The 72,089-nt window shown below is 41.0% G+C and overlaps 2 pseudogenes; both read left to right on the top strand.

Moving 5' to 3' along the window:
• The first annotated feature begins 33,826 nt into the window (after window positions 1-33,826).
• LOC101426007 (BAG family molecular chaperone regulator 5-like) lies at window positions 33,827-35,238 on the top strand (annotated as a pseudogene).
• Window positions 35,239-52,668: 17,430 nt separating this feature from the next.
• LOC131280771 (thyroid receptor-interacting protein 11 pseudogene) lies at window positions 52,669-66,666 on the top strand (annotated as a pseudogene).
• The last annotated feature ends 5,423 nt before the right edge of the window (window positions 66,667-72,089 follow it).

The raw sequence follows: 72,089 nt of genomic DNA, 5'->3' as shown, positions 1-72,089 counted from the left end.
CCACACCACGGAATTGAGAAAGTCTTCAACTGCAAGCAGGAGAATCCCATCCATTGGTCACGGGGGATCTAAGCCCCATCTGGATTTATAGGTGGAATGGACATCGCCATCCCAGGGTCCTCAGGATGGAGGAAGAAAATATGAATTAGGATGGACTTACTGGTATTCTACTATAAAATTATTGTGACTCTAGCAATGGAAGAAACTATATCATTGATGTGGAGACGGTGGACATGGCAGTTGCTGAAGGCAGGAAGAGGGAAAAAGACGTGTGATAGGGGGACATTTTCAGGACTTGGAGGTGTCTTGAATGAAACTGCATGAACAGATGTGGGACATTATAAAAAAGACGTGTGATAGGGGGACATTTTCAGGACTTGGAGGTGTCTTGAATGAAACTGCATGAACAGATGCGGGACATTATATATCCTGTCATAACCCAATGAATGGATGGAAAGACAGCGTAAACTACAATGTAAACAATGATCCATGCTGTGTAGCAGTGCTTCAACATGTATTCATCAAATGTAATGAATATGCCACACTGATGAAAGACGTTGTTGATATGGGAGGAGTTGGGGGGTAGGTAGTGGGGTATATGGGAACCTCTTCTATTCTTTAATGTAACATTTTGTGTAATCTCTGAATCTTTAAAAAAAAGACACTGACTTAAAAATAACACCCAGAACACAAAAGAAAGAAAAACAACACAATTAAAAATGGGCAAAGGACGTGAATAGTTAAGTCTCCGGAGGATAAAACAATTACCAATGATGACATGAAAAGCTATTGAAAGACATTATTCATTAGGGAAATTCAAATGAAAACAACTTATATACTATGATAGCCAAAATAAAACCATGAAAGGAAAAGAATAAGTGCTAGAATGTGAATACATAAGAGCGCTGATACATTGCTTGTTAACCAAGAGCTTCCATCCCCTCTAGCCCCTTCCTTGTTCTAGTCAAGTCAAGTTCCCTGAGCAAGGTGACAGTGTCTTTGTCTCCCAGGTCCCTTGGAGAACATGTTAGAGGAGCTTCTGACCGACAGGGTAAATGAAGGGCCATATCTAATGCCAAGATAAAGTCACCTGTTTTTCTCTAAAATAGATATGTTCCTTTCTTGCATTCATTCTTGTTCAATTGAGTACAGACATGAAAACACGGCCATGTACACTACAAATGCCAGCTGCCATTTTGGGGGAGGAGACATATCGAAGAGAGGACTCCTAATAAAGGACACCTGAAAAACAAGCAGCCTCAGCTTATAAGCTGTATGGTAGGGAGCCTTTTCCTATGAAGCAATTTTTCCTCTTTGAATTAAGGCACTTGTAATTGCCACCAAATGGACAGGAACAGCTCATGTAGGTACCCTCCAAAATTTTCTTCGGTCTTTGAATTTAGTGCTATTTCTAAAATCACCAAGATCTGGTTTTCTAAATTCACCAAGATCTGAGCAAATACTTTACAGCATGACTCTCACAGAGTTTTATTTTTTCTAATTGCAGGGGGCTTCAAGAGCAAGCAAAGAGAGTACATATTATGGAATCACTCAGCTTTGAGGGGAAAAAAGTAGATGATTTCAAAACCACAGTATATGAGTTGCCTGGAATTGAATCCAATCCACCAAAATGGTTGCTTTTCATCAAGGAGAAATTCCTAGAGAACATATGGCAAATGCACGGTCAGCATATGTGGATCCATGTGGTTGAAAAGATCTGGAAGATGTAAAAACAACAATGGCAATTTTGGAAATTTACGAGATATTTTACAGAACACACAGAAGGCACCATGGGACACTGTTGTTTAATTTTTAAAAAATAGAAATATAACATCCGTACATAAACATACATCAACAATAAATTTATAATAGGGGAAGGGGACTTGGCCCAACAGATAGGGCATCCACCTACCACATGAGAGGTCCGCAGTTCAAACCCCGGGACTCCCTGACCCATGTGGACCTGGCCCATGTGCAGTGCTGATGCGTGCAAGGAGTCCCCTACCACGCAGGGGTGTCCCCCGCGTAGGGGAGCCCCAAGTGCAAGGAGTGCGCCCTGTAAGGAGAGCCGCCCAGTGCCAAAGAAAGTGCAGCCTGACTAAGAATCGTGCAGCACACATGAACAAATACAAGAAAAAGAAACGCAGATTCCCGCTGATGCTGCTAAGGATAGAAGCCATCACAGAAGAACACACAGTGAATGGACACAGAGAGCAGACAACTGGGGTGGGGAGGGGAGAGAAATAAAAAGAAAAATGTGTAATAGTTCTGAACTTAGGAAACAAACATACATAACATCAAATAAACATATATAACATCTCACCCTACCACCAATAACTAGCATTGTTTTTAAACCTTTTTGATTAATGATTAAAGAGCATTGTCAAAATATTACTAATAAACAAAGTATTTTTCCCCTACCATCCAATGATTATCATCTTTATATCATTTATATATGAACATACATAAACAATTAAGTATATAGATAAAGTTGTGAACCTACACACCAAACACGCATAACATCGTACAGGGGTCCCATACATCGACCCTCCATCTTGAGATGTTTCTTACAAACTATGAAAGAACACTGTCAAAAATCTTACTACTAATCATAGTTCTTCTCTTGGATTTGGTCTGTTTTTCCTCCAACCCACCCTATCATTTTTAAAATATGTATATATATTTTAAATAACAAAAGTTGTACTTATAAAACAATCATGTACATGCGCAAAACTCCCAAACAACACTCCTCCATCAACACACCACAATGTGCTGTGTCATCTGCTACAGATAAAATAATATCATCTGATTATTGCCATGTCCATAGTGTACATTTGCCTCACATTTTCCATACTGCCTCAGTATCAACATAGTACATCTTTTTCATAGATTCAAGAATATTATACTATTACCACAGTCCATAGGTCACTGCAGCTGTATTTTTCCCATACTTCTCCACATTCCCAAAACCCTGCAGTACTGACTTACATTTGTTCGAGTTCACAAAGGATACTCGTGCATCTGTACCATCAACCACAATTCCACATAATTGGACTACCATTTTCAGTCACATCCCATTTTATAAACTAGCTGTTACTCACTGTGTGTTACCATCCACTCTATACATTTCCACAATATTACAGTAAAGCTAATTAAAACATCTACATACATTAAACATCAGTACTCTACTCAGTCCTTCTCTTATCTCATTTAAGAATCCACCACCTACCACCAGGTCTTGAAGATATTTTCCCATTTTGGGGAAGTGGCACTTTCAATTCCAGCCTCGGAACAGCTCCTGAGACGGGTTGTGCCACCAGTGGAGGATGGGCACCGGCCTCCTGGGCGTGGAGCCTCTACTTAAGATCTTCTCTGCAGACGGGCATCTCCTGCTTCCACTCCTTCAAGGACAATGCAGGACGCTCTTCTAGCCTCCTGGAGCCTTCCAACACGTGCTTCATCTAGCTCCAGAGAGCTCTGGGTGTTTGCTAACTGCCCTGTAGCAGCAGCTGCCACTAGGAGCTTCTTATTACACAGCCAACTTGCTGTATAGTTCTCATTGAATTTTAATACCATTTCTACACTAATTATCATAAGTTAGTTTAGGTTGCCATTAACTACAAAACCAAGCACTCTAATTCACATTTCTTGCCTCCTACTGTCTTTGCTATTCTTCTTATAGTGAGAAAGATGGCCAAACCAGCAGCTCACACTGAACTTGTTAATCCACAAACTCCAAACACTCTACCCACCTGTTCAAAGCCAGAATATTCCAAGTAATACATGGTTAAAATGCCAATGTGCTCGGAGATACTCTGTGTCCTCCCAGCTCCCAAGGAATAAATGATGGTTGAGGTTCTCAATGACTAAGCAGATGAGGTGGCACCATCTAATGTTGCGGTGGTGTTGCTATTCCATTTTATGATACAAATTTTACCTTGTTTCTTTATCTTTCCAATGATTTCATATAAAGAGACCTAAGCATGTACCTGTATTTGATATAAACAAGTTTGTAGGAGAAGAAAATGTCGAATGGGGTCCTATTCAAATTGACCCCTTTTAAAAAAGAGATTCTCAAGAGGCAGCAGCAGACCATTAACTATATGGTAGGGGTCATTACCTCACCAACAATTTTCCCTCCATCTATTAAGAATTTTGTAATTGCAAAGCAAAATGGGCTTGAGGGATGTATGTCCAAGCAAAGCCTGTGCCCTTCCACAGATGTCCCTATACTTCCTTATGGGGCCTTTGACTTAACCACCGTTTCCCATCTATTCTTCTAAAGCACCAAGGGAACACAGGACCTGAGCAAACACTACACAGCATGACCTGATACAGAGTTTTCATTTCTGTACTGGGGCATGACTCTAAAAGCAAGCAAAAACAGTGCATATTCTGGAATCACTCACTTTTGAGGAACAATATGCATAAGAAGATCAGAGCACGCTTGTTGGCTTTGTCTGAAGAATCATTCTGGTTCCATCTCCTAGAAGAAACAAGGATTGCGGTATGGTTAGAGAAACTGATATTCCAGGTAAGGAACTACCGTTCTTATAAGCATTGGTGTTGCCTTAAGATGGCATGGATTCTGGGTACAGGGACTGGGGACTGTCTATGCAAGCCTGTGGGGGTGCTTGTGAATGTGGGGTCAAGGTAGGGGGTGTGAGTGAGAAGGGCAGTGGGGGACATATCCTGGAACACATTTCGTAGCATAAACATTTCACCCAAATCCAAAATTCCAGGATTAGGAATGAAACTGAATTGGCTCCCATTTGAGAGAAAGTGCTGTCCAGCTGCCCCGCAACACTTCCCAAGGCCTGGCAGGGTCTCTGGAGGACTTGGGGAAGGGGCTACTGACTGGCTTGTTTCACACCCTGGCTCTCCCCGTCTGCTGACATGCTCTCCTGGAATGAACCAGGCCCACCACAGCGTCTCTGGACCACAGGGACCAGGGCTCCCTGCTCCTCTCAGAACCCACAGCTCCAGCCAGACAGGGCTGCCCTGTCCCCCAAGCTCTACTCATGCCTCTCCCTGAGAACATTCATCAGGCCACTGCGGGTTTTCCTGCACTGGGCAACTTGGATATGCATAAATCATTTCCCCCCTCCCTCCCCTAAGCTGTCAACACTGTTCCACAACAAGTCTGATTCTCCAAATTTTCCTGTACTAAGGTCAAATAGAGAGATTTGGGAAGTAAAGAGATGAAGAGAAAGAAGAGGAAATGTGGAAATCAGAAGAAGAGAAGAAGGGAAACAAGTGCACATGGAATCCACGGCTTTCCTAGCTTTCTTTTTGACATTTCAGGAAATTCAGGAATACTGAAGGGAACACAAGGGAAGCTGCAATTAATATTTTATGTGACCACGCAAGTGAAGAAAAGAACTAGCTGATGAAAGTAGACACAAAATAGAAGTGAAGGGTGTCCTGAGAACTGCCCAAGGAAGAGAAACCCTTTCCATACAAGCCCCTAGGGTGCTTGGCCATCCACCCAATGGCTCCTTAATTTGGAGAAGAGGGCTTGCAGGTGTCTGTAGGGTCAACATGGACAGCTTCCTCCTCCATTCCTCTCTCTGCCTTCCCAGATTCTAGAATGTGTGTTTGTGTTGCAGATCCTAGTACTGATGGCTACAAAGACCACGCATGAACTGAGGGTCTTTGCTGGAACCTCAGAGGAGCTAGTGTTTGGAGACTGAAAGAAGGCATAAAACCAAACAAATGGAGATGCCTCAGGATTTGACCCCTTATACCCTTTCTCTAATCAGCCAATTCTGTGAAAGTCAGGTTTTTAGTACAATAGATTTAAAGTGAGTTTCAGAATAAGGATTTACTTTTAATATTAGGTATTATATTAAACAATATTTAACCCTCACTAGTTTTTTTCTTAATATTGATCAATAAAACAAACACATATACAGATAAGCACCCTAAAGAGAGACAGAGTTCCCTGCATTATCTGAAGTCTGTCTTCCCGGTGGCTTCCACCAAGGACACTCCCTCTCTCACAGAACCCTCATTTAGTCATAGCTGAACAAGCAACTGTAAATTTAATACTTAGCATCTGTCCTCAGGCCAATGTCTTTCTAAACACTTCCTTTATTGAACTCTGCTCACTCACATGGAAGGGAACATGGGAACATTATTATCCATGACCCATGGACTAAATGTAATACTTGGTATTCCATGCCTTTTACACTTGGACATTACGTGTCATGGGTATAAAATTAATGACTCCATTTTCCATTCACACGATGCACGGTTTTGAAAACCTTGATGAGATTCTAATGTTCTTTCTATTATGCCACATGGTTTTTTCTAAGTGCAAAAAGGATTTCTATTTTTCTTTAAAGTCCATCTATTTGATGAGAATATATATTGCCATTATAATCATTCTCATTCAGTGCTCTGTTTGAGAGCAGCAAGAGACAAGCAATGCGTGACACATGAGGGATATCCAGTAAGATTAAATGCAGATTTCTCATCAGAAAGCATGCAGAAAAGAACAGAGTGCAATGATATATGTAAGACACTGTAAGAGAAAAACTTCAAAATAAGAATTTCACATCTGGCAAGACTGTATTTCAAAATTGGGATGAATATAGAATATTCACAGATAAACAGAAATTGAGAGAGTTTATAACAAAGAGACTAGCTTTGCAGGAAATACTAAAGGGTGTGCTCCTGTGGAAAAAAACAAAAACAAACAAAAGAGAGAGGCTTGGAAGAGAATCTACAAATGAAGATTGTATCAGTAAAATAACAGAGTATCAAAAGAGTGGTGAAAATAAAGGATGATAGATAAAACCACAATATTTAGGAATGAACTTAACCAACATTGCAAAGCACGTGTATAAAGAAAACTACAACTCATTGTTAATTTCAAAAAGATGTAAATAATTGGAAGGACGTTCCAGGCTCACAGACTGGAACATTAATGTTATTAAATGCCAATTCTACTCTAGTTGATACACAGATTCAGTGCAATCTGATAAAAATTCCACCAGCATTTAAAAAATAAATGGAAAGCAGGATTACAAAATTTATTTGAAATGGGAAGGGGTCTTGAATAGTCATCACATCTTAAAAACGATAAGCAAAACTGGAGGACTCTCACTTCCATGCACTCTCACTCTGGATTTTAACTCATATTACCTATCTGCAGGGGAAAAAAACAGCATGGTCCTGGCATAAAAAAAGACACATAGACCAATGGAAACAACATGATGGCTTCAGAAACAGACCACCACATCTAGGGTCAAGAGATTTTTTACAAACCTGTCAAACACACCCAGCTCAGGCACAACTGTCCATTCAATAAATCTACATGGGAGATCTGTAGAGCCATACCCAAAAGAAATAAAAAGGACCCTGTAGCAGTTTGATATTATTCATAAATTTCAAAAAGAAATATTGGATTATGTTTGTAAACTTGTCTTTTCCTCTGGGTATATAGATTACACTGGATTCCTATGTTTACTTGATTCAGTAAACTTAACCTACTTGTGTCAGTAGGGACTTGAGCACCAGCCCCATGGCGGGTTGGGACTCTCCAATAAAAAGTATGGCAAGGACAGAATTGAGGGTTTTTGATGTTGGAGTTTTGATGCTGGAGTTTGAGGCTGAAGTCTTAAGCTGGTGCCAGAAGAAGGAAGCACAGAGAGGGAAGAGAAGAAAGCCTCAGGAAGCCTGAACCCTAGCAGATGTCGGCAGCGACCTTGCTCCCACAAGTGAAAATACACTTTGGTGAGGGAAGCACCTTAAACTTTAGGGCCTGGTATCTGTAACCTCCTCCCCCAAATAAATACACTTTCTAAAACCTAACCAATTTCTGGTATTTTGCATCAGCACCCCCTTGGCTGAATAATAAAGAATTTGTTCCTGAGGTGTGGGGAAGGTTCTTTGGCAATTACCAAAATGCTGGAATGGTTTTAAAAAAGGGCAAGGGGTATTTTTTTAAGGAATTGTGAGATATTTGGAAGAAAAGACCTATAATGCTTTCAAGAGACTACTGATAGCAATATGGAGGCTAAAGAGACTTTTGATGAGGCCTTAAAAGTAAATGATGAAATTATTATGGGAAACTGGAGGAAAGGTGATCCAGGTTTTAAAGTTGCAGAGCACTTAGCAAGATTAACTACCGGTATTTTATGGAAGGCACAATTTGAAAATGCAAGCCTGGGCATTTAGCTGAAGAAAATTCCAAATGGAGCTGGAGAACGCAGCTTGGCGTCTGCATCCAGTTTACAGCAAAATGCTAGATGAGAGAGATACGCTGAGGACTGAACTGTCAGGAATAAAGAAAACAAAAACTGATTATGGAACTTCCAAGCTTCTGCAGATGAAGATCCCTGATGAAAGTGCCCCACTGGAGGACTTAACTAAACTAGGAACTGGTAAATTAAGATTGAAGATATAGTTATCTAGGAAAGACTTGTGGGAAGACTTACTGTCTGTAGGCATGTACTCCTGCTTTCTACATGCTAAAACAACAAGGTTTATGAGAGAGCTGTATGAACAAAAAAGAAAAACAACTCTCAGCCTGTAATAAAAAGGACAGGGAAAGGAGAGATTGAAGGAGAAACAGCTTTAAGAGGAAAATCATGGAAGCGGAAATCTGGAATTAGAACATCACCTTGGGACAAGAGAGGAACCCCACCCATATGGACAGAGGGTGATTTTGCCAGCAGTTGAAGAGGGTGGATGTTCCTGACCGATGTTCTGGGAGAGTTTTGCTGCCCCATTGGATAGAGAGGGTAGAACACATTCCCCAAGGAATAGGGCAGTTAAAGTCAGCACTCCACAGGTCTGAGAGAGGTGGACCCCTCCCCCAAAGTTTAGGGAAGACCAAGTGGTCAAGTCACTACTCTGAGAGGGTTGAGCCTGTATGCCAAAGTTAGGGAAGGTCAGGTGGTCAACTCATTCCTCTGAGAGAGCTGAGGATGTATGCCATAGGTTAGGGAGAATGTTGTCTTCACATAACTCTACTAGGGGGGGTTAAGACTCTAACCCAAAGATTGGGTAAGGTGTGGCAATCACCCCAACATTCCTGGAGGGAGAGATCTGGAGCTTGGTCAATGACACGATGCTTGATGAGGGTAGAAACAAGAAAATAACCTTTGGACAATTCAGTGGAAAGGGCGGTTCTACACATGAACCCAAGAAGAAGAAACCATCACCTTAAGAATAACTCTAAGACTGACACTGAATGGAGGATGCCCTGCAGCTTTACTGAAATGTTGAGGACCCATGACTCATGTTTCCCCCCCAGTTTCTCTACAATATAACAAAAACGTTTACCCTTTGTCTGCCATTTCTGTATTGGAATTAGATGAATTATTTTTTAAGTTTCAGAGATCTATAGAAAACTTTGCCCCAGAACAAACTGTATTTCTTTATATTGATTGCCACGTGATTTACTACTTCCATTGTAACTGACTTAAATTTTTTTTTATTGGGAATGTCTTTTTGGAATTTAGAGGGTGGGGTGTAGCAGTTTGCAATTATTGATGAATTCCAAAAAGAAATACTGGATGGTGTTCGTAAACTGGTCTTTTCCTCTGGACATATGAGATTATACTGCACTCAGTATACTTGAGTAGTTAATCAAGGAAACCTTTTATGTCACTTGGGCATTGAGTACCTGACCTTGGTGGGTGGGGACTGACAGATAAAAGGCATGGCAAAGGAAAGAGTTGAGGGTTTTTGATGTTAGAGTTTTGATGATGGAACTTGATGCTGAAGCCTTATGCTGGAGGCCCAAGAAGTAAGCACACAGAGGTCAGAGAAGCAAGCCTCAATAAGGGAGGAACTCAGGAACCCTGAACCCTCACAGATGTCAGCAGCCATCTTGATCCAACAATGGAAAACAGAGTTTTGTGAGGGAAACAACTTATGCTTAATGCCCTGGTATCTGTAAGCTCCTACCACAAATGAATACCCTTTATAGAAACTTACTCTGGCAGTTAGATATAATTGATGAATTCTAAACAGAAATACTGGAGTATGCTTCTAATCTGATCTGTATCTGGGCATGACAGAGTTATTATTAGGGCTTTGACTAGGCCACCTCATTAAGGCATTGATTCCCCACCCCATGGTGGGTGGGGACTAACAGATAAAAGACCAAACAAAGGACAGAGTTTGAGCTTTGGATGCAAGGGTTTCTGATGCAGAAGTTCGATGGTCAAGACATAAGCTGGAACCCTGGAAAGTAAGCTCACGGAGGAAAGAGAAGCCAGGCCCAGGAAGAAAGGAACCTTAACCCAGAGAAAAGCAAGCCCCATGAAGGTAGGAACCCAGGAAACCTGAGCCCTAGCAGACATCGGCAGACATTTACGACAAATAGACTTCGGTGAGGGAAGTAACTTCTGCTTCATGGCCTGGTATCTGTAAGCTCCTACCCCAAATAAATACCCTTTATAAAAAACAACCAATTTCTGGCATTTTGCAGCAGCACCCCATTGGCTGACCAATACACCAACCCATTTCTCTTATTTTGCATCAGCACGCATTTGGCTATTACAGACCCCTCCCTCACACCTTGTACAAAAATTAACTCAAAATGGAACAAAAACCTAAACACAACAGCAAGAACCATAAAGCTTCTAAAAGAAAATGTAGGAAAATATGTTCAAGAGCTGATGATGGGTCGTAGATTCTTAAAGGAGATTAGAGAAGGACTGAGGTGGACTACTGATGTCTAATGTACGTGGAAGTTTTAAGTAACCTTACTGTAAAAAGTGTGGAAATGTACAGAATTGATGGTAACACATTATAGTGAGTAACAGACGGTGTATGAATGGGAATATGGCTGAAAAGTGTACTCTAGGGATGTAAATGTCAATTAACAGAAAGCTGGAGAATCATCTAGGAACTGAATAGCACAGTAAAACCAGAGGAGAATGACAAATGTGGTTGACAATACAGATGCAAGAGTGTCCTTTGTGATCAAGTGCAAATATACATCACTATTGCAGGGTGGTGGGAATGTGGAGAAGCATGGGAAAAACACAAATGGAGTGACCTATGGACTATGGTTAATGATAATAATGTACTATTCATGAATCAATGCCAAAGATGTACTGTGTTCATAATGTGAGAGGATGGAAAAAGTGTGCCAACTGTAAACTATGGCCGCAGTAATAACCTGATGATATTGTCTCATAACCTGTAACATATATATTACCACGTTGTGGAGTGTTGACAGAGGGGTGTTGAATCAGAATTCTGCATATCTGCATGATTGGTTTGTAGGTTTATAACTACCGTCATAAAAATATATTTAAAAAATAACAATAGCGTAATTGGAGGAAAAACACACAAATGTAAGATAAGGACTATAGCTGGTAGTAAGATTTTGATGACATTCTTTCATAATTTGTAACAAATGTTGCAAAACAATGCAAGGTATTGCAGGAGCACTTCTGTATGGGACCCCCGTATCATTGTATGCATGTTTACATTGTAAGTTCACACCTTTTACAACACACATTGTTTACCTATGTTCACGTATGAATTATACAAAATAATACTATTATGGTGGGTTGGGGGAAAAATACACCAAATATAAGATACTTTAATTAGCAGTAATATTTTGAGGATACTCTTTAATGACAAGTTAAAAATATTTCACAACCACATAAGGCATTGGTGGGAGGGTGAGGTATGAGAGCACTGTATGACATTAAGTATGTTTGTTTTGTAAGTTCACAACTATTACTATAAACTTATAGTGTATGTATTTTTAGGTATGAATGATATACTTCAATAAATGAACAAAAATGAAAAGAAAATACACAATTCAAAAGTTCCCTGGGTACGATCAATAAGAAAATGGAGGTAAAACAGGCAAGAGTCAGTGAGATGGAAGTTAGATGAGTAAAATGAGTTAATGAGGAACATGGGGAAAAAAGGATTGAACTAAAGTTAATGGAGCCTAGAGACATGTAGGACAGTTAACATTCATGCCAAATGCTCCTAAAAACAAACTAGCAAAACAAGTGAATAAACCAACTCAAGGGCGTTGAGTATATGGCTCAGTGGATCAGTGCCAGCTTCTCACAATAAGGTCCCAGGATCACTGTCCAGCCCTGCAACCACAAAAAGAAAAAAGAAAAATTTACCTAAGTCAGCGGAGACAAGACTGGAGATGGGGATCAAAAGAGGAGGAGGATGCGAAGCGGAATTGGCCTAGAGGTTAGGGCTTCCGACTACCACATGGGAGGTCCGCGGTTCAAACCCCAGGCCTCCTTGACCCGCGTAGAGCTGGCCCATGCGCAGTGGTGATGCGTACAAGGGGTGCCCTGTGACACAGGGGTGTCCCCGTGTAGGGGAACCCCATGTGCAAGGAGTGTGCCCCATAAGGAGAGTTGCCCAGCATGAAGGAAAGTGCAGCTGCCCAGGAATGGCGCCGCACACACGGAGAGCTGACACAAGATGACGCAACAAAGAGAAACACAGATTCCTGTGCAGCTGACAACAGAAGTGGACAAAGAAGAACACTCAGCAGACAGACACATAGAGCAGACAATGGCGGGGGGAGGAGAGAGAAATAAATAAAATAAATAAATCTTTAAAAAAAAAAAAAAAAGAAGAGGCGGAGGAAGCAGCCAAGTCCTGAGGGGGAATTTCCACAACAAAGAAATAGCCAGTGACAATTGCAGAAGAGTCACTGGCTAACCTCCAAGGGAGGGGGCATGGCAAACAAACACATGTAAATGGGCAAATATTTAAACAGACATTTCTTAGAAAGAAGATATACAAAGCGCCAATACGCATATGGAAAGATGCTCAAGTCCATTAGCCATTAGGGAAAGGCAGTTGAAGCATGATGACTAATCACTTCACATCCACTCAAAGGGCTATTATTTTAAAAATTGGAAAAGAAAAAGTGCTAGTGAGGAAGTATATAAATAGCAAACCTTATCCACGGGTGGTAGGAATATAAAAATGCACCCAGTGTGGAAAACAGTTTGGCAGTAACTAGAAAAGTTAGACTTAGAATTAACATATGACCTGGCAATTCCACTTCTAGATATATTTCCAAAACAAATGGAAAAGCAAGGATTCAGACAAGTATTTGTATACCAATGGTCACTGCACAATAGACAAAAGGTAGAAGCAAATATCCTCCAACAAGGGCTGCCAAGGCTGTAGCTGTGGGAGGGGTGAGCCTCGCTGTCTGGTAGAGGCGTGGGTGGCCGCGGCCTCTGGGCTGGGATGAACCGCGCTCCCGCTGGAGGCAGCACAGCCAAGCCCCAGCTAAGGCCAGCAACAGCGGTAGCAGCTGGACTGACCATTGCTGCTGCAGGATTTGCAGGCCGTTAGGTTTTGCAAGCCATGAAGCATATGGAGCCTCAAGTAAAACGAGTTTTTCAAAGTCTCCCAACATCTGCCTTCAGTGGTGGCTATTACAGAGGTGGGTTTCAGTCCAAAATGACAAAATGGGAGGCAGCATTCATACTAGGTGGAAGCCCTACTGCCAATAAAGGAAAAATAAGAGATGCTCATAGACGAATTATGCTCTTAAATCACCCAGGCAAGGGAGGATCTCCTTATTTAGCAGCCAAAATCAATGCAACTAAAGATTTACTACAAGGTCAGGCTAAGAAATTAAGTAAATGTAGGATGAATTTTAAGTTCATATCAATTTATGCCTATGATTACCAACTTTTTATGATAAAATACCTCAAAGTTGTAATTTGTAAGAAATGATTTGGGACAAAGCCTTGTAATTGTTTTAACTTGAGAATTTAAAATCATACTATAGACTAGGATATTTGGAGGTTTTTAATGATAAATGTACTTAGACCATTTAAATAAAAAAAAATTCATTACTCATTTAGCTAATAATCTAGTAACTATGTGTACCAGGCATTCTACAAGGGGACATGAGCCAGTTCCTGCACCCACAGAGTTCTCAGGCTAATGGCAGGCTGGTAAACAGGTAATTAAAATACAGTGTGATGTTCTGATGGAATTAGCACAAACTGTTGTAGTGATTCTTACCTTGTTAGGAGAACACAGAAAACCACTTTGTAAAAGGCAACGGCCCAACTACTTGGAACCTTGTAGCTAAGTGACACAATCTTGATAGAAGAAATTGATCCAACTATATATATGTAACATATATACATATATATATGTAACAACTACGATAAAAAAAAAACTCCACCAACACATAAATGGATGAAGAAAATGTGGTAAATACGTAAGACAGAGTATTATACAGGTATAAGAAAGAAAAAAGTCCAGATGCATGTGACAACATGGATGAACACTGAGGACATTATATTCAGTGAAAAAAGCCAGACACAAAAGGAAAATCATTCTATGCTCTCAGTGATAGTAACTAATGATAATAAGCAAACTCATGCATTTAGACTCTAGACTACTTTACCAAGGGATAGAATGGGGGTAGAGAATGGAGAGCTCATGCTTAAATTGCACAGAATTTCTATTTCGGTTGATTGTAAATGTTTGGAAATGGACAGTGATGGTGGTAGCACACTATTGCAAATGTAGTTAACTGTGCAGAATTATGTTTATGAATGTGGTTGAGAGGAGGAGTTTAAGGTAATATGTGTTACTAGAAGGAAAGTTAGAAGTCAAAACAGGGTTGTTTACTGAACGCTGTTGTGGATGATGGACTGGGTTAACAGTACAAATACAAGACTGTTCTTTCATGAATCCTAGCAAATATATGACACTATGACATGTTGTTAATAATAGGATGGTATATGGGAAAAAAAACCTAATGTAAACTATGGACTGTAGGTATCAGTAATATCTTATTTTCCTTCATCAGTCCTAAAAAAGGTAGCACACTAATGCAAAGTATCAATACAGGGATACATGAGAACACTGTATTTTTCATATGACTTTACTATAAACATACAACCTCGCTAATTATTTAAAAACTGCAAAAATTTAAGAAAGCATTAGGCTAAGTGAAAGAAACCAGACATGAAGTACTACATATTCTATTATTTCATTACTGTAAAATGTAAGGATAAAGAAATTTATAGAGATGGAATTAGATTAGTTGTTAGCCAAGGCTGGGGAATAATAGAGGGATTGAGAGGTGACTGCTAAGAGGTATGGGGCTTTCCTTCCTGGAGTGAGAAAATGTTCTAAACTTGACTGTGGTGATGAATGCACAACTCTTTGAATATACTAAAAGTCACCGTGGACACTTTGCATAGATTGTCTGGTATGTGAATATATCTCAAGAAAACTGCTCCTAAAACTTGGTGCACACATTGTGAGGTCCTTGTAGTTCAGTATAAGAACTTTTGATTTTACTGTAAACTGGGAATATATGGGGTTCAGTAAAGAGTAATAAGGGACAAGACCTGCCTTAGGCTTTCACAGGATCACTCTGGCTACAAGATAAGAATGGGCCACAGAGGCAAGCAGGCCAAAACGCAGACCAGGTAGGAGCTATCACAATATTCCAGGTAAGAGACATGGTGGATTAGACAGAGCACTAGCTGTGTAACAAATGGACCACACTAATGAAAGATGTTGCTCCTGAGGGAAAGTGTGGTGGGGGAAGGGTGGGGTATATGGCAGTCCCCTCTATTTCTGATGGAACATATATGTCATCTAAAGCTACTTTATAAATTAAAAAACTTTTTTTTTTTTTGATTCTGACATGGAAGCAGAAGAATCAGTGGAGTGGTCAGGATAGGCAATAGAAATACTGAGGCATCATCAAACCCATTTCATATTTGAAAACATGGACACAGAATCCTAAGGGAGAGTGTGCTGAATGAGATCCATAAAAAACAAAGAGGACACATCACTCTTCAACAAACTTTAAAATACTGATCCACAAAAGATAAACTATAAAGGCAAACTACTGACCAGAAAAAATATTTACAAACCTAACTATGACAAAGAAAGAACAGATATCTAGAAAATCTGGAGCTGATATATGGAATAGGTATGTAGAAACATGGGAGTGGATGTGGCTCATGCAGTAGAAAGCCTGTTTCCCATATGGGAGGTTACAGTTTCAATGCCGATACCTCTTAAGACAAAAAACAAACAATAGAGAACCAGCAAAAAAACAAATAGACAACTCAAGGGAGCCAATTTGGTTCAGGGGTTGAGGGCTGCCTTCCCACTTATGAGATCCTGGCTTCAATGCCTGGACATTGTTCCAGGAAATTTTAAAAAACCCTCATATCTAGAATATATTAAAAGAATTTCCAAAATTCAATCATAAAAACATTAGTATTAGAAAGGGCAAAATATATGAACAAACATTTCTCGACAGTAGATATATGGATGGGAAATAAGTACATGAAGAGATGCGCAATATAATTGGCAATCAAGAAAATGAAAACTACACCATTATGAGGTATAACCACATGTAATCAAGACAAAAATAAACTGACAATACCAAATGCTGGTTAGAAGGCAGAGAAGCTAGATCTCTCATGTATTGCTCGAAGGGATGTAAAGTGGTATAGTCGCTCTGAAAACTACTTAGCAATTCCTTGTAAAACTAAATAGACGCTTATCATACAACCCAGCAAGGGCACTCCTGCACGTTAATCACATAGAAATGAAAACTAAGCCCAACTAAAGCATGACTTTGTTCTTCGAAATGATTAATCAAACTGATAAACCTCTAGGCTAACCAAACATAAAATAGAGAAGACACAAATTACCAATACCAGGAATGGAAGACAGGTCATCCCTCAGGGTTCCACGGATATTAAAAGGATACCCTAGAAAGTGGATCTGGTCCAACGGATAGGGCGTCTGCCTACCACATGGGGGGTCCTTACCAATGGGGACCTGGCCCACATGCAGTGCTGATGCACACAAGGAGTGCCGTGCCATGCAGGGCTGTCCAACACGTAGGGGAGCCCCACGCGCAAGGAGTATGCCCTGTAAGGAGAGCTGCCCAGGAGTGGCACCGCACACATGGAGAGCTAACACAGCAAGATGACACAACAAAAAAGAGACACAAATTCCCGGTGCTCCTGACAAGAATGCAAGTGGACACAGAAGAACACACAGTGAATGGACACAGAGAGCAGACACCTGAAGGGTGGGAGAGAGGGGAGAGAAAAAAAAGGGTATTCAAAGACGACTATGAACATCCCTACATCCAATAGTTTGATAAGTTAGATACAATGGCCCAAAACTCCTTGAGAGATACAAATCATCAAAACTAATAGAAGAACAAATGTATAATCAGAATAGACCTATAGCCAGTAAAATTTTTAATAAAAAAATCTATGACATTTCAAAAAAGAAAGGACCAGGTTCAGACGATTCATTCTATCAATCATTTAAGGATAAATGAAAACAGTTCTCCACAATCTCTTTCAGAAAACAAAGGGAACATTTCCTAACTCACTCTAGGAGGCCAACATTACCCTAATCCTAAAATCACATAAAGATAATTTTAAAGTGGAAAATTGCATACCAATATGTCTCATGAACATAAAAACAAATTTTCTCCCATTGTCTGGCAATGTCCAGCTGACTAGAGGTCCCTGGAAGGAAAATTCACATGACAGGACATACCTATCTTTATTATTATTATCAATCTTTCTTATTATTTTGTATTTGGTGGGGAAAAAAATACATGCTCATATTAACAAAAAATCAAATGCTGAAACGAGTACACAACTAAAGGTAATCCTCTCTCTCATCCAGCCCCTGCTCCCAGACACCACTTACCAATTTCTCTCACCTCCTTCCATGAACAGATCATCCAGGTATAAGCACATATATCTGTGGTTGACTGGACATTCCATTTTTTGTGCATTTTAAAATTTCTACCCAAATAACTAAGTTATTCAGGCATTAAGTCAAACTTCCTTAAGTAAATTTCCATAACAGACCTAATAACAGGACAATATAACATAAAGTCACATCAGAATAGTCTTAGTGGAACGGGTGACATGAAAAGGGAGGACAACAGACATAACCCAGGACTGCCCTGGACAGGTGGGAACACACCACATTAAGGTACAAATCGGGGCTCTGGAGGCCCCTCGGGTCCACGGCAGACACACGCACCACCTCCGGCTCCAGCCGCGGGGACGCTCAGTGGAGTAAAGGACAAGGAGCGCAGATGAAGGGGGGCTCCCTCAGTGCACAGGACTCACACCTACCACAATCCTCCCAGGTGTGAGCTCAAGGCGGCCTAGACCTGAGGAGCCACAGCCGTCGCCCAAGGCCTGGCACTGAAGCCTGGACACCACCAACTGCCAAGGTCTGCAGCCCGGAGCTGAGCATCATGGGAGGAGGGGGCAGCTTCCAGGACCACCCACATGAGGCCCCCCCAGACCCAAGGCCAGCCAGGGCCGAGGGACTGCGATGGCCCCGCCCACCTCCTGGCTCAGGCACCCCAGGGGGCAGACACTGGACCAGCTGCACCATTCCTCAGCCTGTGCCTTGTTTTTTATCTTTACCATTCTCCATTTCAGACTTTCAGTCCTTTCTACTTTTTTATTCTTTTCTTTTGACTTAAGCTTTATCTTGTCACCTTACTTCGTGGAGATTACATTTCAATCTTGAACTCTTCTCCCATTGTTCTTATTTTCTTCTTCTCATTTTTTTTTTGGGGGGGGTTTTTTTCCCACTTATGATGTATTGTCATATATTATTTCATTTTCTTAATGCCTTTCATATTCTTTTCAGAAAGTATATTTCAGCACATCATGTAGATCATGATGAAGAGTTTTCATTCATTCATGGTGGGATATACTGCACTTATTTCTTTCGTATTTGAAAATAACATGAATTTTTTTGTTTTTATTCATAGAATTTTTAAAAATTATGGACGATAGTGAGATTCAAAACAACTTTTCTAATCACATGGGTCTACTTTTCTTTCTAGATTTTTAATAGGATTTTTTAAAGGATGAAAGCTTTCTTCATTATATTTCTGCATTCTGTACTTCTACCACTCTTATAAACGGGTCCTCACTCTTATTACTTCTATTGTACCTTGTGTTATCTATTTTCTTTCTCCCACTGACTACTGAATATTCCTCTTACATGTACTCCTCTCTTGAAGAGAAACATTAACACATTGCCAAATATAGTCATTTTCTAAACATGTTTGCACATTTTGAAAATCAATTATTTCTAAGTTATTTCAATGAGTTACACTGGATTTCACGTCTTATTTTTTATGTGTAAATTTACTGTATTCCTATAATCATTAGCTTTTAGTTTCTATTTATGTTATAATGAAATTTTTTGTCTTTATACTTTATGTTTGAGTCATTTGGCCAATTATTAATTTTCTCTTCAACTTTTTTTTTTTTTAATTTTTTTATTTTTTATTGACTTTGTAATAATATTACATTAAAAATATATATGTGAGGTCCCATTCAACCCCACCCCCCCACCCCCCCTCTCCCCCCCCCCCCCAACAACACTCGTTCCCATCATCATGACACATCCATTGGATTTGGTAAGTACATCTTTGGGCACCTCTGCACCTCATATACATTGGTTCACATCATGGCCCATACTCTCCTCTATTCCATCATGCAGGCCCTGTGAGGATTTACAATGTCCGGTGATTACCTCTGAAGCACCATCCAGGGCAGCTCCATTCTTCAACTTTTTTTTAAGATTTATTTTTTACTTATTCCCCTCCCTCCCAGCTGTCTGCTCTCTGTGTCCATTCACTGTGTGTTCTTCTGTGACTGCTTCTATCCTTATCAACCGCACCAGGAATCTGTGTTCCTTTTTGTTGCATCATCTTGTTGTGTCAGCTCTCCATGTGGGCGGTGCCATTCTTGGGCAGGCTGCACTTTCTTTCGTGCTGGGCAGCTCTCCTTACAGGGTGCACTCCTTGAGTGACGGGCTACCCTATGCCGGAGACACGCCTGCGTGGCATGGCACTGCTTGTGCACATCAGCACTGCGCATGGGTCAGATCCACACGGGTCCAGGAGGCCCAGGGTTTGAACCATGGACCTCCCATGTGGTAGGTGGACGCCCTATCCACTGGGCCAAGTCGGCTTTCCTTCTCTACAATTTTGTATCAATCTTGTCATACAGTTTTTTTTACTCAAACATACTGGGTGTTAGCAATGGCAGTTCATATTCAGCAAATTTCAAAAAACTGTCTATTGCTTTAGATTCACAATCACATAGGTTCAGTATCATTTATATCTGGACTATACAATTACCACCATATGGCATTACATCTGTCTTCAGGAATATAAACCAATATGTCTCAAAATAATCTGTTTCCCATGGTCCTCAAGGATAAGGGTTAATACTCTCCTTGTTAAAGTTAAAAGTACTATTTTATAAATAACCTCTAGGAAGAAAAATTCATTTAATGGGGTTTTCTCAATTTTTAAAGTTTAAGAACACATAAACATGCCAAGCATATGGTCATGATCTTATTATTAAAACTTGAACACATGTACCTTAGTAAGAAATAAGTAATTCAAAACCATAAAAACGGATTTCTTCAAATATTAGCTCATATCCTCGGATTTCAGAAATGCACTCACAGGCACCCCACATCCTGGGGACTTTCTGCTGCTCTCTGAGCGGATGGTCACTGGTGGAACTCATTCCACTCTGTGCACAGCTGCATCGACATAACCCACTGCTAACATTATACTCAAAAGGGAAAGCCTGAAAGTCTTCCCATGAGGTCAGGAACAAGATCTGTCAGCTCGCGTTCATCACTGCTATTCAACATCGTAATAGAAGTTACAGCCAGAGCAAATGGGCAAGAAAATAAATAAAACCATCCAATTTGGAATGGAAAAAATAACTCTCCTCATACACAAATGACACAGTGTTTTAAAACACAATCCCACAACACTACTGGAAAAAATAAAGGCATTAAGTAAACGTGCATTGTATGAGATATACACTCAAAAGCCAGTTTTGTGTATATAGCAGAAAATAATATGAATTTTTTAAAGAAAATCCATTCATTTACTCTCTAACAAATAAAATACCTAAGGATGAATTTAATGAAAAGGTGAAGCAGTTGAACAACTAGTAAACATAGCGCAATAAAATTTTAGCAAGACCTAAACATATACCAATACATCTACTGTTCATGGATGGTAACACTCATACGGTTCTAATATCAAGACTACCCTAAGGTGTCTGCCCTGCTTCCTCAGGGGGTCTTTCACTTTACCACTGTTTCCCTTCTGTCTTTTAAAATCACCAAGCCATGAGCAAATACAACACAACATGGTCCTCTCCTCGTTATGTTTTCTTTTCTGCCATTGCAGGTGACCCTGAAAGCTAATGAAATCATGTATGTAAAAACCTTGAAATAAATGGTTTATAAAGACAAAGTTATGTATTGTATCAAAAAATCTTTCCATAGGTGACTTATAAATTACAGAAAGAAAATTGGTGAGTTTTCAATGGAGAAACTTGGCACACTCCACCTGAACCAAGTGCTCAAAATTCACTTCATCAGCAACTACACAGACTGACATGAGGTACCCCCTGACGTGAAGCATCTAAGAAGGACATAATGTTCTTTCTGTGGTAGTACTGACAAAGTGCATACTCTTAAATAAATAAATAAAAACCTCAAAAAGAAAAGAAAACAAATGAAAATGGTAGCTATTCTGGGCTCATCAAAGTATGCTGAGAAAAACTGAGATAAAATAGGGGGCTTCCTGCAAGCTGTAGGCTGGAGACCTAGCCTGGTCACAGCCTCAAAGGAGGATGTGGACATGATGAAAGACTTCCATTCAGGAACTGTCCTTCTTTGCAGAGTCTCCAGGAATGGATCTGTTTGCTTTCAGGGTTATGGGATAGGCTGTGGGGAGGCTTAAGGGAATCCATGTGAGTCTCTGTGGTGTGACTGTGAGACTATGTGTGAGCTTGTGGGGGTCACTGTGTGCATTTCCCCGAGGTGAGATGGACTGCTCAGGCTCTGGTGCTCCAAGGGGCAGGGCCTTAATGTGACCCCAGGCGTGTGACTCCAAAGCTCTGCACTACAGACCTGCAGGCATCACTCAGTCATGGGAACATTAGAAACCACATAAGGAAGCAGATGTGCCTCAAGAGGTTCAGCTCCTGCCTACCATATGTGAGGTTCCTGGTTTGGTTCCAGGAAGCTTGCATGAAAGGCAGGTTTGGGAAACTGACACGACAAGATGATGCAATGAGACACAAGAGGAAAATATGTAACAAGATACACAACAAAGCAGGGATAAGAGGTTCCCGGTGTCTCCTGAAGACGTCAGCAAGCTGGCAGAGTGGGCAGCCACAGCAAGCTGACACAATGAGATGATGCAACAAGAGACACAAGAGGAAAAATATGATGACAGAAACAACGAAGACCGGAAACAGAGGTGGCTTAAGTGATTAGGCAACTCCCTCTCACATCAGAGGTCCCGAGTTCAGTTCCCAGTGCCTCCTGTAGAAATAAAAGCAGACAGAGCACGTTTAAACAATGAGGGCATAGAGAGAAATAAAGTCATGAAAATAAGTCCTTAAAAAAACAATAAAAAGGACTGAAAAACATCCACCACAAGAACAAAAAAAACCACAAGGGAGTTCCTCCCTCTGTGCATGTGCTTACAATTACCTGAGTCTACAGAGAGATCAAACTGTCCACCTTTATGAGCTGGCCTCCAGATCACAGGGCCTAGGGAAGCTAGCTGTGCAAACAACCTCAGACTCTGGCATTAGTTCCTGACGTCCAAAACTAAAAGAAAGCCCACATGAGTCTGTGTATAGCAGTTTCCTATTACTGATGAATTCCAAAAAGAAATATTGGATTATGCTTGTAAATTGGTCTTTTCCTCAGGGTATATTACATTATCTTGGATTCAGAGGTTTACATGATTAAATAATGATCAAGGCTTTGATGGGGCCACATCAGCAGATGTTGCATCCCTGCCCCTTGGTGGGTGGGACTCAGAGAGAAAACAACATGAGAAAAGAAATGGTTATAGAGTTTTTGAGCTGGAGCCAACGAAGTGAACACACAGTCGATCATCACCAGAGGAATAGAGACAGCTCCTTAGACACAGCAGAAGCCCCAGGGAGAGGACAGAGATGTTTGCCTGATACCCTACAGCTGACCTCGTAGGGACAGGCACAGCCTAGAGAGCCTTCTAGTCTAGATCTGACCTTGTGCTGAACAGACAGGGGCTGGAAGTGGAGAGAAATGAACCCCAGGGAAAGAGGAACCCAGGAAGCCTGAACCCTGGCACACATCGGCAGCCAGCTTCCTCCAACGTATGGCAACAGACTTTGGTGAGGGAAGTAACTTGCACTTTATAGCATGGTAAATAAGCTTGTACCCCAAATAAATACCTTTTATAAAGACCAACAGATTTATGGTATTTTGCATCAACACAGCTTTGGCTGACACTGGCGGCAGAGCCCAGTTTTTAGCAAACAACAGGGACAAGACTAACCATCCAGGAGGAACACAGAATCAAAGAGCAGCAATAACACACAGCCTCCCACCAACAAAGCCCAACAAAAAGAAATAAACTGAGCATCTGAGGAAACTGCATCCTAATCAGTTGCCTAACATCAGCAAAAATTTACAAGACAGCCAAAAAAAAAAAAAAAAAAAAAAAAAAGGAAGACATGACCCAGGAAAAGGAATATAATAAAGCCTCAAAAGAAACACAGGATTTGAGAAAACTAAATAATGAGATGCATACAGTTCCAAAATCAAATTGAGATGAAAGAAAAATATGGCGAAAGAAATGAATGAGATCAAGAAGAAACTGAACAAGCACAAAGAAAAATGTGAAACCTGAAATAGAAAAGTAACAGAGCTAATAGGAATGAAAGTCATAATAGGTAAGATCAAAATCACATTAAAGACATACAGCAAACTTGAAATGAAACAAGAAAGAATAAGTGAAACCAAAGACAGAAGAGCTGAAATTGCAGAGAGAAAAGAATGGGGAAAAATGAACATGGCTTAAGAGAGGTTGAATGACAACTCAAAAAGTAACAACAAACATGTTATAAGAGATCCAGAAGGAGAAGAGAGGGGAGGGGCGGGGAAGGAATATTTGAGAAAATACTAGTTGAAACTTTCCCAACTCTCTTGAAAGAAATTAACCTACATGACTAAGAACCCCAGTGTATCCCAATCAGAATAAATCCAAATAGACTTATTCCAAGACACATACTACTGAGAAAGTCAAACATAAGAGATAACGAGAAAATTCTGAGAGCAGTAAGAGAGGAGGGAACCATTACTTACAAGGGACACCCAGTAAGACTTAGCACAGATTCCTCATGAGAAACCATGGCGGCAAGCAGACAGCAGTATGATAAAATTAGGAGACCAAAAGAGAAAAACTGCCAGCCAAGAATTCTGCATTCAGCAAAACTGTCCTTCAAATATGAAGGTGGGTATATAATATTCACAAGCGAAGACAAATACACTTCATAATAAAGAATCCATCTTGCAGGATATATTGAGAAGCCTTAGAACCTGAAAGAAAAAGGAGAGTGAAGCTTGGAGGAGAGAATAGAAGAACAGAAAGAGAACCAAAAAAGTAAAAAGACAGACCAAAACATGATATGACAAATGATAACCAAAGAAGAAAATGGTGGAAAGAAATAATGCATATACAGTAATATCACTGAATATGAATAGGTTAAACTCACCAATTAAGAGATATAGGCTGACAGGATGTATAAAAAAAAAAATGAGTCAGTCGTATCCTGCGTACCAGAGACCCACCTTAGACTCATGGATACAAACTGCCAGAAAGTGAAAGGTTGGAAAAAGATACTCCATGCAAATAGTAACCAAAAACAAGCAGGATTAGCTACACTAATATTGGAGAAAACAGACTATAAGTGCAAAAAAGTTAAGAGAGATACAGAAGGCCATTAAATATTAATAAAAGGGACAAGCAATCAGGAAGTTATAACAGACATAAATATCTATGCACCTAACCAAGGTCCCCCAAAACACATACAACAAACTCTCGGAAAATTTAACAGAGAAACAGGCCTCTCTACAATAATCACTAGAGACTTTAACACACCTCTCACATCACTAAATAGAACTAGACAGAAGATCAACAAGGAAATACAGATCTGAAACAATATGATCAATAAGTTAGACCTAATACACATATACAGAACACAGCATCCAAACTCAGTGCATTAGACATTCTTTGAACATACCCATGCATCCTTCTCAAGGATAGACCACTTATCAGGGCACAATACAGCACTCAATAAATATAAACATAATCAATTTATACAAAGCATCTTCTCAGATCATAAGGGTCAAAATCAAACTCAATGACAGAGAGAAAATAGTAAATACACAAATGTATGCACTCTAAACAACACACTCCTAAATAATCAGCAGGTCAAATAAGAAATTCCAAGTGAAATCAGTAAAGGTATTCAGACAAATGAAAGCGAGATCACAACTTATCAAAACTTCTGGGATACAGGAAAGGCAGTCCTGAGAGGGAAATTTAAAGACTTAAAAGCCTATATTAAAAAAGAAGAAAGAGCTAAAATCCAAGAATTAACTGAACAACAGAAGAAACAGGAAAAAGAACAGCAAACCATCCTCAAAGGAAACAGAAGAGATAAGAAAGATTAGAAAAGAATTGAAGGAAATTAAGAAAAACAAAATAGACAAAACCAAAAGCCAGTTATTTCAGATGGAGATCAGGAAAACTCACAAACCCCTACCAAGATTAACAATGAAAAAAAAAAGAACCTAATAAATACAATTGGAAATGAAAGAGGGGAAATTATGACTGATCCCACAGAACTAAAAAGGATCATAAGAGGATATTCTGAGAAACTGTATGCCAACAAACTAAACAACCTAGATGAAATGAGCAAACTCCAAGAAAAGCACAACTAACCTCCATTAACACTACAAGAAATACAAGAACTTACCAAACCAATCTCATTTAAGGACACTGAAACAGTCTTTAAAAATCTCCCAATAATGAAAAAATCTAGGACCATGTCACTTAAGAGGTGAATTCTACCAAACATTTCAAAAAGAATTAACACCAAGCGATCTGCAGATTAAATGCAATGCCTATCAAAATCTCTGCAGTCTGTTTTCTTGGTTTTTTTTTTTTTTGTTTTTTTGTTTTTTTGTAGAAATGGGAAGAGTTGATCCTCACATTCATATGGAATAGCAGGAGGCCCCAAATAGCAAAATCAATCTTTCAGAAGTCTAACAACTCTATAACAACCACACGCAACTAAGATATCATCACATGTTATATAGCATAACATATAACGAACTAGAAAAATCTGATCTGTTCTCCAGGGGAGAAAATAATCAGCAGATTCAGCCCCAAATGAACCATAGGAAGAATTATTAGCCCAAGCACTTATTAAGTGTCTGCTCCTTGAGAAAGGTCAATCCTCTTGAAGGAAAGAAAAGATAGTTCTGAACAAAGAAACATAAACAATGAAAAGACATAAAAAGAAACTTTAGACCTAGATATAAAACATCTCAAATTCAAGGACAACCAGCAAGATGGTGGCATAGTAAGGAGCTCCTAAAGTCAGCTCACGCTGCAGGACAGCTAGTAATCCCATAGGGCTATCTACAGCACTGTGTGGGGGCTCCGGGAGACCAGAAGAGCATCCTGCAACACCCCTGAAAGCATGGAAGGAGGCCACTGCCCATCTGCAGAGAAGATTCCTAAGTAAAGCACTCCATGCCCTGGAAGCGGGCGCCCATCCTCCACTGGCAGCACAAGCTGCCTCGGGAGCTATTCTGCAGCTAGAATTGGAAGCTCCACTTCCCAAAAAAGGGGGAGGAAGAAAAGATTGGGCACCAGCTTCAGCCACTGATTAGTAAATTCACACATTACACAATTACTTAATTTGTTTAATCATAATCCAGGAAAGATCTCTCCATAGTTTTTATGGACTTTATTTACTGGAATTTGTTAATAGAGGTACTAATTACCTCTGTTTTGTTGGAAAGAAATCTTCTGGAAGAAAATAAGGCTCATCAGATTGTGGAGAAGAAAAAAATAATTTATTCTCAATCTTGCAAGAAGGTACGCAGAGCCAGATATGACTGGCGTCCCGAACAAAGAAAAATGACACAATTTATACCCCTAAGCCTAGCACTGTAAGCTCTTCCTCTGTTTCTCCATACATTGGATACTTCAGAAGTTACAGCTTATCTGAGAAGATCTAACTTTCCCACGCAAAAGTTTGTGATTTAACAGCTTTCTCTATCACATTCTAACCATTTTAGCTCCCCTTTGCTAAATAAGGAATAGAATTTAGTGCTGAAACGGCACCGACCTAGCTCCTTCTTGGGCATCCTTTCACTGCCCATAGGACTGGCCTAAGCTGGTCTCCTCCACTGCTGTCCAACCCGGGAGTGGGAGACTGAGGCAGCAGGCTGCCAGGTTATACCAATCAACATTTTTTTTTCTTTATGTGAAAATTAACCTAATTCTTGTTTTTTTTTACATTTTATGGCTGACAAAAGGTTTAAACTGGGAAATTACCGGGCAAACTGATTCTTAATTCCCTAGCCTAGTAGATAGGTTTAATCTGCCACACCTAGTCTTGCCTTTAAAGCTTTTGCAAAGAGGAGGCCCTATCCCAATTGTTTTCTATAATCAGATTTCTATATGACCTTTTCATGCTGCTTAGTTTAATTTGGGCTTTAAGAATATTTATTTACATATATAACTGCATATTTAATTTTTAACAATTTGAGCAAATAGGCAGACATGAACAGTTTGACAAAAACATAACGTTAGTTACTCTAAACTTCTAAATTTTACAAAACAAGTGTGACTGCAAAACATTTCAAAGACTCCTGAAACTTTTCTTAATTTGCACTATGACTGTGCAGTTTTACACTATGACCATGCAGTTTTACACAAGAATTTTTTTACTTAATGGATTGTAACCAAAATGTTCTCAATGCTTTAGCACTATTTTTGTTTCAGAACTTTATATTTTACTTTGAAATTAGCAGAATTTTGGGTAAACAACAAGATTAATTTTATATATATTTACTGAGGCTATTTGAAGCCCCAGGGAGACAGATTGGTTTCTCTCATGAATTACTACTCTTAGGAACACTGACCATCACATCAGGGCAGGAGACTTCTCCCCCTCCACCCCCCCCTTTTGATTTTGGAGATGATAAAACTCCAGTGGTCATTTAACCTTATTCCATCAGGCAGCAATTTATTTAGTTTACACTTGAATTCATGAGAGAAAGGGTTACTAATACCAGGACAGGAGACAGTGATGTCCCAGCTCTTCTCTGGCCTGTAGGGGCAGAAGCTATTATGAAATAACCATAGGCAATGGCAAGGGGCTTGAAGTAACCATAAACGAAGAAAAGGTTAGTTTACAATTTACACTTAAATAATAGTTTCAGGCTAAATTCACTCAGCTATAATTTCAGTTATTATCTTTTCACTGTTTTATAATATAAATGCATTTATAAGTGATTTTAACTCTTAGTTACAGTTTTTATTAATTTTTTAAAAGCCTGTTAATTTTATAACACCTTTAAATACCTTTCATTCGACTTATAACATATTAAATGAACTTAACCATTACTTTAATTTTTCCTTTAAAGTAAAAAAATAAATCTCTTACAGTTAGTTTGAAATAAAAAGCTGCTTTTCAGGATTTGATTTCTAGAACATTACGTTCTTTTAAAAGATGTAAGACTCTTCTTCAAACACTGAGGAAATGATGAGGTTAAAGCACACGAAGCTATTTGATAAAACAGATTTTCTTTGTATACTGATCTTACTCAATTTTAGTCATAAAATTTTCCTTCCACAAACCTTCTACACTTTCAGTATTCATTCAGGTTTTGTCCCACACTCTACTCTTTCCAATAATCAATCATTTTATCTTAGGGCAAAATCATCTTCTGTTTCCTTAACAATAAAAACACATTCCATATATCCCACATACTAAGTTACCAGGGAAACTTCTTACAACATATAATTGCCATTAATACTAAACAAGCTTCTTAAAATAATGAACTTTTCTTCACTTTAAATATTTAGTAGCATATAATACCAGAAAGTTTTTTTTGGAAGCAAGTTGGCAGGGGAGGCTGACTGCCAAAGAAAAGTTTTCTTGTTATAAAATTACCTTTTATTATTATTATCAATTCAGTTTTTCTTTAATAATGACTTTCTGCAATTAGCCATTTAAATACCTTAATTTAAACAATGCTTTGTTAAACTTTTATAATTATTTATACCTTTAAGACAAATTTTACCTTCACAGAACACATCCTCTTACTTAAAGTTACTACAATACCTTCTAAGAACCTGGGCAGAATGCAAACATATTTTGGCTTTGACACCCTATGAAGGGAACTTTACTGCCTTTATTCTGATTCTGCTTTTCACCCCCTTCACTTCCCCTGCTTCCAGGCAGTCAGGTGCACAGCAATCAAACAAGAATGCGGCTTATGAATAGAAGGTGTGGACTCACTAGAAAGGGGCAAGCCACGCCCCCCTTTCCAGCTTTCAGCCAAAATGGGCAGACAGAACCTACTCAAATTCCGCAACTCTCCCAGGGACCCAGCCACCCTGACTGGGGCATCCCCAACAAACTTGGGTGCATGGCACGGACACAGATGGCCTCCAAGCCCCGGCAAGGGGCCAGACCAGAGACAAGACAGCAGAGCCTGCACAAACATCTAGACTCCGCAAACATCCAGACTCCTCAGTTTTGCCCAATAATCATTTCACCCCCATGCCAATGGCAAGGGAGGGCTCCAGCTCAGCTGAATTCTTCTTTACATAACCACACAATTGCAACACTAGCATTCAGCTGACACAGACAGAAGCACAGAGGTCACTATTCTGAACCACTAGTTCTCTCTATATATTTTCAGCATGGCTGCCCCCACAGCCATCACAAACCTTAGAACACTTAACATTTGGTATGAAGCGAATTCATTCACAATTTAGCACCATAACAAAAGATTTCAGCTAGACTTTTTCCACTGTTTAACTTTACACCCAGACCAAGCTCCACTAGAAAAGCCAATCCATTTTCCTGTAACCAACCACGTTTTTTTTTTTTTAATCCAGACCAATTTCCAGGACATTAGGACTCAAACCTATAAACAGACCTTCCTATTAAAATCAAGTCTCCACTACTTTAGTGGATATAAGACTAGTACCAGCTTCTAACATGCAGTCAGACAAACCCAAAACACCAGGGATTTTTCCGGGTTTTCTCCAGGACGTTAGGACTCAAACCTATAAACAACCCTTCCTATTAAAATCAAGCCTCCACTCCTTCAGTGGATGTGAGACCAGTACCAGCTTTTAACATGCAGTTAGACAAACCTAAAACACCAGGGCTTTTCCCCAGTTTTTCTCCTTTTCCCAGGCCTAGAGAGAACGGCTTCCCCCCAGTTTTCTGGGGCTACTAGGGTTCTCTCGGGAGGTGATCAGCCTCCACTTCCTAGCAATTAAAGCTAGGGCTTTCCAGACTGTGCTCACCTGGGGAGTCATACCTTCTTCCATGTTCAGAGTTCTTTTTCATTCCCAGAATCTTTCTCTTCAGACCTTCCATTGCCCTCAATTTTTCTCGGGAAGATTCTGGTGGAGCCCACATCTTTTCTGGATTAAATTTAATCCAGGGGCGCCCAGATTTGGGGTTCACCCGAGTCCTCCCAGCTTCCTGGGGGATTTGGAAGGGGCAGCAAAATGCTACCATCTCTGGCCTTCGTTTGCCATCCCATCTGGGTGGCCAAAAATGTTGTAGAATTTGAGAGAGGTTCAATTATTTGTGTATAGAGAGGCCAGGACTCAGGAATGATTTTGAGAAGAAAAAATGGTTTATTGACGGCCGGCCCGACTCGGGAGCTTTCTGTTTCAATCCTGAGCCCCGAATAAGATTTTTGAATCCCTTTTATACAGAGAGGAAAGGCCATATGGTCCCTTAGTTTCAGTTCTCAATAGGCTTCAAATAGCATATATATCTTTCACATCATAGGCAAGCTTTTAGCATGGACGTCATACATTCTAGATAAGCTTTTAGCATATTTGGTTTGCATTTCCCCTAAATACTTAGAGTTTATAGACCTTGCATTGTTAAACTGTTTCCTGGGACTGGAGTCCTTGCCATTGTTACCAAGGGCAGGACTGCAGCCTCTTACCCTCACACCCACAAGTCAGGGAGCTTAGGTTATCTCTGAAGAGACAATGAGCCTCCCCCCCATAGCCCACATCAGTGTCACCCTAGAACAACAAAGATGTGCGCCTGCCTTCCTCTTATTTATTTGGTGAAATTTTGTTCAGATACTAAGACCTAATTGCCTACAAGAGCTATTTCTTTGGAGAAATTGATCCTGTCACTCAGGTTATGGCTGGAAGCATAGACGGGTGATGGCTTGTTAGGGAGACTAAATACAGTCAGTCAGTATCCAGTTGGTGGTTAGGGTGGCCTTGCAGTCTTAGAGGAACCTCTATCTTCTATCTTGTTTTAAGCTATTTCACCAAATTTGTGGTTGAAGTATTATTTTTAATTGAAAGTAGGAAAAAAATGTTTTCAGTTTCTCTAACAAAGAAATAGAAGTTTCAATCGAAGCTCTGTGGAATAAGTAGAAGGTGGAATTATCTAAATGATTTGAGGAAATAACAACAGTCACTACACAGCAATACTTACATCAAAGATCATCTGCAGGCAGACAAGGCCTTGGGTTTCCTTAGCAGTGGACACACTGAATTTTAAATCTGTTTTATTATAGAGAACTCTGTTTCTAACAAATGGAAATGGACCATCTGTTCCATAACTGTGTAAATAATATGAAATTCCCTTGAAACTGGAGGAAAAAAAGAAAAAGCATGTTTTGGAAATTAAATTAAGATTGCTAAGACTAAAATTTCAATGTAAATTTTCAAAGATTTTGAGAAAAAATGAAAGCAAGTGGGAAAATGTAGAGGAGAAGCAAAATAAATAATAAGAAAGACGCCGGACACTGAAGAGCAATCTAAAAGGAGGCCTTGTGTCCAAATAATAAGAATATCTGAAGGAAAAGAAACAAACAAAAAACACAGAAAATGGATGGGAAGACATTGTCAAAGAAATACTCCATGACAGTTGATAAAAGTTAATGTGAGAGGTTTGCAATGATTACCAGGGTATAAGGCTGTGGCTCCATCCTGATCGGCTGAGCAAGCTGCCTACGTGAGGAAGACAGCATACCTCCCTCCAAGAATGAGCCATCAACAGTGGGAATGGAGCAGACAAGGACCCTCATCCCTTCCAGGCCACCAGATCCTCCTGCATTCCAAGAAAACTCTACCTCCTAGCCCACCACCCCCAAGCCTTACACAAGAATTCACATTTACAGTCCTTTACTGACCCAAGGCTGTACTCTAGACCCTAACCCCTCCCCATGAACTAACATTTCCTCGACTATGGATGTTCTGTATAAATTCACATCGGCACCTTCCACGAGCAGGCTCAAGTCTCTCTTCAGGCCCCCACCATGCTGGTGGGTGGGCTCAAGTCTGTTCTTCAGATCCTCTCCATTGGGAGAGCTTCCCAATAAACTTTCTGCCTGCAACCAGTCTCTGGGTCCCAGTGAGCACCGTTTTTCTCCACAGTTTATTTTATTTTTTAAAGACTTATTTTTAATTTATTTCTCTCCCCTTCCCCCCCACCCCCAGTTGTCTGCTCTCTGAGTCCATTTGCCGGGTGTTCTTCTGTGACCACTTCTATCCTTATCAGCAGCACCCGGAATCTGTGTTTCTTTTTGTCGCGTCATGTTGTGTCAGCTCTCCATGTGTGTGGCACCATTCCTGGGCAGGCTGCACTTTCTTTCACACTGGACAGCTCTCCTTGTGAGGCGCACTTCTTGCGTGTGGGGCTCCCCTACGTGGGGATACCCTTGCGTGGCACGGCACTCCTTGCGTGCATCAGCACTGCGCAAAGGCCAGATCCACTCGGGTCAAGGAGGCCCGGGGTTTGAACCGCGGTCCTCCCATGTGGTAGGCGCACAGCCTATCCATTGGTCCAAGTTAGCTTCCCTCCAACAGTTTAAGTACACATAATTCTAGAAGAGAAGAATCTAATTATGCCAAGAGGATTGACTGAGGGGGAGGTAGGGAATCTATACCTATATATGACTTTGTGAACTTTTAGAAGACAAGGATAAAGAGAAGAGCCAAAAAGCAGACAGAGAGGAGAAACCAGTTACAATATAAGAACAAGGCTCAGACTTCCCAATAACAACAACTCTGAATTTGAAAGACAAACAAAAAATAGACTTACGGCTACCAAGAAAGCAGTCTAAGATGGTCCGGGATTCTGTTCACCCATGAAAACTTTCAACAAGTAGTAAAAACTGGGACAGGCAACTTCCTCTAAACTCTAGAAAACAGCTGCAGTAAATGAGGGAGTGCCAAATAAAGGAAATGCAGCTTAAAAATCCTATGACATGGCCAGCACCTCCTGCAACCCACCTGAGCACTGTGGAGTGAGCCTGCACTCCCACTGTGGGGCCCTGGCCCTGTTCTGGAGGGAGAGTAAACCCCACCTGCATCCCAGGTGCCTGTGTGTTGATGCCAATCACTGGAAGGCAGCCAGAAGGACCGAACCAGAACACGCATACTGCTAGTATTTGCTCTGAAGGCAGAAGCAGTTTGCCACAGCTAAGTAAGTATAGGAAACAAGTAAACCAAAGCTGCCAGGGCAAAGGATTACCACTTTCAAACAATACAGTACAAGAGAAAAGGGGTAGGCGCTTTCCCGGCGCCATGAGTGGGCCGGGGCGCCATGGGGGCGGCGCGGCGGGGCCCGGGCGGCTGCGCGGGGGCGGCCGTTGCGGGCTGCGGTGCCGGGCGGCTGGGGGCTGGCGCTGGGGGCGCGGCGAGTGCTTGTGAAACTGAACACAACAAAAATATGGATATGGGAAACCAACATCCTTCCATCAGTAGGCTTCAGGAAATCCAAAAGGAAGTAAAAAGTATAGAACAGCAAGTAATTGGCTTTAGTGGCGTGTCCGATGACAAGAATTACAAGAAACTGGAGAGGATTCTAACAAAACAGCTTTTCGAAATAGACTCCGTAGACACTGAAGGGAAAGGAGACATCCAGAAAGCCAGAAAGAGGGCCGCACAGGAGACAGAAGGTCTTCTCTAAGAGTTGGAGCAGACTGCAAAACACCCGCAACGAGTGGAAGTACAGAACATTTTTAAGGAAGCCCAGTCCCTCGTGAAAGAGAAGATAGTGCCTTTCTATAGCGGAGGCAACTCTGTGACTGATGAATTCGAGGAAGGCATCCAGGATGTCATTCTCAGGCTGACACACGTGAAAACCGGAGGCGAGGTCTCCCTGCGGAAAGCAAGGTATCACACTCTAACCAAAATCTGTGCAGTGCAGGAGATCATTGAAGACTGCCTGAAGAAGCAGCCTTTCCTGCCGCTTTCCGAAGATGCTCACCCTTCAGTCTCCAAAATTAACTCCGTCATGTGTGACGTGAACAAGGCGAGAGGCACTCTGATCGCACTTCTGATGGGAGTGAACAAAGACAACGAGACTTGCAGGCACTTGTCGTGTGTGCTCTCGGGCCTAATGGCTGATCTGGATGCTTTAGGTGTGTGCGGGCATACAGAAATCAGGAATTATCGAAGGGAGGTGGTAGAAGATATCGACAAATTATTGAAGTATTTGGATTTAGAGGAGGAAGCAGACACTACGTATGTGTTTGACCTGGGACAGAATCATTCCATTTTAAAAATTGAAAAGGTCCTCAAGAGAATGAGAGAAATAAAAAATGAACTTCTTCAGGCACAGAATCCTTCTGAATTGTACCTGAGCTGCAAAAGAGCTGCAGGGTCTGACTGGACAGTTGGATGAGGTCAGTCTCGAGAAGAACCCCTGCATCCGGGAAGCCAGGAGAAGAGCGGTGATTGAGGTGCAGACCCTCATAACTTACATCGACCTGAAGGAAGCCCTGGGCAAGAGACAGGCGTTGGTCTGCGAGGAGCACCCGTCCCATAAAGCAGTCTGGAGTGTCCTGGGGAACTTGTCGGAAATCCAAGAGGAGGTTCTCTCGTTTGGGGGAAATCGGACCGATAAGAACTACATCCGGCTGGAAGAGCTGCTCACCCAGCAGCTGCTGGCCCTGGACGCCGTCGACCCGCAGGGGGAGGAGAAGTGCAAGGCTGCCAGGAAGCAGGCGGTGAAGCTCGCCCAGAACATTCTCGGCTATCTCGACACGAAATCCGACGAGTGGGAGTACTAAAATGCCCCAGGCCTCACGCCTGCCATCCCTTGTTTTGCACTTTATACATACTTCTATGTATTTATAGAGAGCTTTCAGTTCACTGAGCCTAAATATGATTTATACATACCTATTTCAACCTCGGTATTTATGATTTAAGCAAATTACATTAGTATCTTTGCTGCTTTTGATGTTGCGAAACCAATATTACAGCACATTACCTTTTCAAAAACAAAAAAACAAAAAAACAAAAAAACAAAAAAGAGAAAAGGGGTAAAGTCTACCCCCCAGGATGAATAGAAGCTGTGTTCAGATTCCTGTAAGTGGGAATTTATACGGTCAGGACACTTTTGCCACAGGCTGACCTGCTTCACAGGAGGGCTCAACTTCGGAAGTAGAGCATCAGCCAGAACAGAACTAATTTGAAACCACTATGAAAAGTGTTTTGTTTTGTTTTTTTTTCATTTCTTCGGTTTAGTCAGCTACTGGTACACAAGGGAATCTATGTCATACCAACAGCTAGATATAAATTTAAGAAACACACAGCTCAGGTAATAAATCCCAGAGTTAACATGTCAAAATATTAAAATTCATAGTGTGCAACAAAAGATTTCAAGAAAACAATTCTATGGCCCATCCAAAGGAACAATATAAAAATTCAGAAACCATCCATGAAGAATACCAGATGTTGCACGTATTGCATGAAGACTTAAAAAAAAAAAGATGGTCAATATGCTTAAAGGATAAGGGAAAACAGTGACAAAGGCAAAAGAGAGGGGACAAGTAATTAAACTCAAAAAAGGGAACATTACACTGTACTCACTGAAATAAAAAGGAATATAAGAGGAAACTATGAGCAACTATATACCAAATTACATTACCTAGAGAAAATGCATAAATTCCTAGAAACACAAAAACTACCTGTACAGACTCAGAACAAACAGAAGATCTCAAGAGATTAACAAGTAAAGCGATTGAATCAGTAGTCAAAAACCTCCCAACAAAGAAAGCTCCAGACCAGATGGCTTCATGGTGAATTTGACCAAACATTGCAAAAGAATGCTCTGTTCCCATCCTATGCAAACTCTTTCAAGTAACTGAAGAAGAGGGAGTAATTCCTAACTCATTCAAAGAGGCCAACATTACCCTCACACCAAAACCAAATGGAGATTCCACAAAAAAAGAAAACTACAGAATAACATGAAACATTTCCTATGATATCAGGAAAAGACAAGATACCCACAGTCACCACCGTTATTCAGCATTGTACTAGAAGTTCTACCCAGAGCATTTAGGGAAGAAAAAGAAGAAAATGACATCCAAATTGGAAAGGAAGCACTAAAAATTTCCCTAATTACAGATGGCACGATCCTATATATAGAAATCATGAAATTTACAGAACAGAGCTACTAGAAATAATAAACAAATTCAGTACCATGGAAGCGTACAAGATCCAAAGCATCTCTAGTGTTTTCATACACTACTAATGAACTGAATGAATCTGAGGAGAAACTCAGGAACAACTTCCATTGACAATAGCAACCAAGAGAATCCAATATTGTGGAATAAATTTAACCAAGGATCAGAAGGTTTCATACACAGAAAACTACATAACATCGTTGAAAGAACGCAAAGATGACCTACACAAATAGAAAGACAATCCATTTTATGTTTAGAATACTAAATATTGTTAAGAGGTCAAGTCTATCCAAAACCACCTATAGGGTCAACATAACCCGATTCTCCCAACTGCCTTCTTCGAAGAAAGAAAAGCCAATCATCTAATTTCTATGGAAGGATAAGGGACCCAAATAACCAAAGTCATCTTGGGAAAGAAGAATAATGTCAGGAGACACAGTTCCTTATTTTAAATTTTATTACAAAGCGACAGTAACCAAAATAGCACCGTACTAGCATAAAGGACAAACATGAACAATGGGATTGAACTGAAAGGGCAGAAATCAACCCTGGCATCTATGGCCAACTGATTTTGACAAACGTGGCAAGTCTACTCAAATGGAAGAGAAGAGTCTGGATATTCATATGCAAAATAAGCTGGACCCTACCTCACACCATATACAAAAACCAACTGAAAATGGACTAAAGGCCTAAATATAATAACCCAACCTATAAAACTCCTGAAAGAAAACAGAGAGAGATCTTCAGGTACTTGGATCAGGTAATGGTTTCGTAGACTTTATACCAAAAGCTCAAGCAACAGAAGAAAAAATAGATAAAAAAGGACTTCATGAAAAGGAAAAATGTTTCTATATCAAAGGACTTCATGAAAGTAAAAAAAAGTAAAATGATAACCTACAGAATGAGAGAAAATATTTGGAAACCACATATAAAATAAGTGTGTAATATACAGAACATATAAAGAAATCCTGCAACTCAACAACAAAGAGACAAAAAACCCAACTTAAAAGAGGACAGAATGACAAATATTGTATGATCTCACTTATATGAGACAGTATAAGCAAACAGACAGAAATTAGAATACAGATTACCAGGGACTAGTGCACGGATATATTGAATAGGGAGTTAATGCTGAATTGGTAATGAGTTTCTGTCTTGGGTGATGGAAAAGTTTGGTAACGGAAGGCAGTGATAATTACATTCACAGTGTTGTGTTACTAACACTACTGAATTGTATATTTAAATGTGGTTAGAAGGGGAATTTTTAGGTTGTATATATGTAACCACAATAAAAATGTTTAAAAACCCATAGAATGTACCCCACAAACACTGAACCCTAGTGTAAAGTATGGATTATAATTAACAGTTTAATTATAAGAATATTGTTTCATTAATTATAACAAAGGTGCCACATTAAGATAAAACATTAATAATAGGGGAAATTTGTGTATTGGTGAGGGAATATGGAAACTCTCTGCTTTATCCATGGTTCTTCTGTAAACCCACAGCCTCTCTCATAAAAAGAAAAAGAAAAAGGAAACTTGTCTTTGAAATTCTGAGGCAAAATTATTTTTAGCTTAGAATTCTATACTCAGTAATACTTGAAATCACATCAGTGTAGGATTAAAACAATTTCAAAAAGGAAAGATCATAAAATGTATCTTCCAACCTTTTTCGGCTGAATTTTGAAGGTGCACATCAGGAAAACAGAGGTGAATATTAAGACAGAAAAGGAGAAGAGATTTAAGATACATAACTATAATCAGCAGAGGACTGAACCAAAGCTTTGGGATAAAGGTTATAATGCAGGTCTAGAGTGCAGTTCTGAAAGTTACAGCAAATACTGCAAGAAGAAAATGGGCTATCAATAAATCAATGGAGGAGGAAAAGGAAGGTGGTACATTTGAGAAATTTGCATTAGGATGTTTTCGTATTGGCAATAATTTAAAAAGGTGATAAAGGAAAAATGCAACAATAACAACAAAAAAGAAACCCTACGAAAAACAAAAAGTCATTTAAGACAACAATGTACATCAGTCAGTTCTGCCACGTATAGTGTTTTCATTTTGCTAGTAAGAACAGTATATTTTCCATTTTCAAACTATAGAAAAGCACCAAAATTAAGTCTGATTACAATTTAAATGTTATCACCCTTGACAGATGGTGAGTGGTAGAAGTGGAATAAGAAATGAAAGCAAGTTTAGAGGCACTAATACCTTCATATTATGAAATGTGGTATCAACTGGCACTACCTGGAGTTAGTCGACAGAATAAGAAATAAAGGTAGAATTTATCAAAGTTAATGTTAGCAAAGAGGAGCAACTGAAGACAATAGTTAATTATGTCGAGAAAAGATAGAAGGCAGGGTTAATAATAAAGATTAAACTTGATAAATCAAGGGACATGGAAGTAATCCTCTGATGACCTAAGAAACAGAGATGCTTAAAAGTGAGGTAGAGGGAGGTCCGCGGTTCAAACCCTGGGTCTCCTCGACCAGTGTGGAGCTGGCCCATATGCAGTGCTGATGCGCGCAAGGAGTGCCATGCCATGCAGGGGTGTCCCCCGCATAGGGGAGCCCCACGCGCAAGGAGTGCGCCCTGTAAGGACAGCCACCCAGCGCGAAAGAAAGTTCAACCTGCCCAGGAATGGCGCCGCACACACGGAGAGCTGACACACCAAGATGACGCAAGAAAAAGAACCACAGATTCCCGTGCGGCTAAAAACAACAGAAGCGGACGGAGAAGATGCAGCAAAATACACAGAGAACAGACAACCGGGGTGAGGGGGGCAGGGGAGAGAAAATAAATAAATAAATAAATAAATCTTTTAAAAAAGATAAATCTTAAAAAAAAGAAAGATGGCATTTCTTTAAAAAAAAAAAAAAAGTGAGGTAGAAGTGACTTTCCTGGAGCTCTCACCTTGGAATGGGGAGAGGTAGAGCAGGATACTATTGCTTTTAATTGCAATTCCTCATGTACTTCTTGCTTTTTTAACTATGTGCAAGTGTAACTTTTAATTTAAAATATATAAAGATCTATATATCAAAATTAAGTACTTTTAAATTTTTGTGTACAAGAAACCTGAAAGCAATAGTAGGAAAACAAGAGCTACACTTTTTCCACCACACAAGAAAGGTTTTTATTGCTGTTTAAAGTTTTTACAAAGTCATGCATCAAAAAGTATAAATGTAGCACCACTGAGTTTTTATTTGAAGGATATAATAAATACACTTAAATTAGTTCATGCTCAATTAAAGCATCCTTTCTCTTCATCCCTCCCACCTCAAAACTGCTTCCCAGCAGGAGGCCCAGAGCACAGTGGTTACGGACTGACTCGGGTACTGGACAGACCCCATGTGGCCTCGGACCAGCTTTCAATATTTGGATGGCTACTGCTTTAAGAGTTTGGTTTCATCATCTGTTCAAGCAGATAAGTAACAAAAAATTTCAAACAGTATTATTGAATTCGATAAGTTGTCATATATAAAGCACTTAACACAGTGGTATACTGCTCAGTATGTGGTAATTATAATTTTTTATTGGTTTATGGTGAAATCTAAAAATAATGAATTGCAGGATAAATAAGTTCAACACAATTTTGCTGAAAAATTAACCACAAAGAAAAACCAAAGAGAAAACTGAACTTTAGAATTACAAATAACTGTAGAAACGATCTAATCCAATTCTTCAATTAGGACACCAGAGCCCAGAAATGAAACTGACTTGCACATAATCATGGCTACTCGGTGGAAAAGGCAACATTAAAAGGAAATGGTTAAAATGTCAATACCACCCAAAGTGATCTACAAATTCAAAACAATTCCGAGCAAAACTCCTCTTTTTGCAGCAATGGAAAATCCAATCCGCAAACTCATATCGAATTTCAAGGGACAATAAACAAAAAATGTCCCTACTGACAGCCTCCGTGTTATTCAAATGTGGCCAGTCTCGAAGCCAAACTCAGCATGTAAATGCAATGCCTTTCCCCCAGCGTGCGACATGACACCTGGGGATGAGCCTCCCTGGCACCGAGGGATCACTACCAAGTACCAGCTGATGACGCAACTAGAAAATGACCTTGAATTAAAGGTTCAACGTGGACCAGCAGAATATCCCTGTCCACATATAATAACAGGAGTTAAAAATGCTGTTTGACCTAAATTAAGGGGGAAATGGAGAGGACAAATGCGTTTATATGGCTATGAGTCTCTAAAAAAGAGTCTGGAGGTTGTCAGAAGGAATGCCCTTATGCACACCAGAGTAGAGTCTCAGAGACAGATAAAGTAGATACAACCCCAGGTATTGGTCCTATTGAGGGCTAAAGAGAACCACAGGTTCTATGGTCATGGCAGATGGGGTTCACTGCCATGTCAGTTGGCCCTTCTTTAGAGCTGGTGTTTCTGGTGATGGAGCTGGACTCAGATGGGATCTCTTTTCACAAACCTTTCTTTCATGCTACTTTACTGGAATTGTAGTTGGTGCTGGGGCTTAAGATATAGCTGGGGGATTTGAATCTCTGGACTGACAATATGATAGCCAGGCCCTGACCTCAACTGCCTTCAGCTCCTACGCTATGATTTACTGGACTTACTCCACTCAGCTAACATGGAGTTGAAGAACGTCAACCACCACATCTTGGAGCCTAGAGTACCTACAACTGAAAGCAGGAGGATTGCATCCAATATCCATGTGGAATCTAAACCCCCTCTTGACATAGATGTGGAATGGACACAACCAAGCCAAGGTCCACAGGAAGGAGGAATACAGTAAGGATCAGAGTGGACTTAATGATATTCTACTCATGAACTATTGTGGTTAATAATCGAGAAAATGTGGCATTGATGTGGAAAAAGTGGCCACGGTGGCTGCTGGGTGCAGGGAAGGGGAGGAAGAGAAGAGATGTGGAGGCATTCTCGGGACTAGGAGTTGTCCTGGGTGGTGCCCCAGGGACAATTGCTGGATGTTGATTGTCCTCCCATGGCCCACTGGATGGAATGTGGGAAAGTGTGGGATATGGTGTGGAACACGGGACATGGGGTGCAGCGATGCCCGGAGATGTACTCACCAGACACAATGGATGTGACATGATGATGGGGGAGAGTGTTATTGGCGGGGGGGAGTGGTGGGGTGGGGGCGAATGGGGACCTCATATTTTTTAAATGTAATATCTTTTTTAAAAACGAATAAATTGAGTAGAATTTAAAAAAAGAAAAAAAAAGTGGACTTACTGGTATTCTACCTTAGAACTATTGTGACTCTAGCAATGGAAAAAATAGTAAGTTGTATTTTATTTATTAATTTTTTATTGTCTTTTTTTGAGATACATAGTTTCCCAAAATAAAGTTACATTCAAAAGTATAAGAAAGGAAAAAAAAAAAAACCGAACAAACAGAGTGAACGCTAGTGTAAACAGTGGGCTTAAATTAATAGCATGGTCATAATATTTTATCCATTGTAACAAAAGTACCACACTAATGCAAAATGTTAATAGGGAAAACTGCATGTGAGTGGGAGGTATAAGGGAACGTTCTGAACAATTTTTCTATAAACTTAAAACTGCTCTAATAAAAAAAAATTGGTCAATTCAAAAAAAAATGTTGAAAAGGAAAGAAAAAAGTTAGAGAACTCTCACTTTCAATTTTCTTATTCCAAAATTACTGTAAAGCTACACTAATCAAAACACTGTGGGACTGGGGTTTTAGATATATTTAGGGGATTTGAATCTCTAGACTGATAATATGACACCCAGGCCCAGAGCCTCAACACACTTCAGCTCCTACACTTTGATTTATTGGATTTACCCCACTCAGCTAACATCGAGTTGAAGAAGGTCAACCATCACACCATGGAGCCTAGAGTGTCTACAACTGAAAGCAGGAGGAGTGCATCCAGTATCCGTATGGAATGTAACCCCCCACTTGACATAGATGTGCAATGGACACAACCAATCCAATGTCCACAGAGAAAATGTGCAATGGGTGTGGGAAGGGAAGCCATGGTGGATGCTGGGTTTGGGGAATGGGAGGAAGAGATGAGATGTGGAGGCGTTTTCGGGACTAGGAGATGTCCTGGGTGGTGCTTCACGGACAATTACGGGACATTGTGGTTCTCCCCAGGGCCCACTGGATGGAACGTGGGAGAGTGTGGGCTATGATGTGGACCACTGACTATGGGGTGCAGTGATGCTCAGAGATGTACTTACCAGGTGCAATGGATGTGTCACGATGATGGGAGAGAGTGTTGCTGTGGGGGCGGTGGGGTTGAATGGGACCTCATATTTTTTTAATGTAATTTTTAAAAATAAACAAATTAAAAAAAAACAACAACACTGTGGGAATGGCATTAGGATAGACATACAGACAAATGCAACAGAATTGAAAATCTACACACCCATGGCCAATTAATTAATTATCTCCCCTCCCCCACCCCGGTTGTCTGTTTTCTGTGTCTATTTGCTGCGTCTTCTTTGTCCCCTTCTGTTGTTGGTAGCGGCACGGGAATTTGTGTTTCTTTTTGTTGTGTCACCTCTCTGTGTGTTTGGCACCATTCCTGGGCAGGCTGCACTTACCTTCGTGCTGGGCGGCTCTCCTTACGGGGCACACTCCTTGTGCATGGGGCTCCCCTATGTGGGGGACACCCTTGCGTGGCAGGGCACTCCTTCCATGCATCAGCACTGCGCATGGGCCAGCTCCACACTGGTCGAGGAGGCCCAGGGTTTGAACCGCAGACCTCCCATGTGGTAGATGGATGCCCTAACCACTGGGCCAAGTCCGCCACCCCAATTAATTTTTGACAAGGGTGCTGAGTCCACTCAATGAGGAAAGAATAATCTCTTCAAGCAAATTGAACAGGGAAAACTGGATGCCCGCATTCGAAAGAATGAAATTGGATCCACACCTCACATCATACACAAAAATTAATGCCAAATGGATCAATGACCTTAATACAAGAGCTAAAACATAAAACTGTTAGAAGAAAGTAAAGGGGAAATTTTCCAGGACCTTGGATTTTGTAATGGATTCCTAGATATGATACCAAAAGCCTGAACCACAGAAGAAAAACATTGATATCTGAACATCATCCAAAAAAAAAAAAAATGTGGGGGCGTTATCAAGAATATGAAATGACAACTACAGAATGGGAGATAATAGTTGCAAATCATACTTCCAATAAGGGTTTATTACCCAGAATATACGAAGCATGTTTTTAATACCATAAAAAGACAACCGAAAAGAAAATGATCAAAGGACTTCAACAGACATTTCTTCAAAGAATACATACAAATGGTCAATAAGTACATGGAAAGATGCTCCACATCATAAGTTATTAAGGAAATGCAAATCAAAACCACAATGAGATACCCCTTGACACATACTCAATGATTATTAGTAAAAGAAAATAAAACCCCAGAAAATAACAAGTGTGGATGGGGATGTGGAGAAATTCCTGTTGGAATTGAATTATGCCCTCCCCTCCCCAGAAGGCATGTTCAGGTCCCAATCTTGGGCCCTGCGGGTGTCAACCCATTTGTAAATAGGACCTTTGCAGATGGTATTACCTACGGTCTGTCCAAACTGAATGAAGGTGGGCCTTAATCCAATTGGGCCGAGGTCCTTCTAAGCAAAGGAAACTGGAAACTGGGAGAGAAGCCACGGGGAGCAGTCAGCAGCTAGAAGTCAATGGTCCACAAGAGGGAAGAGAAGATGCCACCCTGTGCATTTTGTCATGTGACAGAAAAGCCGAGGAACCACAGGACACAGCCAGTCACAAGACACTGACCCCAGGAAGGAGCCAGCCTTCCAGTCTCTGAAAGTGTTAGCCAGTAAACTCCTGCTGGTCAGGCAAATGACTTCATGGGAATTGTTTTAGCAGCCAAGACACTAAAGGAGTTTTTGGGAACAGAAAGTGAGGTGCTCCTATTATGAATACCTAAAAATACGGGAACAGGTTTGTAATAGGTATGGAGTAAAGGCTAGAAGAATTGTGAGCATTCAAAAAAGGAGTGAGAGCTGGAAAAAAGTTTGTATCGTCTTGGAGAATGCGTAATTCATCATGAACAAAATGTGAGTAGAACTGATGTTAAAGGTACCACTGGCAAGGTCTTAGAAGAGAATGATGAATGTGGCATTGGAAGTTTGAAAAGACCCAATCCTTGCTAACAGCAGAGAACTTAGCAAAATTGAGTTTCTGATGTTGGATGGAAGGCAGAATTTTAGAGTGATGAACTTGGACATTAAGCTGAGGAGACAGATATCCCAGCTAAATGTGGAAGGTACAGCCTGGTTTCTCCTCCCAGCTCATAGTGAAATCAGAGAGGAAAGAGAGAAACAGAGGATTGAATTGTTAAGCACATACACATAAACAAATAAAACAGTGATTGATGGTTTGAAAAATTCTCAGTTTATCCAGATAATGTTTCTGAAACTAGGGTCAGAAATGGCTCTCTCAGAGACTTCCTGAGCTTTCAGAGAGTTCCCAGAAGACAGGGTCCAGGTAAGGGTGAAACCCAACACCTAAGCTAAAGAAGGTGAGGCTGAACAGGGGTCCACTCGGCCATTTCAGTGGAGGTCAGGACTGGAAATGCACTTGCCCAGGCAGGATCTGTGGACTGTTCTACTGTCTGATGGTGTGGCTCCCCCTGAACTACACGCAAAGCCAACAAGGTTTTCTCCAATCTTGTATGAGTGGAACCACTGCCAGCCTGGACTGAGGGGAACAGAGAAGTTCTGAATTGATGTGCTTAGAGATGGTGAGTCTTGTGCCATGTTGTTCAAGGACAGAGCCACCACGCAGAGCCTGTAGATCGTGGGGATGTGCCCTGGGCTTGGGTGTTCATGGAGAACCTGGCCACCATTCCAATGCTCGGAGAGTGTGGAACCAGTGTTTGGGGAGAGCAGGGCCTCTACACAAAGGCTTAGAAGAGGTGGGCTGCTGCTCTATCAGGCACAATGGACTAAGCATCAAGCCACAGGTGGCTTTCAGATCTTGAGATCTAATAGAGTTTGCCCTGCTTGGTTTTAGAATCGTATGGAACCCATGACCTCTCATTTCCTGCCAATTTCTCCCTTCTGCAATGGGAATATTTGGTCTATGCCTGCTCCACCATTGTACATTAGATGCCGATAAGTGGTTTTCCAGGTTTCCACGTCCATCTGAAAGGGGAATTTTGCCCCAGGATGGACCATAACCATGACAGATTTTGCTGAGAGTTTATTCTTAGCATTGTTCTAAAATGGCATAAGGTTTTGGGGATGTTGTGAAGGAACTCATGTATTTTACATTTGTGAAGAGCATATCCTTTGGTGGTAGGTAGCAAGGGAGGACTGTTGGGGATGGAATCAAAGCTACGACAAAAGGCACGTTCAGGTCCCAACCCCTGGTCCCATGGGTATGATCTCATTTGTAAATAGGAACTCTGAAGATGTTATTAGTTAAGGTGTGCCCAAATGAATGAAGATCCATGTAGCTGAAGTCCTTATGGGCAAAGGAAACTAGACACAGGGAAAGAAGCCCCGGGGAACAGCCAGAAGCCAGAAATCAAAGGAAACTGGAACAGAAAAACAGAAGACGTTACTATGTGCATTGTCATGTGATGGAAAATCAAGGAACCACAGAGACTGCAGGCCAGCTAGAAGACACCAACCCCAGGAAGAAGCAAGACTTGTAGGCTCCGAAGTCTTTAGACAATACATTCCGGTTGTTAGTCACACCCTGGCAAGGTGTTTGTTTTAGCAGCACGGAAACTAAAACAGAACACTTGTGAAATGACAGTGGGAATGTAAAATGGTGCCATTTGGCCATTCTTCAAAAAGTGGAACATACAATTACCATATGACCCAGAAATTCTGTCCCTAGGTATATCTTGAAAAGAACTGAAAACAGGGACTCAGATAACTGGACAACAATGTTCAGAACAGCATTATTCACAATAGCCAAGGGTAAAAATGACCCAAATGTCTATCAGCAGGTGAATGGGTAAACAGAATGTGGTACTTATAAACAGTTGAATATTATTTAGTCATAAAAAGGAGTTTTGATTTATGCTCTAACATGGAAGGAACTTCAACACATTATGTTAAATGAAAGCAGCAAGGCATAAAAGGACAAATATTCTGAGTTCATTACCATGAAATAGCTAAAGTAAACCAAGCCATAGAGAAAAATAGTAGATTAGAGGTTACCAGGGGCCAGTGGGAGATGGAAAGGGCAGTCATTGCTTAGTGGACACAGAGTTTCTGTTTGAAGTGATGAAAAAGTTTTGGTAATGGATAGTGGTAACGGTAGTATAACACTGCAAATGTAATTAATGCTGCTGAATTGCAGGCATAAACATGGTTAAAATGACAAAATTCATGTTACATAGGTTGCCACAATACAAATAATTTTTTAAAAGAATTTGAGGAAATGGGATGGTTAGTACAAATGCTAACTTCAGACACAAGTCATTGATTTGTAATTTGGTGAAATATCCTCTACCTAAAAATCACAAGGTTAAGAACATACCAGGTAGAAATGTTGGGCTACTTTCAGTAGATGGAAAAAACCCAAAAAGACATCCACTGAGACTCACTGAATGGACATGTACTACCAAGCAGTCTGGTACAACTGACCACAAAGAGAAGACTGTGTTGAAATTTGGCTGACAGTGCACCTGGGAAAAAGGATACACCATAACAATGGATCTGTAGAAAGGCAGACAGACTCACTACCAAGATGAATGTGGAAAAGCTAAGCCAGTGCAGTTATTTTTCCATTGTTTCCACTGAAAGACCAATGAAGATATGCAGGATATACATACAGTATTTCTCTTTTAAGGTTAACATACTGAGAAGAACTTATCTTTTCACTGTTTCCACTGAAGGAATGATGTAATTAGGAAGAATATACATACATTATTTGGGGGACCACGTTTAAGGCAAACATATTGAGATAAGAAACTCGATAGAATCAGGGAAGCATATAATATATTTTTTGTAAGTTCCAAGATGTGTTAAGTAATAAATTGTTTAGATATTGCTAACTTAACAAAAACACTCGGGGGAACCAGATGTAGCTCAAGTGATAGGACTTCTGCCTACCACCTGAGAGGACCTGGGTTTGGTCCCTGGGGCCTCCTGGGAAAAAAGAAGAAGAGAAAGCATGGCTGTGTGGTGAGCTGAGTGATTGCACGAGAGCCCACGTGGCAAGCCAAGTGCCGCTGTGGCAAGTCGAGTGCCCACGCAAGTGCCCACGTGGCGAGCCAAGTGCCTGTGTGAGTGCCCACGTGGCGAGCCAAGTGCCCAGTGGCCACACAGGTGAGTCACAAGGAAAGATGATGATGCAACAAGAAAAAAAAGTGAGATGGAGGGGAGAGTCAAGGAGAAACACAGCAAAAACCAGGAACCGAAGTGCCACAACTGACAGGGAACCTCTCTGCACATCAGAGGTCCCCAGAATCGAATCCCAAAGAATCCTAGAGGAGAAAAAACAAGAAGAAAAGACAAAAAGAGAAATAGAGAGAGAAAAAGATACAGAAGAATACAGATTAAAAAAGGGGGGGGCAGGAGAAGGTAGGGAGGGGAAGGGGAAAACACTTGTATTTTTTTTTTAAGTAGATTAAAATAAAGAACCTCTCTATGATGGACATCATTGAATTTAGACAAACATTTGGAAAATAACAAAATTCTTTCCCATACATATAAGAAACTATCAACTTACATTTATTTCTTTTTTTATTTTTTATTTTTTATTTTTGTCTTTATTTTTTTAACGTTACATTGAAAAAATATGAGGTCCCCATATACCCCCCACCGCCCTCCTCCCCCCATAGCAACATTCTCCTCAGTCATCATGAGACATTCACTGCATTTGGTGAATACATCTCTGAGCATCGCTGCCCCTCATGGTCAATGGTCCACATCATAGCCCACACTCTCCCACGTTCCTTCCAGTGGGCCATGGGAGGACATACAATCTCCGGTAATTGTCCCTGAAGCACCAACCAGGACACCTCCAAGTCCCTAAAACGCCTCCACACCTCATCTCTTCCTCTCATTCCCCACACCCAGCAGCCACCATGGCCACTTTCTCCACACCAATGCCACATTTTCTTCCATTACTAATCACAATAGTTCATGAACAGAATATCGGTAAGTCCACTGTAATCCATATTCTATTCCTCCATCCCGTGGACCTTGGATTGCTTTTGTCCTTTCTAGTTTACAAAGCACTTTCACAAAGCTTACGTCAACAAACTCACACAGAGACTATCTACCAAGGTACAGAACAAAGTTGTGTTGAAACAGTCACCAAGGCACAAGCAGCCCTCAGCTCAGTCCTGGCTTTATTGCTCTCCTGGCTGTGCAACCTCAGGATTCAGTCACTCAAGTCTCTTCAGGTCACATTAACTTCAGTTTCATTTTGATCCTTACAATAATCATATGTGGCAGGTGGTGAAATAAATATCATCCCCATTTCACAGATAAAATACCAGAAACGCAGAGAAATTAAATGGCAGGGTCAAGTTCACCCAGCTACTGAGTAGCAAAGCCAGGACTTGATGCCATATCTAATATTCTGTGATTGTACCAAGCTTTGAGTCCAACGACATGAAAGTATAAATCTAATGGGAAGAAATATTTGGTTAGTGAGTGGAAGACTGGCATATATACATTGATTTAAAAGGAAATATGCAACGAGAATGAGTCACTCTTTCACTATGTATTGAATTAGATGCCAACCATGAAAATGGATACAGCTTCTCTTCAAAACGATCTAAAGTATTTTAAAAACAGGAATCTAAACCAGGAAAATCAGGGAAACGGACTTTCGTCCAGTGGTTAGGGTGACCGTCTACCACATGGGAGGCCCGCGGTTCAAGCCCCGGGCCTCCTTGACCTGTGTGGAGCTGGCCCATGAGCAGTGCTGATGCGTGCAAGGAGTGCCCTGCCACACAGGGGTGTCCCCCGCGTAGGGGAGCCCCACGCGCAAGGAGTGCACCCATAAGGAGAGCCGCCCAGCGCGAAGGAGGGAGCAGCCTGCCGAGGAATGGCGCCGCCCACACTTCCCGTGCCGCTGACGAAAACAGAAGCGGACAAAGAAACAAGACGCAGCAAAAAGACACAGAAAACAGACAACCGGGGGAGGGGAGGAGAATTAAATAAATAAAAATAAATCTTTAAAAAATAATAATAATAAAATAAACCAGGAAAATCAAAGACACACAATCTTTAAATCAAAGGCATCTGGTCTTACACATACTTGACCACTCTTAGCTTTTATTGATTGCTGTACCTAATACATGATACTAAGGAAGAATAGAAATAGGGCCAAAGTAACATACCCAAACCAGTCTAGGGAACCATTCTTAGGAATCCACCAGAACATCCTGCCACCCAACAAATTATAGATGTAACTCAACTTGCATAATAATGTTCCTTAAAATATAGCATGGAAAAAAATCCAATTTCATTGAATTGAATCACTGCCAATGCATAATGCAAAACTTTTAAAGAAATATTACATTTACGTACAACCTAGAATATTTTTGTTAATGGAATCACTATATGATGACAGGACTGCTGAATTAAGATTCATATATTATACAAGATCTATGAATGTTATAAATTGAATAAATTGTTAAGGGGATCAAACTGCAAGGGAATGGTCAGAGTTGGAAGGAGAGTTGCTTTTCTGGAAGAGCAAGTTCCAGAAAGGAAGGGGATTCCAAGTTAGGTAGGAAAGATAAAGGGACAGAGATCAATAACGAAAAACAACACAAGATATGAGCTGATAAAGAATATGACAGGTAAGTTCTATGGCATGTGCAAAGGTCCAGTGGCAGCAAATAGTGAAACATGAACAGGGAATTCTAAAATAATAGTGCTTTCACTGGGGTAAAGGCTTTAAAAAAGGTTCATCATGAGAATCCTAGGAAAGTGGACATTTTGCACAAAGGCTTGTACGTCAACACAGTGAACCTTATGGTACATGATGGATTATAGACATTGTAACAAGAAAATAAAAGGGGCTTTAGATTATATAAATGGTACATCAAAAATATCGGGGATTCCCATATACCCCAAACTTCCTGCTTCTACACTTTTACCCATTAACATCTTTCATCAATATGGTAATATTGGCTACAATTAATAAACACAGATTGAAGCATTGCTGCTAAGAGTGGTGTATAGTTTACGTTATGCTTTACATTTTGGACCACACAATTACCTATGTTTTGACAAGTGTATAATGGCTTGTATATGTCACTACAATATCACGCACAACTATCTGAATATCTCAAAAATAATAGGGGCTGAAGACAATGTGTGAGAGAAAACTATAAATTTATCTCAGTCTGATTTACTGAAGGAGATGTATTAATTCATTACTCTTTCCTTAACTGTAACTATCATGAATTCTAACAAAACTTCTATACCAACGCAATGGCTTGGTGATGAGGTAGTACTTGGGAATCCTTAATTTTACGCAAGACTGTCCTGTAAAACCACAAATTTCTAATGGAAATATTTTTTCAAAAAATTAGAAACTATAAACTATCTCTATGAGAAATAAAAGAGAACCTAAATGAAAAATATAGACTACCTAGATGAACGGAGAGATATAACTTCTTTAAAAAAAATTCTTTAAAAGATTTATTCATTTATTTATTTCTCTCCCCTTCTCCGGCCCACCCTGCTTCTCTGTGTCTATTTGCTGCATCTTCTTTGTCCGCTTCTGTTGTTTCAGAGGCACTGGAATCCGTGTTTCTGTCACCTTGCTGTGTCAGCTCTCCGTGTGTGCGGCACCACTCCTGGGCAGACTGCACTTTCTTTGGTGCTGGGCGGCTCTCCTTACGGGGCGCACTCCTTGCGCATGGGGCTCCCCTATGCGGGGGACACTCCTACGGGGGACACCGCTGCGTGGCATGGCACTCACTCCTTGCGCACATCAGCATTGCGCATGGGCCAGCTCCACACGGGTCCAGGAGGCCCGGGGTTTGAATCACGGACCTCCCATGTGGTAGACGGATGCCCTAACCACTTGGCCAAGTCCGCCGCCCAAGATAGACCTTTTTGATGGGCTAGAAACCATAATGTTATGTCAGTTTACTCTGAATTAATCTATAAATTTAACGGCTGCAATGAAAATTGCACTGATTTCTTTGGAGAAATTGACAAGTTTATTTTAAAACTGATAAGAAAAGGTAAGAGAGCTAGAATACCCCATGTGAGAATTAAATGAGAAAATGCATACGAAGCACTAGGCAAAGTGTCCAGCACTTGTACTAAAATAAGACAGTCAATAAATACCATAATTAAAATGCTGCATCTTAAAATCCTTACAATTTTGTGCGTCTCACATGTTAATGAGCACAACACCTGCATTATCTCCTTAAACGTTGTTTCTGAATCAGGAGGTCTGGGATGTTGCCCGAGACTGGGCATTTCTAAAACAAGTGAACACACATTTTAAAAATTTAAAATGAATTCCATTTTTTCTATTTTGTCACTTTCTCCTTTCCAAGTATTACAAAATATTTATTTTTGAATAAAAAATATACTTCTAAGAGAAATAAGTACGAGGCATATTCTTGCCCTAAACAGATTAAAATGTAGAAAAAACAACCTAAAAATCAACTGTCATAAAATTGGACTCCAATAAGCCACTGCTCTCAGGGCAGGTGTCCCTGCACTGGGGTGGAGGCGGCAGGAGTTGCCCGTGGAACCGGGGAAAGTCAGGAAAGCAGAGGAAGAAAAAGCCCATTCGGGTGGGGGGAAGGTGTGGGAAGGAGCGGAGGCTCCGTGGACCTGACTGTGTCACTGGCGGAGGCCTGTGGTCAAGTCCCAGGCCAGGTCTTGGTGTTTCTGGGCAGAGTCGGGCAGTTGGGGGGAGCCCCTGAAGCTGGTGTTGCCCAGCAACCCCTCACTGTGCTGTGGAATCCTGAGTGCTTAGATTTGGACTAGTTCCGTCAAGGCAACAGTTGGAGGACACTTGGTGGGAGAGTCTGACCACATCGGCTGCTTCACGCACAGCAGACCGTGTAGTTCCTTGACCCACAGCGATGTCGTCCTGGCTTGGTGACCTCGGCTCCAGCTTGGGACAAACTCTGGGCAGAGTGAGGGGCACCCTGGTTTCTCTCACTGGACAGAGGTCAAACTTGACAACAGGATTGCTAATGGAGGGCATGGAGGACGTGGAAGCAGCTTTACCTAACTCGAGCAGAGAGGAGAGCGAATCCATTCATTCAACCTTAAAATCAGCGAATGACAGACTTAAACACTGTGCAGACCTAGAAGAGAAGCATGAAGCCTCAGAGCTTCAAGGCAAGCAGCGATCTACAAGTTCCCAAAATGAATTACAAGAGGAAAATGTAGACATCAGTCACCTTAGAGTAGGACAGATTGTGCTACAGGAGCAGGTGCAGAATCTGCAGCCAGCCACTGAGTCTGACGTATCTCAACTGTATATAGTAAAGGGTGATCTTGAAGAGGAAAAACAACATTATCACAAGACAAGTGAAGATCAAAACCAGAGTGAGATTCAACTACTTCGGTTTTTAGAGGAGCACAAAAAGGAAAGGGATGAGTTTCAATACCAGCATGAGCAAATGAATACCTCACAGGCCCATCTTTGCTTAGAGAAGGATGAGGAAACAAGGAATTTGCAAGACACTATTGAACAAGCCAGAACCCAGATGCAGGAAGGAAGACAGAGAATTCAAACAGAGAATTTGGATATTTCTGTTGAAAAGAAAGTCAAGAGCCTCAAAATAGAATATGGAAGTGAAAGGCTTGATTTATCTAAAGGTGAAATTGAAATATTAGTAAAGGGGATAAAAGAAAGAGAATTAGAGATTAAAATTCTAAATGAAAAGAATGTATCTTTAACAAAGCAGATTGATCAGCTGTCCAAAGAGGAGCTTGTGAAACTAACTCACATAATCCAGCAGAAAGATTCAGAAATACAAGCTCTTCGTGCAAGAACCTCTTCAGCTCCCTACACCCAGGATGTTGTTTATTTCCAACAGCAATTGCAAGCCTTTGTCCTGGAGAGAGAACACGTATTAGCTGTTCTCAGTGAGAGGACTAGGGAAAATAGCCACCTAAGAAGAGAATACCACAAAATGGTGGACATAGTCTCTGACAAAGAAGCAGTCCTTAGGAAGCTGCAAGAAGAAAATAAAACCTTGTGCACTCCATTTGAAAGTAGTGAGCAGAATATGTTTAGAGAAACTGTGCATAATTTATCATATATCATTCGAGAAAAAGATATTGAAATAGATGCATTGAGTCAGAAATGTCAGACTTTATTGACTATTCTACATGCATCCAGCACTGGTAACGAGGACGGAGGTGTTAACAGTCATCACTTCGAGGAGGTATTACAGGAACGGGATAAATTAAAGCAACAAGTAAAGGAAATGGAAGAGTGGAAACAGCAAGTGATGACCACAACACAAAACATACACTGTGATTCAGCCCAAGTACAGGAGGAATTTCATCAACTTCAGGCTCAGGTTTTGGTTCACAGTGAAAATAATTGTACATTCCAAGGAGAGCGTACTGAACTAATCCAACGTTACGAGCAGAACGAAAGCAAACTCAAAAATTTTGGGAAGAAATTAGCACAAGTTCAGCACAGCCTAGGGCAGCTTTGCAACACCGAGGATCTTCTTTTAGGAAAACTTGATATTATTTTACCACAGCTCTCCTCTGGACCATCACCTGTTTCACAGTCAGCAGAATCTCTTAGGGATATTAAACCTGGTGTACTGAGGGAGCCTTCTAAATTACTTCAACAAGAGTTACAAGAGTTAAGAAAATCACTGCAGGAAAAAGATGGAACAATCGGAACTCTACAGGAAAAGAATCACAGATTATGCCATTTAATTGCTGCCACCCCAGAGCTAGAAGGAAAAGAACATGAACAAAATGATCCAGAAGTTAAGGAGATAAAGGACAAACAAGACGTTTTTAAAAAATTACTTAAGGAAAAAGACCTCTTAATCGAAGCCAACAGTGCCAAGTTCCTTTCGTTAAAAGAGAATTTCACTAACAAAGTGAAGGAAAATGAACTTTTAAGGCAGGCAGTGACAAACCTGAAGGAGAGAATATTAATTTTAGAAATGGACATTTCTAAACTGAAAGAGGAAAATGGAAAAATAGCAGAAACATCTAGGGTAAAGGAAACAGAACATCAAGCATTACAAGAGGCTAATAGCATGATTTCGATGATGCTGCAAGAAAGGGAGTTTCAGTGCCAGGCAATGAAGGAGAAGGCTCTTGTTTTGGAACAACTACTCAAAGGAAAGGAACAGGACAAGACTGGGGAGTTAGATCAGCTTTTAAATGCAGTGAAATCCATGCAGGAGAAGGCAGCTGTGTTTCAACAGGAGAGAGATCAAGTCCTGTTGGCCCTGAAACAGAAACAAATGGAAAACAGTGCCCTGCAGAATGAGCTACAACATTTACATAACAAGGAATTACACTTAAACTGGGAGCTAGAGAGCCTGCATAAGCATGTTTTAGAATCACAAGACTCTTCTACTCGTGAAGCTTTGGCTGCAGAAGACAGGGAGAACAGCCTAAGAAAGAAAGTCACAGCATTGGAAGACAAGCTACTTTCATCCTCTGATGCAATGACGGACGCAAGGCGTCAAGCCAGTTTGCAGGTAGCATCATTGCAGCTCCAACTGAATGCAGTCTCTGCACAGAGGGATGAAACTGCATAGCAGCTTTCCATCTCACAGGAACAAGTAAAGCAGTATGCTCTCTCCCTAGCCAACCTGCAGGGGGTACTAGACTGTTTCTAGCAAGAGGAAAAAGCCATGTATTCTGCTGAACTAGCAAAGCAAAACCACCTTGTAGGGGAATGGAAGACAAAGGCAGAAAACCTGGGAGGAAAACTTTCATCATTACAGGAACGTTTGGATGAGGCGAATGCTGCACTGGACTCAGCAACAAGACTGAGAGAACAGTTAACTCTGAAGGAAGAACAAGTTAAAAATCTTAAAAAACAAAATGCATGCCAAGAAGAAATGCTGAATGAGGTACAAAAGAAATTGACGAACGTACTAAAGAGCACGGAAGGAAAAGTGGACAAAGTCCTAATCAGAAAACTCTTTATTAGATACTTTCAGGCACCAAAAACCAAGCTTCCTGAGGTATTAAGATTAATGGGAAGCAGTCTGAGTATGAGAAAGGAGGAAATGGAAGAGTTGTTCACTGATGGCCAGGGTGCAGTTACCAGGTGGATGAGCGGGTGGCTTGGAGGAGGATCAAAAAGTGTTCCCAATACATCTCTGAAACCTAGTCGACAGCGTGTACTTAATAGTTCTTTCTCAGAACATTTTCTGAAATTTCTACAAACACAGTCTCATCCATCTGTGCCACCACCAAAACTTTCTGCTCATGATATGAATCTCCAAGATCCACCAGGAAGGACCCAACGAGCCACAAATGTACCACCACATTTTAAATATACAGCAGCGTCCAGAACCAGTACAAGAGCACCTGAGAATCCATTCTTAGCTCCCTGCTCTGCAGCGGTGCCTCTAATCAACCTAGCTATACTCGGAACTGGTGGGCCTGGGAATCTTCTTTTGAAACCCGTCTCAGACGTGCTGCCCACATTTACAGCTCTGCCATGCTACCTGACAACACCGCTGCAGTTATACTGAAAGACTCTGAAGCAACAGGCAATCAAGCCAGAAATGACTATACCACTGTGAAACAGGCAAGCCACCCTTAACCATTGTGTGTATATATGTATATATTTTATCATAATGTCACCTTGTAGAAGAAATCAGGTGTTCGTTTGTACCTGTACTGTCCTTATACTTAATAAAACTATCTTTATACTTTTAGAAATTGAAGGTGTCATAGAACAAGTGTGCCATATAATCTCCTTTTTTTCCCTCTGATTTAAACCCTTTTAAACTTAATTGTCTCTCTTTTACCATAATTGACAAAAAAAAAAAAAAAGAAGAAGAAATGCAAACAGCCATCAAGCAGCTCTTCATTTCCTTCTCTGATTATTTTATGAGAGACAAGCCCTATGCCTGGTTGCCCACAGCACATCTCCAGGACACAGTAGACTCTGGAGGGGAAGGCAGGGATCTCGGCAGAGACAGGCAGCCAGCTGTGCCATGGGGCAGGACCTGAGGGTCACCAGGGGTTGACAATGTGAGAAAGCACCTCGGCTGGTGCACCAAACTGGACAGTTCATATCTTCAGAAACGTAAGTTTTATGCTAAATAAACCTCTTTAGGACTTACTTGGTTGAACTAAAAGTGTAGGAAGAATTCCTGAGTATTCTATGCATTAGGCCTGGCTCCCAGTGCAGGACAAGGGTGCTGACATACAGGCTACAGGCCAGGGAGGACAGATGGAAGAGTGGGATGAGAGAGAGGGGTTACTGTCAGGGCCCTGTTTCCTCTCCTAGGAACACCCCACATCACCGTTCTCACTCTGATCGATACATACACAGTAACTCCATGACACCCAGGCAAGTGGATGTGAGAACCTGCTCCTGAAACTGCTCCCCCCAGAATTAGCACGGGGATCCCCAAACCCATGGTCCTTCCTCTCCTGACTCTCACTCCTGGGCTCCCCTCCCCCTGGGGCCCATCCCAGTGACTGCATGGCCACTGCCACCACCCTCTCGACTAAGACAAATTCTGTCTTGGCTCCAGGAAGACATGCCTGCCTTGTTGCTGTCATAGCCTCTCGATCCCCTTCCCCATTCCATGTGCCACCCCCTTGCAGTCCATCCATGGTCATCTGACCTGTATTCCCCTATCCACAAAATCCATTCCTAGAGCCCACTGCTACCACACTAGAATCTGCTTTATAAATTGGCTTTATGACTCAACCTGTTCCACTGTCTACACCCCATCTGCTTGTGGGAAATCTATGCCGGACTCAGGAGTTTCACCTCACCCAACTTCAGGGCCTCTAAGACCTTCCTGTCTGATACAGTGACACTCACGTGCAAAATGATGGGATTGACACAATGAAACTACTCCATTCCTACCCTTCATTGTACCAAATGGGTTTCTCTCATTAATATTATTATTCTCTGTGTAAGAAGAAACTCCATGTGATGACAATATTACAATAAATTATATTTTACCATGGAGAAATATCACTGATGCACAAAAGGCCAACTAATCTTTATGCCTTGGAATTTCTTGTTGGTATTAATCTATAGCTCTTCTGGCCATATTTTATATGTACACACAAAGATATGGAGATAGACAATGGGTCGCAGGGTCCAGCGTCTGTGCATGTGCAGGAATGCAGGCCAAGTGAGTTCCTCTTCCTTGGAAAAGGCTGAAATCACATAAACAGGTGAAGCACTAAGTATTTCATCAAGAGTCATTCATGGGTACTCCATGGGACAGTGGAAAGCTGAGTGCCCTTCCCAAGAAAAGCGAATGAACGTGCCTCTACGACAGAAACACCTGAGATCTGAGGGCTCAGTAGTCATCAGGAGAGAAGGCAAAGGTGGTGAGGCAGGGAGTGTGAGGCCAGAACCAGGTCGGTCCTTCAGGGAGCCCAGGAGGGGCTGGACTGAGTGGGATCAGGACCAACGAGCTGAAGCTCTTCCCAGGACCAGGGAGTAGAGGCAGGGAGGGGCCTTCCTGCCAGGGTCCTGGGCTTCCTCTCTCATCTCACCTCCAGCTTCAAGTCTCTGGCTCCCTCCCTACTCTGAAAATCACAAGCTATGTTCTTAGAGACATGCCCATCAGTGTGGGCAGAGCCTAGACTGACACTGAGCAAGGTGGAAGACATCATGACTTTCCCTTTTGCCTTTCTTCTGTGCCCTGGGAGCCCCAGCACGGCCCCCAGTACCTTTCCTCTACTGACTCAGAAGAGATATGAGGGAAATGACTTAACACAGGGTTTAACGGGATTCAGGAGAGAATGAAGAGAAGCGATACAAGTTAAAATAGTGATGACTACTTTCTAATACGGACACTGTGATGGTGATACATATCAGTGAATAAAGTGAATACCTGTGAATTTTACACTAGAAATGTTCAACGTTTAAGGTACAATTCAGGGAAACGAGTTGAACAGGGAGATCAAACATTGCCAGAAGAGAAGAGAAGGGGCTTGAGTTATGAATTACAGAGGTAGAAGAGGAAAACTGGGGGCATTCACTATCCACTTGGTAGTAATAGTTACACAGATATATGTATATATATTCCCTGTGTTTTTTATTGCAGTAAGTTATTCACGAGAAAAGGAATAGACTTTAATTAATTTTAAACTCTAATGTTCTCACCACGGGAGTGTTTGAGTAGGTGAAAGCTCTCTTGCACCTCTGCTCTTTTCATGGTTCCTTCCAAAATCCTCGAGTTAACTTGACCCATTTACCTGGAATTTCTACATGGTAATGAACTTGGTCAATGTGGACATTTTCCCCCCCAAATTTCTGAAAATGATGCCTATGAAGTTTATTCCATTGATCATTTTCTATTGTCAAGTAATGCTTTACCTGAAATTTTCCTTGCATTCTCCACAATTTCACTATTACCTTGTCAGTACAGATTCCCTTTTTTCATGTAAAGTATTTGTTGTAGGGTTCCATTGGCTGCTCCCACCCCAAAGACTATGACACTACTTCAATAGCACCTAAATTTAACACTGAGCCCTTGGGAAGGAATGAGATTTATCCAGCACTCCACTTCCAGAACCAAGCATGTTGCACTCTGCTGTCATACAACCCAATGATATTTTGTAAAGATTGGTTCTGAGAATGAAAACATACTGACGTTATAGCAGTATAAATAATTCTGAAAAGTCTTGAAGAACGTAAAGATTTTAAACTGAAGTAATCTAATACAGGAAAGACTAAATACTGGTGACACAATCCCGGCATACAAATGAAATGGCCTGCATTTCAACAGAAAGTTACTTTTTCAACAATTTATTCAAGGTAGAAATATGGAATACCTTGACAGAGCCAGTAGCAAAATGGCTGCACAACAAAATGACTTTTGAGTATTCTCATTGACTAGTGCCTCAAAACTTCTTCATTATGTTATTATTACTGATTCAAGTGTTATAAAATTTTAGCAATCTTGCCATAAATACAGTTTTTCTTAAAAAAGGAGGTTTGAGATCACTTTTCAGTTTCCTATAGTCATATTTTTCACACCCTTCAACGGCCTAGTGCTACAATTGCTAATTAATTAACAATGCAGGCAATTTTTAATACACAAATAGCTAATCTAAGGAACTGTCAGGTATTAGGCAACCTAATCCTGGATGGTATTCAGCGGAGGACAGTGGTGTTAGTCCTGCAGGACAAGGAGGACTTAAAGCATGAGGATCAACTCAGAAAATTGTTTCTGTCCAACTGACTTCTAGGAAATCGCTGATTGGTGAATCCTTTCCATTGAGAGACAATAACCCATTCACCAAATAGACACACACCAGGCTGCTCAATTCAATGATACCTGGGCTGGTATTGGGACGTCATGAGGAGAAATGTCCCATCCATGTCTAATTGCTCAATTTGAAAGGAAAAGTTAGATGTCCACTACATACTGCATCATTAAGGTTCACCTTGAAGGTGTGTGTCTACCTGGAGCTTCCTTTGCTGACATTTATCTTGGAGAAAACATGATTCCTATCACAGAGAACAGATCCAGGTTTCTGGATTACTCATGAAATCACTGCTTCTCCCACTCTCTACCAGGGATCTCTGGACCTGGGACTGTCGGTGACTTCCCACTGGTGGGCATGAATTTAAGCAGTGGTGAGACCATGGTCACAGCTTGTAGGTCTGCATAATAGGCCTGAACTCTAGGGGTAGCTTTGACTACACAGCACTCCACAACTGAGGATTCTCATGGCAACCTCAGGAATCAGCACGTCCTCCTAGGGTCAACTTTCCAGTCCTTCCATGCTCTCACTGTGCCATCTTCTTGCTTCTCCCCAAGGTAATCCTGTACACGATCACCTTCCCTCATTAACTGAAAGGATCTGTAATTCTAGAAACCACTTACATGATTAAGAAATTTCATATATCCTTCAAGTCTTTATTGCGATTCTGATCCAATTCCTCAAAAGAAATTATGTTCTCCTGCCCCATGCTACAGATGGAATTGGTAGAATTCATTGTCTTATGCTTTCTGCAGCAACTACAAAATGTAAATCTGATAGCCCGATGGTCTCTACTATAAAATCTTGGCATACCCTGTGCAGCTATGTCCCTCCTTCACTCTCCTTCTATCTCACTACCTTCTCTCCCAGGCTTCCATGATTACCACCTACCTCCAGATGATCTCCTTACTTCCCAAACTCTGCCACCAAAGAAAGAGTTTTCAGTCACCCAAGATATCTACACTATATCTTTTTCCTTTCAATTCAATTAAATAATATTATTGAATAACCATCTTAAAATATTTTACATTCAAGTCCATCAGGTCTAGGAACTGCTTTTATGTATCCATGTTTCAAGCTCAAATCATGTTTTTATTGCTATTCCCTTTGTGTGAACATGCATATATACATTCCTACATATTATAAAACACTACATGTATATTGTGGGATTTTTAATGCTTCAGAATGTGCTTGAAATTGTGAACAGAACATGCATTGTCCATCTCTGTAAAGGTCTCAGTCTGAGAATTTCCAGACAAAATTGGGACCACTCTATAGAGGCCCGTGTTCTCAAGGAAAAGGAGGAAGTGGGTAATCCTGGCATGGACAGAGGGGTATCATCTAAGAAACCTACTTTCTTTTCTCCATCTCACGTGGCATCAAGTAATAGGCCTGTACACTTAAAGACCTTTATAACGTATGATTCTATGCAAAGCCCTTTAATTTAATATCACATTTCTTATACACACTCATATGTACAGAGTGTCAAAAATACATAGTAGATATAAATGATAAAACAACAGAATAATGCATGATTTTTTTCATACAACGTGCACCCATGATACGTTAATTTAGAAACAATATTTCAGGCATGTAGAGTCATTCATTAGCATATTATTTTTCCCTAAGATAGACAATGCTTATAATATAAATGCATCATCAAGCTCCCCATTATAGTGGACTGTGATGCCAGTAGATGAGCAAAAAAGATCGTGTCCCCCTCCTCCTGCATGCTGCAAGCCACAGGTTTCTCAAGGCTGAGCTTGGCTGACAGTCCTCACAGAGGCCACACCTCCTCAGAGATGCGTGTGGGTGGAGTCCAGCAAGCTCCCACTGCCTGCACCTTGCCCTGCTTGCCCTGCCAGAAAAGGCTTCGTCATCAGTGTGACTTGTGCTTGAGGAGTAAGAGTGCCTCTTACTGGTAGTGAAGGCCCAAGTGCTCCTTCAGTGCCAAGCACAAAGGTAAAGACAGGAACCCCCTTCCAGAACAGGCTTCAGGCTGCTGGCTTTCTGATTCCCAGGTTCCTGGGGAGAGGCTGGGACATGAGGGGGATGGACAGTGCTGGGAACATGATCCAAGTGTCCCAGCCGTCCTCCCAGGCGATGCTTACCCACCTCCTAGGCCACTACCCCCAGGCCAAGCACGAGAAGAATTCACTTTTAACCCAGGCTATACTCAGGCTCTAATTCTAATCCCCTTCCCTTGAGCATTTCCTGCCTATTGAGGTACTGTATAAATTCACACCTGCACCTTCCACGAGGGGCCAAAGTCTCTTCAGACCCCCTCCATTCAGAGAGCTTCCCAATAATAAACTTCTGCCTGCCTGCAAGCCTCAGTTTCTGAGCCCAAGTGAGTGCCACTTTTTTCTCAAACAGGCCCAAATCAATAAATTCATCCTGACCCAAATTTCTTTTCAGACATCTCAAAACTGTAGCTTCAAGAACAAAACCTTCTTTCTCCACAAAATACTTAAGGGCTTAAAAACACTCTAGTCCAGATCCCTGCCTCTTATGAACATTGAAAGAGTCATACCATGGGACGATATTTTGGATGACTATTGCAAACTCATGCTGAAGCCAGCTAGTAAGACAGGGAGTCAAGATTCAGATCTGGAACCTGACAAAGAGTCCACGGGGAATTCAGTAACCTCAAGATAGCTTCGGGACCCCACAAACGGTTCTGCCATCCAGAAGACAATTTCCTCCACAAGCCAGGAGAAGCCCAGGATATTCCACAAGGACTTAATAATTGGGCCCTCCTGGGGGACTGATGGGAGAGGAAATCAATCAAAACAACAAACAACTGCAACATGTCGTACCCTGCCGTTAGCAGTGTGGAATAATTTATAGTTTGGACGCAAGTGCCAAGCTCTCTTGCGCTCTTGCCTTCACCCTGCCCCAGTCCCGGTGCTGGGTTGCCCTGCTCCTGCCTTCTTCACCCTTCTCCCGCTGAGTTCTACCACATGGATCAACATGCAAGTCAAACTTGGACACTTATAAACTATAATGGGAAACTGTAGTCTGTAACTCAGCCTGCTTGATCACTTCTCAGCATCTTTCTCTCTACCTGGGACCTGTGATCTGTCATTTTCTCCCATTTCTCTTCCCACCCGACCTGAATAAATTATTGGCTTAACTCAACAGATGTGCTCTTCTTTTTTCCCCTCGATGTGCTGTTGAAATTCATTTCTGCAGCTCAGTCAAGAACCTAGACAAAATCTGGTAACAATGCCATGAACTGTCAGTAGCCTCTTGATTAGTGGAAACAGAGGGTCCTTAAGGTCCTTGAAAATAATCAGAGGGCAGAGTCACTTTTACAACTCCCACCGGAGAAGATAGCTATCTTACATAGAGATGGGGATTCTCTCTCTGAATGATGAGATCATTCTCCTTGTAAGAATTTCAAACAAAGGGATGAGAGGTCACTCGTTGCTGATGGCAATCTCCTCATTGATTGTAGAAGTATTCTGCCATCTATGCCATCAACTCACTGATTAAAGTCCAGGAAAGACCCTTATATTGAAATTAGCTCACTGCTTTCTTGACCAAACAAATGCACACTTCACCTGATTGAGCTGACAAAGTCTACCCATTACACCAACTGAAAATGGGCAAGGTAGAGACTTAAATCTTGAGGCTTTTCATATCCTGCTTGAGCCCTGAATCTCAGCAGAGGTGCAAGAACACCTACTCTCCAGATCATTGAATTTGCCCAGAGCAACTAACAAAATGATCCCAAAAAGCAAGGAGTATCTACAACTGCAAGCAAAACATTTCCTTCATCTGCCCTGTAAGATCTAAGCCTCCATGCTCTCTGAAGGAGAGCAAGCATCACTATTCCACACTCAAGATAGAGGAATGAACAAACATAAGGAAGGATGCAACCATGGACCAAAGTAGATCTTGTATCATTCAAATCACAGAAACTTTTTAATGCTGATGCAACGGGAAGTGGTTACCAGACTTTCTTTCGGGACCGGGAGAGAAGAGAAGTTGGAAATCAGGACATTTTTAGGGAAACTGAATTGTTCTGCATGACACTGTAATGATGGTTATGAGTCTCTTCAGACCCCCATTCTACCAATACCTATAAAATTGCATGCTGAAAAGTGTGAATAAAATGAAAACTATAGAGGATAGAAGTAGCAGTGCGACACTATTCATCAATTCTAACAAATGTAACATACAAATGGAAGAAAGTATTCATAGGGGAAATGGGAGAGGCAGACAGGTAGGTTATACTGAGAGCTGTCCCCTTGGTGCACTGATACAAAAGCTTTTACTGAAGAAGACACATGGAAGAGGAGGGAGCTCTGTTTCATTTCATCCTGGGGCCATGGGGAGAGAGGAGTCACTCACCTGTCACTTTGCAGCTGAAGAGAACAGAGCAGCTGAGCAGCTGAGCAGGCCTGGAAGGAACCAGCCCTATGACAGAGACTGAGGCAGGAAGCCCTGGGAGCCCAGGCAGAGGTCTCCTCCCTACGGCTTCCACTCGGGGCAACTGACTCTCATGAGAAAACATTGAGCAGGACTCTTAGGGCCTTGTACCTGTAAACTTTACCCCAAGTAAATACCTTTATAAAAGCCAACAGACTTCTGGCACTTTGCAACAGTACCCCGTTGGCTGACTAATACAGCTATAGTCTTATTTTTTTTCATATTAACAAACTTATGGATTAGGGAGAGTGTGAAAAATGAGAATACTCGGAAATAACTGGTGTTGTTGTGAACTGGCCAACCGTATTTCAGAATATTTTGGCTGTTTCCAATGTGTTAAAAATAAAATTTTCATACATCTGGAAAATATCATGTGCTGGCGAGCATGTTCATAAATAATCAACATGGGATGAATCTACTAGTCTCTGACAACTTCCATCTTGTGTTTTACACATCAGTTTGCAAGGAAAAACACCTTTTTCCAGAGCTCTGCAGCCACCGTGCTCTGCTACAAACAATGATCTCAGTCTTCTTTTCATCATTCACCAATTAGGGCAGCCAATCCTCCTCACAACTTCTGTATGTGAATTTTAAATAAATGAACTAGAAGGGAAGCTGGCCATTATTAAAATCAAGGAAGTTTTTCTGTTTCCAGCTCATTTCCAGTCTCCTAAGCCCTAAGGCTCTGACAGGGAAATCATTAGTAACTGGCCTCCCAGCCAGGGCCTCACAGGCGGGCTCGGTTCAAGCACAGTCCTGATCAGCACCCGCTCCTTCAGTCCTTTCCTTGACAGAAATACCTGAACACAGACATATCCATGGGCCACAGATCTGTTACTAGGGTTGTCCTGATGGACATACACCTCCCTGGAGACATGAGATTCCTATGGCTGTTTTGAAGAGGATAAATTTTGGAATCAAAACAACACATATTTCCATCCTTAGCATTCTGGTATTAAGTCTGAAATAGGATTCACTGCGCCAAATCATGGTATTTATAGGAATGTATCTCCTCTACCGACTCTAGGAGAGAATCTCGTTTCAGCTTCCAAAGTAGGGTTTCTTGAATTCTCTCACTCATGGCCTCTTAGGCCATGTTGAAAACTGATGTAATCAGTCTACTTCAGCAGTTATATTGTCTTGTTATTGTCCTGCAACCTAATATCCCTCTCGTCCTCAAATAAGGACACTTGTCAATATGTATAGGGCCCACTGAAAACTCCAGGAATTCTCATCTCAAAATCTTGAATCATACCTGCAATGACCCTCATGCCATATCAGCCATCATTCACAAGTGTCTTGTTGAAGGACCTAGATATATTTGGGGCTACATATTCTGCCTAATACATTGCCTTGGTGGACAAATCCTCAAGTGTTACCTTCTCAGTGGTCATCTTATTTTCTAGTGTACAGTAAATATGTGTGTTATTGTGTGTGTGTTTGTCTTTGATGTTTAAATCATTTTTCATAGGCACACATGTGATCCATCTGGGCCTCTCAAAATGTGTGTATTGCTGTTCTTTATGTTTGTAATCTGGAAGTATGTAACGAAGAAATTGTGGAAAGAGCACCTTCTGAAGCAGAAGGCCTCTGTTAGTCTGGTGTATGCCCACCGTGGGTAGATATCCTCGTCAGCCCATGGGGAACAATGTCCCAACTGAGCTTCCCCATAGCTAAGAAGGGCTCTCCCACCTGCACACGAGGACCCCTGCTTCCAGGGTAAGGACAGATCCAGAATGGGAAAGTTTATGACTCTCTTCTCTGTGAACTGGGTGTGTGCTCAGGGAGATCATCTCATGGACTTGGAACTCCTGGAGTTCATAAGTGTCTTAGGGATTGGTGGGGATCGAGATGAATGGTGAGTTTTCAACTCACTCATTGTGGCAGACCTTGTCCTCAGGTGTCCTATGTCAGGTACAGCAGGGGGTGTCCAGCCCACGTCAGGTGAAACGCTCAAAGACCCTTTTGTCACCTCACATTTTGGTAGGTTCTTCATCACAGCGAGTGTTCCAACTAAGTCTGGATCCATCAGTCCTGAGAGTACCATCACGGTGGATGAGTGGCACTGCATTCAGTTCTACTGCCTACTCCAAACCTTTCTACCAGAGCAGAACATCTATGCCAGAGATATGCCGAAGAACCAGCTCCTGTTTCAGCTGAGCTCCATGACTGTCTTGGAAACAGCAGTGTATCACTGTTTAAGAATCACTGTGAGAGAAATGTAGTGGGAATCCAGGTACCAATGCCCCCCCCCCACAGCTGGCACAATGGGGATGGCCACTAGGTGGAGTGAAGGATCCATGAATCACTGAAGCCCATCTGATGAACCAGGGCAAAGAGAGCTTAAGTAGGACCTTCTTGAATAAGCCTGGTTATTTCCTCTCCTTATAAAACATCTTACCAATAGCGTCTACCTTTCTAAACTGTATGGGTATGTTTGCAGGTGCTAACTTAAGTATATGGGATAATGTGTTTGATATTCTATATCAATATGTATGTAACACAGGTTATTCTATGCACATTTCCATGGGTTCATGTGTTTGCATTAGCATGTGGGTAGCTACGGTTTACTTGTGGGAAATGATATGTGTGTGTCTGTGTGTGTCTAAGTTTCTTACTGTGGGAAAGAGTGTGGATTAACTTGGGTGTAGTAGTGTACATGAATCTTACTATACGTGTTAGGCTGGGGTGGTTCTACTGGGTGTCTGAGTTGTGGGTTAGCGTGTGATTGTGTTAGTGGTTTACGGCAATGAACATATGTCATTTATGGATCCTAAGGTCTACATTCTTATGTGTTTATGTGGCTGTACATTGGTAGATGTGTAAGTGTGATTATGGTTTTGCGTCTTTTATCCCATTTCTAATTCGATGATTTGACTAAAGGACAGGACCATATGTTTCTTCATGATAATTCCTAAATTTCCAAAAAAAATTCACATGCTGCGCAAGTATGCCTAAAAATCTGTAAGTTGTCATTTGATGACATCTCCCCAATGGATTTTCAAAATTTCATCCCTGGCATGAATGCTTCTGGTTTCCAACTACTTTGTTTCTGCGCCCTTGGCTCCATGGCCTCAATTTCTCCTGAAACTTGCCTTGGACTCAGTCTTCCTAATCTCCCCTTCCACTGATAAACTTCTGGCCCCTCGAATCCATGTGGCTGGGTCCCCCTTTCACCTGCTTGGCTAGAGAAGCTGGACTCCATGGTTCCAAACGCTCCCTCGACCTGCAGCAGGTCCTGACCTGGCACTCAATAAAGTTGAGGCCGCCAGCACTTATCCATCCCACCCTTGTTCACATCCCTGGACACGATGATCTTCATGTACCCTTGCACCTACCCTGTACCTACACTTTGATTCAGTGATCTTGGCCTTCCCCTCACCTTCTCTTTGACATGATCCCTGAGGTGCATCTTCTTGACTTCTACCTGCACGAACCCTGGTCTTGAACTATGGGCTTGGTGTTACTGAGACAAACTTACCATCAATCCTGCGTTTCTGTACAGCTGTAAGTCTGATCTCCTACATTCTTCTCTCTAATATGCGTCCACACGGCATATCTTCACTGGTTTTGAGCATACAGGCTGATGGATGTAGGTGACAGCTAGAACTGTCCTTGGCAGGCATCTTGGACAGGGATGGCTGAGCTATAGCTGTGAGTTAGTATGGCTACTATCGCTAGCCAAGTTTTGCAGCCCTTGGCAGGCCCCTCAGGTTCAAACGCAGCCCTCGGTCATCAAAGCTACGTACTCTCCTCTCAGCTGCTGGACCCTACAGCTGTCCACAGAGCCACTCATCACTTGAAAGAATAGCTGTCCACTGGTACAGGAGAAACACAGACCCTTAGGGAATATTCCAGATGACAAAATCAACCTCTTCTGCCTTTGCACAACTCTGGCACTGTGGGGCCATGAGCAACCCCTGGAGGCCACTCTGCAGGGGAGATTTGAATCGGGGCTCACACCACCTCTTTTCATTTTATCTCACTCAGTAATACACCAACATACCCTTGGCTTTCAGACTATCCACTGGTGGACATGGTAGGTTCTAGACATTTTTCTTGGACATGATGGACTTGCCCTTCATAGTCTGCATAGTGTTTCTTCATTCCATCAATCCTGAACCCCCAAGGGTGTCTGCTGGAACCAGCCCATCTACTACTTACTGAGGATGAACTCAAAGGATCCAGGAGAGTCTGAGAGACTCCCAGGCAATACCCAACTCTGCCCCAGACTCCACCATCTGCACGCAACATTCAACACCTTCGGAAAACTCTCCTACAATGTCAGTCTTCCTCTCACTCACATTCACTCACAAAGCCAATATATTTATTTTTATACAAAAAAAAATTTCTATTCAACTTGCCATATTATGAAACTAGCTAAGCTAAAACTCCATGATAAATTGTTGCTTTTCAGTTCTACTCAATGAACGTGAAGACCTCAAAATCCCAGGGCTGAGGCTCTCCTCTCCCAGAGTTGCAGGTTCAAGACTGGTCTGGTTTTAATCAGCTGGGTTAGGGACCCAGTTGTCATTTCCTCGCACCATAAAGCAAGGTCTAGTGTTGGATAATACTGGACAATGCCTAGAGCAGATATGAGTGTCCTGGTGGCGTTAGAAGAGGTAGCATTCAGGAAAATGGGATTTCATATTATATGGTTGTGCTAAGCTAAAACTGATACCAATCATTTCCTTTTAACAAAAGAATATGAAACATGGAAATAAGTATCCATATACCTCCACTTCACAGATGTAAAACTACAAAAAGAATAAAAGACAATTAAGTGACATGCCTATGAACAAATATTCGGTAAACGAGAGCCCAAATCTACATCACTAGACTGGAATTCCTACGTGAAAAAGACACAGTTTCACAAACTTACTGATGTTTACACCCTGGACAGATGCCTTTCTGTAGTGGGAATCAATTGTGTTGTGAATGCATTCTAGTGTTTACCTGAGTAACAAGCAGAGGACCAGCGTTCAGGAATTGTATTTCAGGAATCTCTGTCACATCATGGATCCTCATTTATGTCTCCGTATCACCTTCATTACCAATATATCTACTTTTTAAAACAGATTCTTGAGGGACAACTGACATCTCAAAAATGACAGATTTAAATTATAAAATTCGTTATGTACTTTGATATGCATACTCATGCAACCAGCACCACAATCAAGAAAGTGTGCAAATCCAACAGCCCTACAAGTGTTCTCTTCTCCTTTTCTAATTCCTCTCTCCTACCTCTTCCAACCTCCCAAAACATGCCCAGCTAAGGACAAATCTTTATGTTACACTGCATTACTATGCATATTCCAGAATTTATAAAAATTGAATCATAATGTATGTGCTTTATTTCTTCACCTTCTTCACTCAGTGTAATTTGGTAATCAATCCATATTGTGAATCCCAAGCATTCATGACTCTACTCCTGAGTAGTATTGCTAGTATTACAATAAATGCATATACCCCAGTGCATTCATCTACTCACCTGCTGATATATATTAGGACCGTTTCTAGTTTCTAGCTGTTAGAAAGAAGTCTGATACTCAGGAAAAAAGGGCCTATATTATTACTACAACAAAATTATTAAGAAAGTGAAGTAGTTTTATACATTAGTATAATAGAGAAAAAAATTAACAAAAAGTAAAAATATTTTTTAAAATTGGGATATTAAAAAATAATGAAAAAATATTCCAAGAAAAAGTAACATGGTTTTTTGCATTTTGCCTTTCATCATGGTAAAACAGTTATCCTCTATGTACAGTGACATTTTCTTCAATTTATGCACCCAGTGTTTTGGTTTTTTTTTTTTTTCTTTTTCTTTTCAAAGAAATTTTAGGTCATAGTAGAGTGTCACATACAGAATACAGGGAATTCCCATATAACCAACATTATTCCCCTTTTCCCCTTTCCCACAACGATAGGATTTTATCTGTGGAAAGTACACTTGGTACAACTGATACACAAATATCGAAACATAGTTAACTAACCACCGTCAATGATTCACCTTATGGTTTACATTTTGGACCATATAATTTTATAAAATCTGATAAACGTTAACATGGCCTTAATCCATTACTGCAAGATCATGCAGAATTTTAAGGTTTCTTATCTGGTTTATTATACCCTTTTAGATCTAGTTTCATTTACATTACTTTTGAAAAAGTATATTCCAGTATACAAAATGTATCAAGATCAAGAGCCTTCATTTATTTGCAGTGATATTACTCATTACTCTTCCCCTATATTACTTTTGCATGGCAATAGGCTTGAATATGTTTTCTAGTCATCGTTATATATGAACTTATTTCTTGAAATTCCGGACCTTAGTACAATTCAGGATAGCTTTCTCAACCTCACAAACCTGTCTCTCTCGCTGTTATTTCTCTGCAATGCTAAAACTATGGAAGCTTGATTCTTTCTATCTTTCAATTTTTCAATAAGCTTTAGATTACATAAATGTTATATAAAAAATAGAGGAGATTCCCATATGCCCCACCCCCTCACACACTTTCCCATGTGAACAATACCTTCCATTAGTGTGGTACATTTGTTACACCTGATGAACACATACTGAAGCATTGCTACTAACTGTGACCATAGTTACATTATAGTTTAAAGTTGCCCCACATAATTTTATATGTTGTGACAAAATAGATCATGGGCTTTATCTATCATTGCAGTATCATGCAGGAAAGCTCCAGTGTTCCAAAAATGCACCCGTATTACTCCTGTTCTTACCTCTCTCCACCTGCAGAACCTCCAGTGGCCACGGCATTTATACCAATGATAAAAGTAATTCCATTGCTGGAATAATAAGTTCAGTAAAATAATAAGTCTACTTTACTCCTTTGTTTAGTCCCCAATACTGAAGATCTGGGGATGCTGATGCGCACTCTGTTGCTAATTCAGTGGGGTTTAGAACCCATCGGACAGTTGGATGCTAAAACCTACAGGAGATTGCTTCCCTGTTTCCTGCTTCCAAATTTCATCCACTCTTAAGTATGGATCTTCACACTCCTTACCTCCATTCTCTATTTTGTTTTTCCATCTGATTACGGCCCCTTATTTAAACTCTTTTTTTTCAAAGGCAACAACTACAATAAATCTAGACATGATCTTAATTTTCATTTATTTTTTACATGCATCTTCTCAATTTATTCAAACAAGAATTTAGAGTGACATTACATTTACCAGGTTCTCACCTTTAGCATATAGTTAATAGCTTGTGACTCTAGGGTAGTGTTCACAGAAAACGTTAGACTTTTCTTTACATACTAACCCACATAAGGTTGTTTCATTATCCATTTTCAAAATTAAAATCAATGTCTTAATAAAAGCAGATCACGTGTGTGTTTCCTTTCTTTGTCTGTAAAATGAAGGGCTTTTTCTCACTGATTTTTTTTGCCAGGTTTTCAAAATTAAGCTGATGGTATGAGCTCTCAGGAAGGAATTTCACAGCCAACTTGCCTCTCAAAAGGCAACTATGCCTCCTTCAAAATGAGGCTGCTCTTCAGGAACATCAGGATCCCCATTAGACTTCAATCAACCCCAAAGAGGCTCTCAAAAATGTCATGTCTTTACAAATTTTCATCAAATATTCTTCTGCATCCTGCAACTTCGGTTTGCATCTATATATGCTAGC

The sequence above is a fragment of the Dasypus novemcinctus genome, chromosome 12 (assembly GCF_030445035.2).
Source record: "Dasypus novemcinctus isolate mDasNov1 chromosome 12, mDasNov1.1.hap2, whole genome shotgun sequence".
Lineage (NCBI taxonomy): Eukaryota > Metazoa > Chordata > Mammalia > Cingulata > Dasypodidae > Dasypus > Dasypus novemcinctus.
Note: the sequence above shows the minus strand (reverse complement) of the source record. Positions and strands in the feature narration are given on the sequence as shown.